We start from the raw sequence: 70,409 nt of genomic DNA, 5'->3' as shown, positions 1-70,409 counted from the left end.
AAAGCCCTAGATGCTGAGCTCCTAGAGAGCAGGCCTTTGCCTCATTTAACCTCACCACCCAGGAGAGTCAGCTCTCTGAACAGCCCTAAGGGAAAGAGGAGAACCCACTGCTTTCATTCAGGCAGATTCAGGGGACTCAGGGTGGGGTTTGACCCATCACTGTGTTAGGTACTTTACATATATTATTTCATTTGTCCTCAAAACAAGCCTCTGAGGTAGGTTCTATCATCCCCTTTTCATAGCTGAGAAAAATGAGACTCAGACAGTGACCTGTCTGCCCTCGGATGCAAGGATCTAATAAGCTACAACCTGCACCCTCTGTCCTGCCTAGTTTGGGAGCCAATGGGGCCTCTCCTGCTCATAAAGCTGGAGCTTCAAGATGGTCTGCTAGTCTCCCGTCTGAGGTCTAATGACCCTAGAGCAGACCTGGCCCCAAGATACCCACATGAGCATTCAGCACTTAGCACAGGGTCTAGCACATATTAGGAGCCTGCTGAATCAGATCAGAACAAAGTCCAAACATCACAATGTGAATGCTACAGACCGTACAGTAAGTGCTAGACAAGCTCAGAGGAAGAAAGGGGCTCTGTGGACTGGGGAAATCATGGAAAGCTTCCCAGCGGTGGTGAGACCGTAATAGCCCTGAGAGATGGAGAGGATTTAGACAAACACAACAGAGCATTCTATATAGAATCAGAGCTAGTAGGGCCAAGCAGGTGAGCCAATTGGCTGGATAAGCAGCGAGTGTGAACAGAGAAAGGCATTTCTTTTTTTTTTTTTTTTTTTTTGCGTTACGTGGGCCTCTCACTGTTGTGGCCTCTCCCATTGCGGAGCACAGGCTCCGGACGCACAGGCTCAGCGGCCATGGCTCATGGGCCCAGCCGCTCCGCGGCACGTGGGATCTTCCCGGACCGGGGCACGAACCCGTGTCCCCTGCATCGGCAGGCGGACTCTCAACCACTGCACTACCAGGGAAGCCTGAGAAAGGCATTTCATAATGACTGAAGGCTTGGCTGAGCTGGGCAGCGTCTCCAGGCTGGAGCAAGGCTGGAAAGCCAGAAGGTCATGGATCTGGTATCTACTAGCTTAGTTCCCCAGTGTCCTGAGGTTAAACTTCACTTTCCACGAGCAGCTCTCACAGCCTGTTGCCATGGCACCAAAACACACAGACCAGCCGTGGAAGTTGGCTGGGAGGGGCAGGAAGGGGCTGCTTTCCTCATGCCCTTTGCCTGCCCCACACTGCATCCTGACCCTGTCTCTTCACTGACTTTGTCTCCCCACTCCATGCACAGTGTGTATATGTGTGGGCACCTGGGCATGAGCTGTATGCCCTTGGGTAAGTGCCTCAGCCTCTCTGAACTCAGGAGATAATAATTTCCAGGTATGCGCATATTCTCCTGGGCACGGGGTAGTCCATCTTGCTCCTATTAGAAAAGGAACAGCCTCACGGCATAGCCACTGTTAATACCTTCATACACACTGAAAGGAAAAGAGAAGGAAACAACCCAGTACATGCCAGGTGCTCTGTATACAGGATGCCAGATTGACTTTGGGGGTTCAAAAAACCAAAGCACATGAGTTCAGATCCTCTGAGAAGCTAGACCCCAAGATGGGATTAGATATGCAAGAGTTATTTGCCGAAGCATCTGTGAAAGAAAAAGGGAAGTGAGCCAGAGGAGCACAGAACTGTCAGGCCGTGCTGTGGGTCTGAGCCCTGTGAAGGAGAGAGGGAAGGAAGAAGGGTGGGATGGGTAGTGTAATTCTTGGGAGGTTTCAGCCAAGCCAATAGGAAGTTTTTGAGCTAAAGTCACTCCCAGCGGAGGCTGCATCGCTCAGGAACGGGCTTCTCTTAGGACCCCTGCTGTGCTCGGTGTGGGGAGAGGGAGAGCAGCCCGTGGGAAGTGTGGCCCCAGCACCGATGCTCAGCAGCTGGGGCCCTTGGTCAATTACACCCACCAGGGTAGGAGACCTGGTCAGTGCATTTTCATGGCCACTACCCAAAGCAAAATGGAACCACTTCATAGCCCAAGAAAGGCTCGGTACTGAAGTAAAGACCATGAGTTTGAGCACACCACACCATGAGGCTCCTCTGCTTACTAACTGTGTGATTCGTTAGATTTTTCGCTAACCTGATTTTCAACTTCTCTACAGAATGGGGTAACAACTCCTTTTTCATGGGTTGCTAAGATAATCTAGGACCTGAAACCCTCCCTCCCCAGCTCCAATAGGGAAAAACTACCTGGAACTGATTGACTGAAAGCCTCAGTCAGAAGCCCAAAGGAGAACCCTCTTTCATTTTTCCAAGGGGAGGGGTCAAGAGGTTGGAAGACTGAGAAACATGGATAGAAAGGAAAGCCTCCCTGAGGCCCACTCAAGGTAGACGTGGATGTGGTATGGTCACTTGAGGGGAAAAGTACAGATTGTTCTGCACCACCTTGATATTAAGTGCTTCATAATCTCATAAAAATGTATAGGTTCTACAATTATCTCAAAAAAATTTGTGAACAAAAAGTTTATTCACAAAATTTATCAGTTAAGAATGCCTTCAGAAAACCCAACTAATTGTGTCTTACGGGAATTTCCTGGCAGTCCAGTGGTTAGGACTCGGCACTTTCTCTGCCATGGCCTGGGTTCAGTCCTTGGTCAGGGAACTAAGATCTCCCAAGCCATGTGGCACAGCCAAAAAATAATAATAAATAATTGTGCCTTAAGCAGTAAAGTCATTTAATTACCTCACATAACAATAAGTTTGAAGGTAGTTTAGTTTCTCAGTGATGTCAGGGTGCTGGATCCACGTCTCTGTTCTTCTTTTGGCCTTTGCCTCATGGTCACAAGATGGATACCATAGCTCCAAACATCACACCCTCATACAATAGTGTTCCAAAGAAAAAGAAAGGGGAATGTATAAAAGGTATAAAAGAGGCATTTACCTCTCATTTTTTCTTTTCAGGGAGAAAAACCTTTCCCAGAGGCCCCCTGAAGATTAGTCCCTTATGTCTCATTGGCCAGAACTAGACCACGGCTCAACCAATCACTGGCAAAAGTATCTCTGGGCACATGGCTGCTTGAACAAGATCAAGATCTGTTAGCAAAGAAGACTGCAGGAATGTCACTTGAGAAGGCAACAAGAGCACCTGCCACAGGAAGAATTTCTGGAAACAGAATGAATCTTTCCATCCTTCTGAGCATAGCTGAGGGGTTACACAAGCACATAAACACATACAGTGTAATGGGAACATGATAAATAATGTATAAGACACAGGAATCAGGCTAAGAAAGAAATCCATTCAATCAATGAAGGGCAGGGATTCAGGGGTGACTAGAATAGTGGACACAGTCCATTATAGCGGAGATGACAGACTCTTTGCCCTGGGGGTGGGAACAGGTCAGAGAAACCCTCACAGAATCTATGTCTGAACAGAGTGCTACCAGATGAGTAGGAGTTCACAGGCAAACTGTTTTGGAGATGAGCAGACTCACCCACAAAGAGCCATGTTTGTGCAGGTGAACAAATGGTTCAGTATTTTGAAAGGTTAAGGTTAAAGGATGGGCAGTATTTGAGAGGAGGCCGGATCCATGCAGGGGCCAGGAATTGGATAATGGGGAGCTGTTGAAAAGTTGTAAGCAGGAGATTGGCTTAAATAAATATTCACTTTTAAATGATTACAAAATTGAAGGAATCTCAAAAATATTTTGCCAAGCAAAAGAGTACAAACTATATGATTTCATTTATGTGAAGCTCTACAGAATAGGCAAAACTAATCTACGATGAATGTTATCAGAGCAGCAACTGCCCATGGGAACAGGGATTGACCAAAAAAGATCATGAGGAACATTAAGGGATGATGGAAATCTTCTATATCTTCACTGGAGTGGTGGTTACATGGATGTAATATACTTATTAAAATTTATCAAATTGTATACCTAAAATATGTGCTTTCGTTGTATGCAAATTATACCTTAAAATTTTTTTTGGTAGAAAGTATCCTGATGGGTGGATTGTGGGAGAATCTGCAGGTGGGGAACCAGTGAGAATGCTGCGGGCATAGTCTAGGAGGAAGATCCCACAGCCTGAATTGAGGCAGGGTGTGGGAGCAGAGGAAGGACAGGGCTGGAGAAGGAACGAGGCTGTTTGATGCATTGGATTTGGGAGGGGAGCTGGCGGGAAAGAGAAGACACAAGATGACTCCTGGCCTCTGGCTGGGATGAATGGCATCAGTCTCTGAGACAGAGACTCCAAGAGGCTGGGAGGAAGGAGAGATGAGCTTAGATGTGGAAACACTGAGTTTGTGATGGAGATGTTTTTTGGGCTATTAACATGTGGATCTAGATTTCAGGAGAGAGAGATGGGCTGGAGAGAGTTTGGTCCTCAAAATATGGAACTAGATGGGTCACCCAAAGGGAACGAGCTGAGTGGGAAGAAGTGGGCAGAGGCAGGAGGGGAGAGAGCCCTGGGGAGTATCAACAGCTAAGTGCTGGTCAGAAGACAAGGCTCCAGCTCAGGGAACTATGAAGGAAAGGTAAAACATAGGAGAAGCGCTGGGGTAGAGGGTGTCCTCACAGAGGCTAGAGGAAGGAAGGAGGTCAAGACGGGGAAAGTGGTCAGTTGTGTTAAATGCTTCAAAAATGCCATATAGGCTCAGAGAGAGTGTGGATAGATTCGAGACCAACACACATAGGTGAAATGCACTCAAATTCACATCTCCTGACTCTAGAACCAGTGCTTTTTCTATATCCTGTGAAACAGTGGGCTCCAAAGGAACATGAAAAATGCAAGAGAATCTACAAAGGCCCTTCCTTATCTTTTTCTCAGTCAGCACCATTCATGAAGCTTCCAGATTTAAATAAATTAGGGTTCAACTGAACAGCTGAGTACTATGGAGCTGTTTGAAATAATAAGGTAGACCTATGTGTACTTCTGAAAGACGCTCACTTTGCTGACTACATGTTTTGTCAGAGGAAATTATACCTCTGGGAGGATATACACCAAAATGTCAACAAGGTTAACTCTGAACTGCCAGATGATGTGTGATTTTTGAAACTATGTTTAAATTTTTGCTAATGTGTATTTTCTAGCTTTTCTAGACATAGAAATTTTAATCTAGAGTGTAAAGGATGCTTAGCTGGATCCTGGGGGAGAAGAGAAGATCCCTGTCTCAGGGGGAGTTCAAGAAGGGTTCATGGAGTTCCTACTGTCACAGCCATTAGGAAAGGGAAGGGATGAGGTCCCAAGTCTCCTCCCAGCAGTGCAGGGACACTGGGTGGCCAGGTTCGACAGAGAAAGTCTTCACTGAGAAGGCAAGTTTGGAGATGACAACAGATGACTGGGACCACTGGGGCCTCCTGGAGAGGTCCTGGAAGAGGCCTTGGCAGGGCCATCTTGACACGACTCATCTAGACCAGTGGATGAGGGCTGGGGAGACCATGGGCCTTCATGGAGTCTGGAGGCTCAGCTTGCCTCATGTGGCCCTCTCTGCCAGGAATGCATACCCTGTTCTGCCTGGAACACCCTCTACATTCCTCTTCCTGGCAAACACCTACCTTGTTGTTGGTTTTTTTTTTTTGGCCACGCCATGTGGCTTGTGGGATCTTAGTTCCCTGACCAGGGATCGAACCCGGGCCCCCTGCAGTGAAAGCGAGGAGTCCTAACCATTGGACCACAGGGAAGTCCCTACCTACCTAACTTTAAGACCCTGCTCAAATATGGCTTTCTTGGAGAAGCCTCCCGCAGCACAGAGGGAAAAGACATCACACACATACACCACTGTCTTCATGCCTTGCAATTGCCACCTTCTATGTAATTAACCTGATTTCAGGTCTGTGTACCTTACTAGCCAGTGTGCTCCTCCAGGCCATTATCAAGCTGACTGTCAGGAAGACTCATCCATCCTGTGAGTCCACAGCTGGAAGGTCCCCAAACAAAAACAGAGGTTCTAGAAGAAATAAAGGAGTCCAAGAATGAGCAAATGGGCCTGTGCATGGAGAGAGCCCCCCTCGGTAACCAAACACTCCTAGTGAGTGTCCCCACCCTCACCCAGTGTGGGCACCAGTGACCAGACCCAGCTGCTAGTTCCCTCCCCAGGTGGTTACCCCAATATGTGTCCTGGGGACCAGATGCCAACTAGGTGTGACAGTCACACACTAAAGGCACTGGAGAAGGGAGGGTGTATTGAGAAAGGGGACCACCACCTGAGAGAAAGGAAGAAAAGCAGGAACTCAAACAAGATTCAGAAATTGGCCCTTTCTGAAAGCTTTCCACACTGAGCTTTGAGATCCAAGATGAAAAGCACAAAGACTGAATTTAAGCACCAAAGGCACCGTCTAAGGAGAATGGGACATTTCCACGTAAGGCAACAAAATTAGAAGAAGAGAATGAAACTCTCCTGATGCATGAAACAGCTTAAAGGGACCCAGAGATTACTCGTTAGTTACGCAGAAAGCTTCTCAGAGAACTAAAATGATAAGGACTGTGCCAAAGAAAGTGGAAGTCAGGCCAGGTTGTGAAAGAGGGGTACATACAAGAAAATAACAAAAGGCTGTGGAGAGAAAAATCAGAAGATTCGTTCAGAAAAAGAAATGAGACACAACTTGTCTAAGGTAGCAAAAGAATGAGAAAAACATTTTCTAACTCTAACAGGCCAACAAAAGGGGATAAGGAGATTATTGGCTCATTTTGAGTTGGGGAGAGAAAGTCTATAAGCAATGACACTGAAAAAGCAGAGGCTTTTAATTTTTTCTTAGCCTAAAAAGGTCAGCTGTGATCTAAAAGCTGAAAGAGGCACTGCATGGGATCATGAAGGGGCAGGAAGCCAAGGGGGAAAGGGAAGAACTTGTGTATTCACATGGTTCTAGAGGAAATGAAGGAGTCCTGATGACTTACATGCTTAGGTACTTAAAGAATTGGCCCAAGGTGGAATCAGATCACTAGCTCTCACTCTGAGGGGATTTATGGGGAACTGGTGAGGGGCCTGGAGACAAGAGGGAGACCCAAGCAGTCTGTCCCTGCCTCTCTTTAAACCTGGAGGAAAGCAGATGCCTTTGGAAGTTCTGGGACCATCAACCAAGCTGCCATAATAGATAACTACTGGGACACGTCGTCAAAAAATCAATCTGCAAACACTAGGTCATAAGGAATTAGGTAATAACCAGCACTGCTTTCCAAAGAACACATTCTGTCAGAGTAATCCAATTTCTTTCCAGGACAGAATGATGGGCCTGGTAAACCAGGAATGGCAAGAGACACATAATCTTCCTTAACTTAAAGAGCATGGCATTTAATTTCACCTTTCATGAGAAGTCTCAAAAGAAAAACTAGGGATATGGGGTCTCTGGTTGGCCTTTCTGGGGTTGGGCAAATGAAAAGAGGTTGAAGGGTTAACCCAAATAGCAGTTCTTTATGTTCTATGTAGTGTGGATGGTTTAAAATGGGCAGAGGTAGGGGTGGGCAGGGTAACTGTGCTGGTGGTAGCAGGTAACAGAAGTGTTAAAGGAGATGAGAGGGGTAGTGGTAGTGGTGGTGGGGATGGTGATGGTAGTGGAGATGGTACTAGTGAGAAAGGTAGTGATATTAGTGGAGGTGATGGTGGTAATGGTGAAGGAACTAGAGGTGATGATGGAAGTGATGGTTGTGGTAGATGTGGTGGCTGTGAATGTAGGGATGGTGGTGGAGGTGGAGGTCATGGTTGAGACGATGATGGAAATGCTAAGAGTGGCGGAGGTGGAGTTGGTGGTTATAGTGGAGGTGACGGTGAGGAGTGACGGAGATGTTGCTAGGGGCGAGTGTGGAGGTGGTTATGGTTATGGTGATGAAGACAGAGTGGTGGTTGTGGTGGAGATGGACGGTGATAATGGTGGAGAGAGAAGTGGTGGGGGCACAGATGGTGGTGGAGATGGTACTGGTGATAAAGGTAGTGATACTAGTGGAGGTGGTGATGGAGTTCATGGTTGAGGGGGAAATGATGGTGATGAGATTGATGGTGATGTTGATAGTGGTGGGTGTGGAGGTGGTGGTGGTTATGGTGGTAAAGATAGAGGTGGTGGATGTGGTGGAGATGAAGATGATAGTGGTGGAAATGGAGACAGTGGTAATGATGGAGATGGAAGCAGTGGTGGTGATGGAGACGGTGGTAACAGTGGTGGTTATGGTGGTAAAGATAGAGGTGGTGGATGTGGTGGAGATGAAGATGATAGTGGTGGAAATGGAGACAGTGGTAATGATGGAGATGGAAGCAGTGGTGGTGATGGAGACGGTGGTAACAGTGGTGGTAGAAATGCAAACAGTGATAGTGGTAAGAATGGAAACGGTGACAGTACTGATGGTCATGGTGGTCACAGACTAGACCTGGTAAATCTGGGTTTCACAGCCGTCCTTTTGGACATCTATAATGGACACCCACACTAGCTTGTTCTTCCCACATCTTTCCTGAGAGAAGTGGGCACCCTGTAGGCCATTTGGAGCCCATCCTCATTCTGACCACCTCACCACTACCTGTTAGTCCTGGGGCAACAAACCCCTTCTCTGTCCAGATGGGCTGGGTGGCGGTGGACCTTAAGAAGTCCGTGTGGGGAGGATTTCCTCCAGCCCAAAGGTGTGAGCATGGCCTGAGAGGCCCCACAGCCAAGGAGAGGGAAAGGCTCCCCGGGCCAAGTGGAGACAGGCTGTCTGTGCTCAAGAGCCCTTGTTAGCAGAAAGCTATTCCCAGCTCGGGAAGTTGTACAAGCTGGGGTCTGGGGAGGCCTTTTGCGGGTTCTGGTTTATACACCTCTTTCCAGCCTGACTTCTATTACTGCAGCCCATGGACTAGGGGCTGGGAAGGGTGGGCTAAAGGCTTCCCTCCACCTTGGTTTCTGCCAGGATGTGGCTGTTTTGTTGATGGGAAATAAAATTAAAACACCTCCCAGGTGTGTGGGCCAGTGTGTCTCAGGAGCCCTGGGGGTGGGAAAGAGGTGGGTCGTTGGAGCCTACAGCAGGCTCCGTGGAATGTGTGGTAGAAGAGGGGGTTGCCAGCTCGGGCTGGACTCCCTGAAAACATTCTTGAGGCTGGGAACTCAGCTCCAGATTGAAAAATTCTTGCCCAACTCCTTGCTGTCTGCACAGTCCCAGCTGGCTGTGTGACTGGGGGGAGGTTCTTGAACCAATTTGGGCCTTATGATGTCCCCTTCTACCCTAGAGAGTTGGACGAGATGGTCTTGAGGTCCTGCAGCTATAGGTCCAGTCCCCTAAACGTACTTCACACCCGCAATGTCCACAAGCCCACCCCACCCACCCGACTTCACCCATCCTCTCCACCTGTAGGGCCAGAGTCCTCACGGTCCGTGGCCCCAGCTCAAGGTCCAGCTCAAAGCCAGGTCAGCTACAAAGCCCACCTGTGTTGGGCAGGCAGAAGCAACCTCTTCCTCCTCTAGACCCCTGTCGCCTTTGTCTACCCCCTGTGTTGAACTGTCAGACAGGAGGGTGCCAGACTCAGTGCCTTCACCAGCTTGTCTGGACCTCATAGGCTTGAACCTCATTCATATCCTATCCCTCTTGGCAACCAACACAGGGCTGGCTGAAGATGCTGGAAAGTGAAGAGTGAGTGAATGTTATACCTAGAGAAACCGAGGCCCCAAGTGGTCAAGTAGCCAAGATCTCTGGGCCTCTAGTGCATTCCCAGATATGGTGCCGGGGCTGGAAAGGCCTATTGTAACAGAGGTTCCACCTGTCTAATCCCTGCTTAGAGTCTCCCTTCTCATAGATCTTGTCCGTGAGCTCCCAGCAGTTCACAGACCCTGTTTGGGCAGTAAAATGTTTAACTGAAAGGAGTTCTATCTTTATAACTGCTAAATTATTTTAATATCATTGCAATTTAAATCCAGATTTTAAAAACATTCAGAGAACTTAGGAATTCTGAGAATAGGTACCATCCTAGCTCACAAACTCATTCACAGGAAGGTGTGAATGACTGATATAGCCTTTTCACTGTGTTGCTAGGTCCTAGGGTAATTTGCATTTTTAAACCTACCCTTGGAAAGGACAATGCATAACTTATCAGGTGGCCTTATAAGGTGAAATGGCAGTCCTTGGGTCAACCAGCATGGTGAAAGGCTCTTGAAACCCTTCAAAAGAAGCTCTGTCCAGGACACCAGCTCATGCTGTGTTTAAGTTGGGGATGGATATGTGTGTGTGTGCACATACCCAGGCGTGGGAAGGTAAGGGGGCGGGGAGGGGAAGAGGTTCCAGGTTCCAGTTCCAGAAAAAGGATGGCTTCCTCTTCCAAACTGCCACTCTGCTTCCCAATCAGCCCTGCTGATGAGGGAGGGCTCTCCACAGTACTGCAGACAGCCCCCCTGCCCTCCCCCTCCACCCCACATACACACATACACATAGCTTCTCCCTCCAGGCTGCACTCACATGCTCTCTCATCTCTGCAGAGATGAGGCAAAAAAATGCAGTCCCCATAAAACAGCAGGAGCCCCGGAGAGGTGTCTGGTTCTGAGACTCACTGCGTAACCTTGGGCACACACCCTCTCTGCACCTCTCTCTCTCCAAATGAGAGATTTGGATTAGATGGTTTCAGAGGTCCCTTCTAGCCCTGACCAATTCTCCTCTCCTTATGTCTTGAAAGGTCCTGTGGTGACACAGAAGGGCAGGGGATTCAGATTCATATGAATCTGAGTGCAAATTCTGACTCAAGTTCTTTTTAGCTGGGCGGTCTTAGCCAAGGTACTCAGCTTCCCTGAACTTCACTTTTCTCATCTTTAGATTAAGGATAACACCTTCCACTACACAGACTCATTGTAAGCATTAGAGATGAAAAACGTAGTGTGCCTGGTTTGCTCTCAATTAATGACTTATTATTATTATACCAGCTGAGGAAGGTTGTGAAAAGCCGTGTGCATAGCAGCTGGAAGCATGGACGCTGAAGCCCCGTACCCTGTGTCTGAATTCCAGTTTAGCCACTATCTAGCATTGTGACCTTGGGTAACCAACTTAACTCTACACCTCCATGTCCTCATCTCTAAAGTGAGGATAATAATTAGTCCTATCTCATAGAATTGTTGCAAGAACAAAATTATTCAATAAATTGAAACACAAGATGATGTCATGTAGTGAGTACGCAAAAATAACAACTATGTTATGAATAGCCTGGGGATAGCTATGTGTATGGGTGTATGTGTGTGAAGGTGGGAATGCTCCTACCACTCTCCATCTCCTCCCACCCCCACTTTTTCTAAGTTAAGAATTTGACGGAATGCCTGGCAGTCCAGTGGTTAGGACTCTGTGCATCCACTGCCGGGGGGCCGGGGTTTGATCCCTGGTCGGGGAACTAAGATCCCGTAAGCCACGTGGCACGGCCAAAATAATAATAAATAATAATAATAATTTGAAGTTCTAGTCTCTTTCCATCATTCAGCTCCTCGGCCTATGAACCTCCCAGTTTTCATTCAGCACCCGGAGCCTGGTGACCCTCATCCTCCCTGGGTCTTTCAGGAAGCTGACCTCATTGCTGGGCCCTCCCTGAAACCTGCCCTCCTCTGCCGCATGCAGCTTGTTAGCTTGTTCCTGTAGCCTCTGTGGAGCCAGGCTTCACCCAGCCTGTATGTGCCTAGGTAGCCAGCCCTCACTCAGAGCTCAAAGGGTGTGTGATCCACCAGGAACACAGGAATGTGCTCACAGAAAGGGATGGTGCTGCCTCCCTTATCTAGGTCCCGATAGCATTCACTGACCCTAAGTTCTTCCTTAGAGCTGCCCTACACCTCTGCTACTCATTCTTGAGATCTTCTTCAGGTCTTTACAAACAATGCTTTCTTCAGCTAATGAGCCTTTGACCAATCTGTACAGAGTCAGGGAAACAAATGAAAACAAAACTGAAAAACTCTTTTTTGCTCACTAGATTGGCAAATATGTATATATTATACGATACCTAGTGGCAAAGATGTGAAAGAATGGGGATGCTCATACTTTGATGGAAGGACTGTAAATTGATACAAAGATACTTCCCTCTTTGGAGGGAAGTTTAGTACTATTCGTAAGAACTTAAAACAAGCATATCCCTGACCCATTGATGCCACTTCTAGGAATCTATCCTGTAGAAATACCTCTATCTGCTCAAAGATATTCTTACAAAGATGGATATGTATAAAGCATTGTGATTGCGAAACCTTGGAGACAATATAAATGTCCAGTGGTCGGGAAAAAAATAAATAATAAATGGAATAGCTATACAAAGGAGGATTATACAACTTTAAAACTGGCATATATATATGTGTGTGTGTGTGTGTATATATATACACACACACACACATATATATATATATATATATGGGAATATTAAGGTAAAAATGGCATTTTGCAGAAAAATATATATGGTTTGATCTCATTTAGGAAAAAGTAATGCCCACTCTTTCCCCCCTCATCTCAGCTGGGTGGAGGCTTCCTGCAAGTTCAGGCTGGCTCAGGACAAGCTGCACTGGGTCGAAAGCCCAGCCCCTTCCTTCCAGCCAAATGGGTCAGTGCCCCAGGATGGCCACACCTGGGGAAGGAAGGACCGCTGAGGCCCCAGGGTCAGAACTCCTACCCAGCGAAGCAAACTGGAAGCAGCCTCCAGTCTGAGGCAGTCAGACCTGGGTTCAAGTCAGGCCTTCAACTCTTACCAGCTGAGTGACTTTGGGCAAAGTTCCTCACCACTCTGAGCCTCCATTTCTCCATCTATAAAAGGGGATTAATAACACCTACTGCACAGCGTGGTGGGGAATTAAATGAGACAATGAATAAAAGGATACAAGACAATCTCAGTAAATGCTAGCCCTCTCCTGTCTCGTCAAAGATTTCTTTTACTTTGCTTTCCAATTCCTGCAATCCAACCTCGGCAGCATCCCTGCTGCCATCCCTGCTTCCATCCTCCCACCCTACTCCTGATTTGGCCTCCATGGTGAATTCTTCTCAGGTCCACTCTTACTCCTCACTAGAGGACCACACTGAGGCCTCCTCCACCACTGAGTTGAGTTGAATAAGGCGATGAAGAGTGCTCCCTCCAGGTCAAAACATCCTCTCCTCCTCCCCCCACCTATCACCCGGATGTGTCTCCTTCTGTTCCTTCCCACCTGTGCCCTAGCTCCCACCCTTTGGCCTGCTTCAGGACATGACCCCATCAGTCAACTCCCCTTTCTCTCCATGGCATCTTCAACCCATCCCTCCCCTCCACTCCAACCTTATAGTTAAGCTCAAGCAGGTCCCACCATAAAACACACACTTCTCCTCCCTGCTTCCCACCCCATCTCCCATCTTCTTTTACCACGGAGCCGCCTCCTTCTGACCCTCCCACCATCAATCCGGGGACCTTTGCTCAGTCTCCTTCCCCGGGTCCCTCACTTTGACTTCTGGTCAACAGTAGGGACAGTTAGCCACAGGTCCTTGGAAACGTGCTCCTGGTTTCTGCGACTCCAGATGCTCTGCAACGCCCAGGATTCTGCCCTCTGACACACACCTCACACCTCCTGCAGCCCGTCCCCTCTCCATCCTCCGACAGCAACCTGAGGGCTGGACTTCCAACCTGTCGCTGACAGAGTGACCCAGCTTGGGAATAAATTTGACCCGTGTTCCCCCTTTTTCAGAGTAGAAAACTGACGCCCAACAACATCGTCAAGTAACTTCCCCAAGGCCACACAGCGGGTGAGTAGAGCCCTGTAGCCTTTATCATGGAATCAAGTGCTTCCGGAACTTTCCTCTCTCCGGAAATTCTTCCCTTCTACCCTACACCCTTTCTCCGCCCTAAAAAAAAAAAAAAAAGCTCAGCCAGGTGCATATTTGAATTAAAACGTCCGTAATTAGTCTCCATTTCCGCCAGGGTGGGTCAGACCCCGCTGCGTGGGTCCCAGCCTCTGGCCCGCGCACCTCCACGCCATCCTCTGCCGGGCCCGGGAACCCCGAGTACCTGCCCGGAAAGGGGGCGGGAAGCATCCGCAGAGGCCGGGGCCCTGCCCTACGCTGGCCGGTCCGCTCGGGCCCCCCACCTCTAGCCCTTCGCCCCTCGCCGCCGAGCGCACCCAGCGCGCGCCTCCCGAGCGTGGGAGGGTTTGATTGACCTTGGCAAGAGGCAGCCAAGCTCTCAAAGGCCTCGGCCCCTCGCGGCCGGCCCGGCGCCGGGGCTCCAGTTACTGCTGCCACCATCTCTGTTTCGCGCCCGGCCAGGGCCCGGGGGAGGGGTGCTGGGAGGAGCCCAGTCCGACCCCCGGCAGCAGCGGTCCGCTGCCGGAGACGAGATCTGATGAGAATGTCTTCCTGCAAATTAAGCCTTCTCAGGACTCTCCATCCGGTGCCGGCAGCGAGCCGGGCGCACTGGGAGCCAGTCCTGGGGGCGGCGCGGGCGCAGCGGCGGCGGCCAGGGCTCAGCACCCCTCCCTGCGTCCCCCCACCCTACCGCCTGCACACAGGGTCGGCCGGCTCCGGGTCGGAGAGTGGAGCCCACCTACCAATGCCTCCCAGAACGAGTGCCAGCTGTGCCCCTCCTCTGCCCCGCTCCGGCTGCCGAAAGTGTCCCCGCACCTCTCCCTCTTATACCTCTTACCGGTCGGGAGAGCCCCCCCCCCCTCTCCTGGGTTCTAGAGGCGAGACCCCTGGGGTCCAGTCTAGTTTTTGCTCCGAGATAGCAGTGGTACTTGGACAACTGCTTCTCCGTTTCCCCGGATGTAAAAAGGGGTAACAGTACCCTTCTCTGCTGGTTCTCGTGGGGATTCATGATCCTGTATGCGAAGCACGCGCCGCAGTGCCCGGGACGCAGTAAGCCGAGGGTCCTACGCGGCATCAACCCTAGGGCTACAAGAACTCTGGGAACTCCGCCCACCCCCATTGTTTGCAAACGTTATCCACCTGAGCTTTTCAGTGAAATGAATCTGAAGTCTTCACTCATTTAGAGTAGTCTCCAAGGGGTGCGAGAGTTTCAAGTATATTTGGAAGAGGAAGAGGTAGAGGCAGAATTCTGGATAATGGCGCTCTCCTGGAAAAATAGACTGCAAGATTTTCTCCAGGAAAATAAAAAGCAAATGTCCTCACGGAAAGAACTTCGCCTTGCACTTACTATAGGCAGGCTTATAGGCAATGAATTTCATTATTGTTTAATAACTATTATTATCCCCATTTTACAGGTGAGGGAACTGAGGCTCAAGTGATGCCCCCAGGATTACAGAATTGTTTAAATAATGGAGTTCCAAGTTGAACCCAGCTTCTCTAACTCCAAGTCCTGTTTTCTTCTTTGCTACCCTACACCGCCTCTGGACGGGACTATTTTGTGCTATTTATAGTTTCTGAACTTTTTTTCTTAGTATTGGTGAATTTTTTAAAAAAGATTCCTGCCTGTTTTAACTGCGCTGAAGGAAGACGAAGAGGAAAGCGTGTGTCTGCACTTGCATCTCGATTCAAAAATACCAAGCAGGGGTTTGGGGTGGGGTGGCAGTGAGCAAGTGTCAGGGAAGGTGAGATTCCAGGAGCTGGAGTGGCAGGGCGTCTTGGGAAGCCACTAGGGATCCCCTCTGGCTCTAACCACAAAGAGGTGGTGCCTTAAACACAGTCCTCCCACACTTCCCACACTGGGGATCCGGGTAGGTCTTCAAGCCCTCAGCCCCAGGCCTGCCCAGCTCTGCAGTGGGAAGGATGCTTGGCCCAGAGGTGGCCCAGCACTAGGCCTGCCTCCCTTGGGGGTATCTGCCTGGCAGCCAGGGCAGGACGCACCTCTGGGAGGACAGACAGAGAGGCATTCAGAGATTGAGACAGGGACAGACAAAGGTGGGGAGGAAGCACTAGAATAAGAGGGAGAGACAGGAACCCAGAGGGGAACAAGGGAGCTATTCAGAGTTAGAAAGAGAGGGGAAGCCGCTGGGGAGAGAGAGAAAAGACAGAGAAAGGGGAGAAAAGAGAGACAGACAAACAGGCAAGGGGATGGTGGACACGAAAGGGAAGAGACAGAGCAGAGGGTGAGAGAGTGGAGGAGTGAGAAAGATGGGCAGAAAAGGCAAAGCAGAGAGTGGAGACAAAGGGGAGAAAGAGGAGAAAGGGAGAAGCAACAAGAAAAGAGAAAAGGTCAGGAGGAGAAGGGAAGGAGAGAAGAAGGTGTGAGGGGACGAGAGGGAGAGCCGAGAAGGCCAAGGGGAGGAAGGCGGAGGCAGCGCCAAGAGCGGGGAGAGGGAGGGGAGTGAGCGGCGACGAGGAGGGCTGCGGGGCCGGTGGCTGGGACCGTGTGCTAAGGCTTTTCTCTCTCTTCTTTGGAGTGGGCGGCGGATCTCCGCCGAGATAACCCAGCCAAGCCCCCTGCCCCGCGTCCCAGCGAGGGGCCGCAGCTGTATAAATAGCGGGGGTGGGGGAGCGGGGCTGCTGCCCAAGGGTCAGCGACACCGGAGAAGGCTTTGCTGTCATTAGCTAATTGAGCCCCAGATGTTAAGAAAAGGTTACGTCCTCCTCCGGAGAGTTTTTCTTTTTAAACACTTTACACAGATTCCCCGGCCAAAATGGCCGGGAGGCGCCCGGGCCCGCACCCACCCTGCCCCCAGCCCACTCCCCTCGTCCCGCCCCCCCCCCCACCAGGGCCCCATCCCCCGGGACTCCCGGAAGCTGCCCACCGCGGCCGCTGCCCCTGTAATCCCAGTGGCCTGCCCGGAGGCGCGGCGGGCAGGAGCGGGGACCACCGGCGGAGGAGCCAGCCCCCAGCCCGGGCCGCCGACTGGGAGGTCAGCCCGGAGGGAGGGCGGCGGGGAGCGGGGGACCCCGGGGAGAGGGTCTCTCAGGCTCTTAATCCCCCTGAAGGTTGCAGATCAAAGACGCTAGCGCGGAGGCAGAGGCGGTGCGGGTGGGGGCGGGCGGCTGGCTCGGGCCGCAGCCTCCCCCCTGCGCCGTGGGCGGGGCTCCCCGGCCTAGGAAGCCAGGCTGCCAGCCGCGGGGGAGGGTGCTCCGACTGCGGCGTGAGGTGCGCAGGCCCGCGGAGGAGTCGCCCCAGCGTCCCCACGGTGCCTTCGTGGAACTTCCCCCTCTTCGGGGACTGAGGGAAGGATGCATGTTCCTCCCGCCTCCGGAGAACAGAACTCCAGAATGCCAGACACTTGACCTATATTCTTCATTTAATCTTCACAGCAATCCGAAAATTGTTATTATTATTAGTTCATAAATAAGGAAAGAAGCTTCTGAGACGTTAAAGCCACTTGCCCAAGGACACACACCGCTAGAAAGCTGCAGGGCTGGAAATAATTCCACAGGGTTCAAGGCCCTGCCCTGCCCTTAGCCCTCACTACTCTCCTCCAGCCCCTTTACCCTTCCCTCTTCTCTCCCATCCTCTTCCTCTGTCCTCCCAGGCTCCTGCAGTCCCGGAAGAACAGAGCCACCACCTGTGGCCCTGGCAGGTGAGGTAGGGTGGGGGAACAGCCTGGTGTCGGAGGTGCGGCCAGTGTGGCAACAGCTACAGGCTAAATGTGCAGGATGGGGCCGGGCAAGTGGGCAAGCGTGTGCGTGGGTTGAATCTGAGCTGAACGAACGCTCCTGTTGCCCCTGCCCCAGGGGTGGGGCTCCCTGCTCAGAAGAGAATCAAGCAAGTCAGAGCTGGAAGGGACCTTCAGATGATCTGATCCAATGCTCTTCTTTGACAGATGAAGCTGAGCCCCAGAGAGGTGATGTGTCCTCCCCAAGATCACACGGCTAGTTGGTGGCAGAGCAGGAATTCGAGTCCGGGAATTGCCCTTTGCTGAGTGCCTACTTGGTGTCCCACACTGGAATGGCCCTGCACACACGATCTTGTTTAGCTCTTCAGCAACACTACAAGGTGGAGATTTTCATCTCCATTCTAGGGATGAGGAAACTGAGGCTTGTAGAAGCTAAGGGTGCCCAAGTTCTCCCATCTAGAACTTGCTAGAGCTGATTTTGAACCCAGATCTTCCTAACAACTTCCCTTTCCACACACCCAGTATATTGGGGTGAAGGAGTGGGGATTGAGGGATGGAGAGGGTGTCTTGAGCTCAACAGCTCTAGAGACACAAAAGGAAGGGGACACAGGCTGGGAAAAGTCCCTTCCTGCAGTATAAGTCTAGATCGGCTCTCCATGGCCTCCCTGAGTGGCCCAAATACTGAGGTCCTACGAGAATTCCCTTTTGAATGTCAGTGGGAGGGAGAAAAAAATTGGCTGGTGGCCCTTTTGGGTTGTGAGGGTCTGGAGAGGCAAGAGAGGCTTTAATCCACAGGTTCCCTCTAATTTCCTGCTGGGAAAGGGGGTGGGGGATGGAGGGGGGAGGGGGAGGGGCAGCAGGCCACAGTTCAGGTCCAGGCAGATGAAGAGGCCCTAGAACTTAGCTGCCCCATCCCAGAGCCACACGTGGCTTCTCAGGGGGCACCATCAGTGCCATCCCGCTCAGCTTCATAGACTCCAAAAGCTTCATCCTCATACCTCTCCCCCTTCCCAGCCTCCTTCCGTGGCCCTACCCCACCTCTTCTTTGCTTCCCACGGACTCCATTTCACTCACTCATCCATAAATACATTCAACAAAAATTTGTTAAGTAAGGACTATGTGTCAACACTGTGCTGGGCACTGGGGATGCAGCAGAAAGCAGCCTTTCTGGGGCTTGCAGTCTAGCAGTAAGGCAGAATTAACCAAACAGATATGTAAATCAACTTATAATGACAAATTGGTGTTAGGAGGGAAAGTACGGGGTGTTTTGAGAAGTTATAACACTAAGAGGTCTGTATGTATGGGATGATTATTGAGACAGTAGAGACTAAAAATGATTATTGCTAATAATTACCCAAACAGGAGGGCTGAGGCAATCATGCCCACGCACCACCTGCAATTCTAGGGTGGGTCGCCAGTCCTCCCCCATGCAGTGACCACCCAGTCTGTCCCTGAGGGCCCAGCTGATATGGGTGGTAGTGGAATGATTAGATGGTGGCCCCGATGCCGACAGCCCCCTCTGCCACCCTGCTCAGAACTGAGGGGATGCCCAGTCCAGAGGTGGTAAGGAAGCTGGGGGCAGGGGTGGGCTGGGTCTGGAGGAGGGGACAGTGTGCCCAGCTGATGGGAGTATGAGCCTCTGGCATCACTCCAGGGAGAAATCCCTCCCTGCTCTGTCTTCTGACCAGGTCCTCCCGTGTGCACTCTGGCACTCCCTGACTCTTCAGGGAAGGGTCTGTGTAAAGTGCAGTAGAGCTGGACAGGCCCTGCGTTGAGGTCAGACAGCCTTGGCCTCAAACCCCACTGCAGCCGGTTCCTGACCTTGTGACCTCAGGCAAGTCTCTTGGGACCCTTGAGCCTCCTGTCCCCTCTCTGTTCTTGGAGAGGGCAAGAGCCTAGCCATGTATGGCTGTGAGGAATTAATGAGCTCATGCACGGAAAGTACCGAATATAGTGCCTGGCCCCATGGTTCGCCATTAATAAATGGCAGCTGTCACTCTGATTGTATAACATGATAATTAATATATAATGGTAATGAAAGAAACCTCACTCATGCCCCCTGGGCTCCCACCTGGTTCCCTGAGCCTCTCGGGGAGGTCACTCCCATGGTCGACCTCCTGTGAGAAGGAGCTTTAGAGGTCTGTGAAAATCATCTCAGCAACCCCAGAACCTCTTGAGGTCAAGTCAGGACACACAGTGGGTGCTCAGCATTGACTGGGGTAGCTGGGGAGGGGTGGGGAGGCAGAGTCTGGAAGAGGCCCATGTATGCTGCGGGGGACGGCACCTCCTGGCTCTGAACCCCAGGCTCTCTGAGCACAAGGTGGACTGTCCCACTGTACTGAGTAGGGCCTGGCCCAGCTCTATACTCTTCACAGGCTGGAGGGCCAGGCTGGAAAGGTCTGGCCCAGTTGAGCGCTCCCAGTCAGTGGGGCAGAGTCACAGCCAAAGCCACCGCAGCTGCTTCAGCGGCTGCAGGGCACAGGGCACACCTGGAATCCATTAGGCCCGGCCAGGGGCTTGTTCCCTCTCGGCATAAATAGAGTGAAGGGTTTGTTTTGACTCCTTTAAATTGTGAAGATTGTAGGGCCTGAGAATTGGAAGCCCCCAATGCCCTGATGGACAAACAGACCATGAGACAGAGGGCTGAGATAGCAGGATGAGAGTCCAGTCTGTTCCTGGTTCCTTGTCACCTTCCCTGCTTAGCTAGGCCTCCAGTAATGATAATCACAGCCATGCACGGGCATGATGCTTGCTCTTGTGCCTTATCTCCCCAGCAACTGTGCAAGGTAGAATTTGAGGCCCAAACTTCTAGATGAGGAGGGGCAGTGACTTGCCTAAGGTCACTGGGCTAGTAAGGGCAGATCTGGATTCCACACCAAGCTTGTCTGATGCCAAGGCCAGTAGAGGTCTTTCCAGGGACCACCAAGACTGCAGTGGGGGTGGAGTGGAGCCCTGGGTCACTGTCAGGAACTCTAGACACACAAAACTACAGTTGCTCAGACCCACACCTCAGGCAGAAGACAGGAGTCTGAACCTCAGCACTGGGCTCCTTCTCCCAAGTCACCAGCTCCTGACCTCAATTGCCCCGGGCAGTTGTGCCCCCCAGGTCAGGGTCAGGTTGACCTTGGCGGGAGGGAGAGTCTGTGGGCCCTGGGCTGCTGCCAGAGGCCTCACGAAATGAAAGGGAACCTTGTCCCGTCCCACACAGGGCCCATTCTCTGAGCATCTTGTGCCAGCCCAGCCCCCATGGGCCAAGACCTGATCCCTCTTTGCCAGCTATTCATAGACTCACGGAAGAGCATCCGTCGCCAGGGGCAGAGCCCTTAGAAGTCCCCAGGCCCAGCCCATAGGGTTTACAGTTATGGAAACTGAGGCCCAGGAAACGGAGGGACTTCCTCAAGGCCATACAGTTAGTTATTGCAAGAGCAAAGACTCAAACCCTGTCTGTCCCTTTTCCCCAGGTTCTGGGCCTCACCCTAAACAGGCAGTCTGCCGTACCTCCCTCCCTCATGGAGAATCCACAACTGCACTCCCCGACCCTTTTCCACTTCCACAGAGAGACCAGCAATGAAGGTTTGTTGGATTCTCCATTTCTAACTTTTCAGTCATCCCAACTACCCAACTTAGAAGGGGTTGTCTTGTGAGGCAGTGATTGCCCCGTCCTTGGGAGTGGTCAAGCAGAGGCTGGTTGCCCGCTGGTCATGGAGGTTGCAGAGTGCGGACCCTGCTGTCTGAGAAGTGGTCTCTCTAGACATTCCCAGCTGACCTGGCTGGACTCCTCACAGCCCTGGGGTGACCCAAGTGAAGATGAGGCCTTGCAAGAGCACTGGGCCCAGAGTGCCAAAGTGCTCCCACAGTGTGCGTGCACTGGCCCCGTCCTCTGGTGGAGAAGACAGATTTGTAAAGGTTCCCTCTGAGAGCCTGTAAGCCATCCCCTCGCCTCCAGGCTTCTCACGCTTCCTTCGCCATGGGGAGCCCACACCTTCAGACAACAGAGGTTTGGTCCCCACAAGAGCCACCCAGCAAAGTCTAGGCCTTCTTAGGCCTCTGATTCCATTGTCCTCCTCATCTTGGGGAACAGACCCTTGGGGCTGAAGCAGGGTATGAAATCCCAGAGGAAAGCAGGGCCTCCTGGGAAAGGGGAACCCCCGCCCATCCCAATTCTCCCCAGGCTGAGCCCTGGGCTTGGCCCAGCCCAGCGGGTCTGTTCAGACTCCAGAGTAGGGACCTGGAGTGGCATGGGCCATTGCTTCCCCACTCCCTACACACTCTATGGTTCCCCTTGAAGAAAGGGCCCTACCGCCTGGAGAGGAAGGTAAGCCTGGGAGTGGGGAGGGGAGCTGAGAGCAGAAGGTGGGTTGGTCAAAGTTATTTTCCTGGGAAATAATCACATAATGCAGTTGCAAAGAAAATCTTATTTTCTAGGAAATAAACACACTGCTGCCCCTCAGCACTCTCACAGAGGCACATACAGTACCTCAAAAGTCGGCCCTTTTGCTGGTTGAAATGTCTCCATGTATCATAATGGAAATCTGGTTGAACCGGGTGAGGCCCAGGTCCAGAAGGGACTGGAGGGCAGCCCAAAAGAGGTCCTCAGGGGCTCTGTCAATAGCCACAGGAACCTGAAGGGGGATGGAGTAAGGGGCAGGAACAGGACATTGGGATGAGTACCTGGAGGGGAAGGGCTGAGAAAATGGCGCTGTTGGACTTTTGCAGGAAGAGGCCAGGGGCCAGCAAGACTAGGGGTTAGGACAGCAGCGGCTGATATTCAAGTGAACGTGCTTGGCTGCACTGTGCTGGCGGCATCCTTCTGACACAGCCTAGACCTTGGTTTATGGCCCACGAGGCACAGCCCAGAGTTCCTGTGTCCTGAGTGGGGCAACGATTCAGGAAGACACCAGCCACCACAGCAGCGGGGAGGAGAAGCACAGACATCTCAGGAGTCCTTGGAAATACTGACGGGGTGGGTTGTGAGGGTTTCCTGTGTTGCTGGTTTGGGAGCTTGGGCCACTCGATTATTATGAATACTTGAGCATTAAAGGGAAGAGGCGATCCTTGGAAGGCTAAGACTTGCAGACACCCAAGAGGTGGACACAAAATAAACAACGGCTTTTAACTAAGAATCTGCCATGCCAAGCACTTAACATACATTGTCTCACTCACTGGCATAACAGCCCTGCCAGGGAGCATTATTATGCCCATTTGATAGATACAGAGACTGAGGATCTGAGAGGTTGTGTCCAGCCCAAGGCTGGTTATTAAACAGCAGAACCTTGATTCTTAACTGTTGTCCAGAGCAGTATTCTTTCCTCTGCTCTACAGCACTGAGAAGGGCTGGAGCGTAGTATCAGGGGTTGCCAGACCCCTTGCCATGCCCATCACACACCCTCTCACATCTGCGGAGAATGAGGGGCCTGGAGAGGTGAAACACTTGTCTGCGATCACACAGTTCCTCAGGAGTTGAACCAGGCCAGCCTTCAGGGCAATAAAAGTGTTCTGAACTGCTGACCAGAGGGAAACTCCCGCCCCCATCAATCTGTCACATCCACCCTGGTTCAGCTTCTGTGGTTGTAAGTCGTTTTCTTAGACCACCCCCCAGCGCACACACCTGTTGTTTGGGGGGTCTTGAGACAGGGCCCTCTGAGCAAGATACTGCCCCTCATTTCAGCCTTTCCTCCCCCACCATCCACCCCAGCGGATGGCTTGCTCCCCCCTCCCTGGCCCCAGCCCCCAAGGGACCCTGGGTCTCTGGTTTTTGTCAGGCCTGAGAGCTGGTGGGATTGATTTATGAGACGAGCCCCTAACCCCCCCTCACCCTGAGCCCTTGGTCCTCCTCCCCCTTCTCCTCCTCTTCCTCTTCCAACTCCTCCCCCCGCCCGACTGCCTGCTCAGTTTTCCACAGAGTCAGGATTTCCCTGGGGCTGGGGGCTCCAGGCCAAGAACAACACAAGACCGGTTCCCCTACCTCCCCTGCCCCTCCCATCCCCCTCTAGCTCACGCACCGCCGCTGCACGGGCCCCCTCAGTTGAGAGGGGGAGTTGAGAAGAGAGGTCTGGGCCCAGCCAGGTCCCCAAGGAGGGGCCAGAAGCCGAGGCCCCTCCCATCCTGAGCCGTGGCTGCCCTCCGCCCCCCTTCATTCCCTCAGAAGTGCCTTTCTTCAAGGGCTGCCACTGGGGAGTACACAGAGGAGGACTCTGGAAGTCCACACTGGGCTGGGGGGAAAACAGAATTCTGAGAGCTCGCTGAGGTCGGGTGGCGCGTGTCAAGAGTGGTGAACACGTCCTGCACTCTGACGGGGCAGGTCCGTGAAGACCCTGAGAATCTACACTGAGGGCAAAGCAGAAAGGAGTCTGGGAGCCTCTGTTGGCTCTGGGAGGGGCCAGGCAGGGCAGAGAGGTGTCCAACACACCCACACTGGAGGTGGGTGGGGAGTAAGGTCTCCAGAAGGTTAGTGGGCTCAGGTGGGAGTGGGAAGGGGGGGTCCCGATCAGTCTCTGGTTTCCTCTCCACAGGGTGGGACTTGAGTCACAGGGAGGAAGGAGATAGAGGACAAAAGGTATGACAAAGGCAGAAGCCTGCACGATGGGGATAGTGTCAGAGGAGCAGCCAGCAGGCAGAGCCCAGGGCAAGGATCAGGGTAGGAAAGGGTCAGGGCCGAAAGGGGGCTGGAGTCGTGGCCTGGGTCTGTGTCCTTCTTCCATCCCGATCCCAGACTTGATTCTGGCCCTTGAATTTAGACCAGGAGGTATGGGAGTGGGGTGGCTGAGGAACATTGTTTCCTGCTGGAGAAGGGGTCCAAACACCCAGACCACGACAGGCAGACTGACAGAACTTCTCCCTAGAAAAGTACTTCCTTGGGCTTCCCTGGTGGCGCAGTGGTTAAGAATCTGCCTGCCAATGCAGGGGACACGGGTTCGAGCCCTGGTCCGGGAAGACCCCGCATGCCGCAGAGCAACTAAGCCCGTGCGCCACGACTACTGAAGCCCGTGTGCCTAGAGCCTGTGCTCCACAAGAGAAGCCACCGCGATGAGAAGCCCGCGCACCGCAACGAGAAGAGTAGCCCCCGCTCGCCACAACTAGAGAAAGCCCGCGCGCAGCAACGAAGACCCGAGGCAGCCAAAAATAAATATGTTAAAAAACAAAAAAAGGAAAAGTGCTCCCTGGAGCTCCGCCCACAGCTGGCCAGCCAGCAGGACAGGAAGCTGGCGCTGGAGGAGCAAGCGACCTGCCGTCCCGCTGGCCACTCCCTCCCTTAGCCCGTCCCCTAGCCGCTCCCCCACCCCACCCCCATCAGAAGAGGCCTTAATGCCTCTCCAGGCGGTGTGAACCCGGTGACCCCTTCAAGGTTGCCTCTTTCACACAGCAGCTCCTTTGATGAGTCTCTGAAGGCCTTGGTTTTCCTCTGCTGTGTGTGCCCCTGCCTGGCCCCACAGTGAACCCCCCATTGCTCACCCCTCCCCTTATTTCAGAGCAAGACCTAGTCCTGGCGCTAACTGGGGAGGAGAGGCCCTCCCCTCTGCCCCGTGAGGGCCAGCCCCAAGACACCTCCGCAGCTAGGACAGGGAATGAGGATCCATCTTCAAGTCACACCTCAGAGCCTTGGCAATCAACTCCTCCCCAGTCCGCTGAGGGCCCTCAGCCAAGTTCATCCTTGTACCCTCAGGCTTAGTACAGAGCCAGAGACTTAAAAGGGAAACGGAAATTTTGAATGAATACTTGGTAAGATGGGGAGTCACAGGGGCTCCTCTGCTTCAGAAGTAGAACAGGAACAGAGACAGGGGGAGGGATGGGGCAGGGTCACAGCTGGGCAGTCCTAGGGAGTCAACGATGGCCTAGCCCCGTCCCCTTCAGGAAGGGCACATGGGTGCCTGGGCACCTGGCTTCTCCCTCCTGTAGCACAGCAGGCAGCCCAGGGGATGGCTGCCCACTTCTACCCATGACAGCCCAGGCCTGGGCTCCTCCTGGGAACACACGTGGGAGTCCTGTCCAGCCCCTCCCCCCTCAGCCAGGGCCCAACCTCCTCCACCCCCCTAGTAACCCCCCTTCCCCTCAGGCCAAATCTGGCCAATTTGTTCTGAGACAGGGTTCTGGTTTCATCGCCTCATTTGAATGATTTCCAACCAGAATTCCCTCCTCCTTTGCAAAGCTCTGCCCTCCCCTCCCCCAGCCTGCCTCTGCCTGGGCTGCTGCCTCAGCCATGGCTGGTGTGGAAGGAGAAGGGATGACCCTCCACCCCCGACACTCAAAGTGACACCGGCCACCACCACCCCCGGCCCCGCCCCAGGCACTCCCGGCCTCCACACAACTTGCGACCCCAAAAGAGAGGCCCTGCAGGCTGGCTCCTCAGAGCTCTGTCTCAGGTCTGAGAATGTGGGAGCTTGGGCTCTGCTATCTGTCCTTTCTGGGGCCTCAGTCACCCCACCTGCCACAGGAGCAGATGATGTTCTAGAGCTGAGCCCAGAGCCCAGCTCTGCCCTCAATAGAGTTGAGCTGCCAGACTAGAGCAAATCCCTATCCTACTAGCCGCCCCCGCCTGCCTCCAACACATTCTTTAGTCCCCTGGAGCAGGAAAACTCTGTTCAGATACCACAGCAAGGGTATCAAGAGGAAGCTGTCCCTGTGCACAGCCAGACTCGTGAAAAAATTACAGGCAGCCCCCGGGGTGCTGTCTCATGCTTCCTAACACTCCTTACCAACAGAAAGATCAGGCAGAGATCCGTTCCCCCACCTCTTTCCTAAGACTGTGTTCTGACCCAAAGTCAGACCTGCACAGTGTAGATGGTCTCTCTCCCTCCAGGCCCTATGCGCAGAAGGTAGGCAGAAGAAAATTTCTACCTTTGTTTACAAACAAGGAGTATGAAGCCCAGAGATATTTAGTAACTCGTCTAAGATCACACAGCAGGACTTGAGCCCTGGCCAGTGTCCGCCACCCCACACTGCTGGGTCTGGGTCAGCCTGGAGGGCATTCTTCAGCCCAGGACACCTGGCCCTCCTCCCTCTTAGGGACCGCTGAGCCACCATCTGCAAACTCCTCTCCTGGGAGGTGATCCTAGAGATGGGTCCAACAATCTGTTCTGCAGTGCAGGTGTGTCATTTCCTGAGCCCTCGGGTGGGGGCTGGGTTGGCACAGATTCAGCGACTTCATTTTATTTACTTATTTATTTATTTATTTTTGCCTGTGTTTGGTCTTTGTTGCTGCGCGCAGCCTTTCTCTAATTGCAGCGAGTGAGGGCTACTCTTCGTTGCGGCGCGAGGGCTTCTCATTGTGGTGGCTTCTCTTGTTGCAGAGCATGGGCTCTAGGCGCACGGGCTTCAGTAGTTGTGGCTTGCGGGCTCTAGAGCGCAGGCTCAGTAGTTGTGGCGCACGGGCTTAGTTGCTCCACGGCATGTGGGATCTTCCCGGACCAGGGCTCGAACCCGTGTCCCCTGCATTGGCAGGCGGATTTTTAACCACTGCATTGGCAGGCGGATTTTTAACCACTGTGCCACCAGGGAAGCCCCAGCAACTTCGTTTTGCACACACAGAAGAACTAGGCTCCCTGCACAGAGTGGCATGTGAAGCCAGAGCTCTGGCACTGAGTCAAACAGAAAAGCACCCCACTCCTCCCTGTGCTGCTGGAGCTTCTTGCCTCCTCTCCCAACCCTTGTGGGGGTCCCTGTCTTCAAGGCCCCCTCTCTAAGGTACCACTTTTGCCAAGTGTCAGATACCCTGGGTTAAAATACAGGCTGTAACCTTCAGTAGGCACGTGCCTTCAGATAAGGCAGTTTCCTTATCTGTAAAATGGGGCAATAACAAGTTCCTTATAACCTCATAGGGTTGCTGTGGGGATGAAAATACATTAAAAAAAAAAAAGTCTAGTACAAGACACAGTCATTCCCTTCTCCTCCCTTCATACATTCTGTGTTCAAGCCCAGTACAAGCCCAGTTTAGGAGGAGAAAGTGCCCCCAGCAGAGTCAAAAGTCCAGCTATTCAGTATTAGAGATCTCCGTGAAACCCAAGGCAAGATGCCCAGCCTCTGTTCTTCCACCTGAAAACATATCAACATGGTAGAGATAAAATGAGACAAGAGAGGTGAAAGTAAGAGCAGTGGGAAGGGGAAAAGGTACAAATCCCAGTTTCTGGCTTCCTTTAATCCACACGCTCCCCACCTGCTCACACACTGTGGGAGAAGGCTCATTCCTGGATAAGAGGAGGAACCCTCTGCCCCTCTTTTCTCCCAGGGCCATTCTAGGGTCTCCGTGACTCATCCTCCACAACAAGCCACTCTTTTTTGTTCAGCACTGAGCGGGGTGCCCTGCCTGCTGGTGCCTGGCCCAGAGAGACAGGAGCAGGGGCTGTGGGTAGGTCTGGCCTCCACAGGGGTTCCACTGCTAGATTCCGGTCCCACCTGCACCCCGATGCCACTTCTTTCTGCCCAGGCCTTAGAAATTGCCAAGGGGCAGAAGGCAGGGGAACGGCTTCTCCAGGAGGTTCCCATGAGGCTGTGCTGGTCCCCAGAGGCCATGGGGACCCTAGACCCATGACATCATTGTCCCCTCAAACCTACACTTCTTCCTAAATGGACGCAGAGCAGAGAGCCTTAGCTATCTACCCCTACCCTCAAGTAAAAAATGAAACCTTCACACTTTATTTACCTCTTGAAAGCATTTGTTAATGGTCTACTATGTGCCGCACACTTTCTTTTCATCATCTTGTTTCATTTTTTCATTTTCTCAGTGACCATGTGAGGTGGATGCTATTAGTTCCCCTGCGGTAGAGCTAAGGACTTATAACTGGATGCCTTCAGAGATGGGTCCTGCCTTCTAACTCAGCAAGGCCTCATTCCTTCCAGTCTGCCTGACCGCTACTTCCTAAAACCCCTTCTCTACCTGAGAAGAGACATGGCTGTCCTGCCAGCCCCAGAGAACACCCCTCTCCCCTTAACACTGTGCCCCTAACACCTTCTGTGATGCCTGTTTCCTACTTTAATAACAACCTTCTAACCCTAGCATCTGCTTGTGTCCTGGGGCTCTGGGGTTAGGCCTATTAAAGAGACCACACAGGGGACAGAGGGAGGAGCCCCTCCTCTACCACTCACCTTCTTCCTAGGCTGGTTATTTGGAAGGAGCTTTCCCAGGCCATCAAAGCAGAAGATGAGGAAAGGAATCAGGGTTGCTGGAATCCGTTCCAGGATGTCTCTGTACTGGGGGGTGGGGAGGTGTTTAGGACCAAGCTTTGGTGTCTGGTTGTGGGTTTGTGTGGGGTGGGTAAGACAGGACAGATTCCATACACAATGTGGAAGAAATGGCCAAGAGAAGTCATAGATATATCTAGGGAAAAGGATAGAGGCTATAATTTGTGGGTTTTCTTATTCTCTCTTATAGCCCTAAATACAGGAATTCATTCCTTTATCCAGCCAACCATCTAAACATCCACTCATCCATCCAACCATCCATTCATCCAATCATCCAGTCATCTGATCATCTAATTAGCTGTTCATTCATGTATCCTTTCATCCATATACCCATTGTCTTATCCATTCATCCTACCATTCATCCATCTTTCCATCCACCCATTCATTTATCTACTCATCCATCCATTCATCCATTCATCTGCCTAAAAATCTTCTCATCTATGCTTGTGTATCCATTCATCTTTCCATCCCTCCATCTATCTTTCTATCCAACCATCTATTCACCTATTCTTCCATCTCTTCTCATATTCATCCATCCATGCATTCTCTCATCCATACACCAAGTTGCCTATTCTTTCATTCATCTACTATTCATCCATCCATATATCCATTCATCTATCCATTCACCTACCCGTCATCCATTTATTCAACTATTTATTCATACAGACATTCACTTATTTATCCATCTATCCCTCTATCCATCCTGTGATTTACTTTCTCACCTACTCATTCATTCATTAATCCATCATTCATCCACTTGTTCATATATACATACAAACATACATACATATTTTACTCCATCCATCAATACGTTTATCTGTTAACTCATTTATATAGAAATAAATTAAATAACTTAATCAAGTTCTTAACACAGTGCCTGGCACAGTAAGCATTCAATAATGGTAATCAGAGTAGTTGTTCTTATTCTAAGATTTTATTTGAGAAGCAGAATACTGTGGGAGTAAAAAGAATCAACTCTAGAGCTAGCCTACCTGGATTCAAATCTTGGCTCTTCCATTTACTAGTTCTGTGACCTTGGACAAGTTATTTAACTTTTCTTAGCCAAGTTTTCCCATGTGTAAAATGGAAATGGCAAGAGTACATTACCACTGAGAGTTGGAAATGTAGAGTTGTCCCGGAGACTAAATGAATTACTAAATGTAAAGCACTTAAAATGGTGCCTGGCACATAGTAAGCCCTTAACACATTGCTATTATCATCCATCCATCCCTCAGGCATTAACGTGCTTCTATCTTGTGCCAGACCCACGTACATCTTCCTGGGAAATATGCTTCATAAGGACATGGTGCCTCCTTCAAGGAGCACACATCCAGGCAGAGAAGACAAGCAGGAACACTTATAATGCATGTGATAAGAGCTCTCAGAGAGGCATGAAGGATGCCTAGGAGTAATGAGGGGGACATTCCCCACATACCCACCTCAGCCTCTTCTCTTCTCTATAAACTCTCTTGGGCAATCCTACCCACTATCTGAACTTCATCCCTGGACTCCATCCTATGCCTGATACTCCAGCTCAGACCTCACTCCTGAGCTCCAGATCGGTATATTGAATGGCTTACTGGCCATCTCTCCTTGAAAGCTTCAAACTGAGCCTACTTTTCTCCTTCACACATCCTGTTCTTCTTCCTGCACTCCTGAATCCATAAAAGGTGCCAAAGGACACCCAATTGCCCAGTCCTCAGAATCACCCGGGCCCAGACATCTACTATATTTCCCCTCCCACATCCAGTCAGTCACTAAGCATGTTGCTACTTACCTTTGCAAGATCCCTCACACCCTGTCTTCTCCTCACCATCTCTACAGCACCTCTTCCTCACCGCATCTCCATCCAGGACCTTATTACCCTTCCCCCAGACCGTGGCCTCCTCCCCTGCCTACCTGCCTCTATCTCAGTGTCCTCCAATCCATCCCACACCTGCCTCACTCCACTTCCCAAAACAGTGTGCTCAAGATGTCACTCTCTTCAAAATCCATCAGTGACACCTGGAATATTCCTATATCACCCTGTCACTTGTCTTTCTCCTCCCCTGGACTGGAGGCTTCTTGAGAGCAGCTCACTTATCTACATGGCCTGAGGCTCCATGCCTGGCAAAGAGGAAGTCTAAGTGTTTGTTGAGAGGATGCATTCTTTTAGTAAAATAGGAGATGATAATGGAAGAAGGTGCAAGTGGGGGCTCGAGTAGTGTAAAGTCTGCACAGCTGCTGCAGAGGGAATTTTATTGAAAATTAGAAACAAGAAACAAGAAACAAGAAAAGGATTGCTCAGAGAGATCATGGTGGGAATGTTTGGGAGTGGGAATAGTCCAGGTTGGGCAGGGAGAGAAGTGCACCTCAAAAGGCCCCCAGGTGAAGAGAAAAAGGGGTTTGGGGACCAGAGATTTTGAAACTAGGCAGACAGGAGGAAGTGGTGGGAGCCAGGGGTATCAGACTTGCAATCTGGAGGAGATGGCTAAGTGATAACCCGGATTGCAGTGTAGCCCAATGTGCTGCACTAAATGGAGGCCAATTAGAAATGAAAGAGGAGGTCACCGGAGGTGAGAGGTCAGCATCTGGGTGTGAAAGCCAAGAGGTTGGAGCCAGGAAGAGAGGTTGGCCAGGTACCAAGTCCCAGAAGAAGCTTAACTGTGAATCTGAGGCTCAGAAAAGTCAAGGGAGGTGAGGATGGGAGGAAGGTAGTACAACGGAAGAGTTCAAAGGTGGCTTCAAAAGTAAGTGGAGGGTTTCCCTGGTGGTGCAGTGCTTGAGAGTCCGCCTGCCGATGCAGGGGACACGGGTTCGTGCCCCGGTCTGGGAAGATCCCACATGCTGCGGAGAGGCTGGGCCCGTGAGCCATGGCCACTGAGCCTGCACGTCCGGAGCCTGTGCTCCGCAATGGGAGAGGCCACAACAGTGAGAGGCCTGTGTACCGCAAAAAAAAAAAAAAAAAAAGTAAGTGGAGAGGATGGTGGGAGAACAATGCCTGGGAGCAGTGCTGGGGGTGGCTGAGGGGAAGGAGTGGCAGGGTGTCTGGAGAAAGCAGGCTCCAGTGTCCCCCACATTCCTGCAGACACTCCTTTCCTGATCCCCTCAGGCAAATACCACCTCTCTCTCTCGCCCCAAGTTCAACGCCCAGGGAAGGAAGACAGGTCCAGGGAGAGTTGTCTCCTGCCTTTCTCCTTCTCCCTATCAGGCCACGACAAAGCAGGGAAGGGGGTCTTCCCCAGCCCCCAATAGTCAGGGTCAGGGCAGCCACCTCCGGGCTGATGTCACAGCCGGCCTCCAGCCAGAGCCCAAGTCTGTTTTCATTCCTGCTCCATGAGACAGGAATAATTAATGAGAAACAGAGAAGGGCAGAGAGGCAAAGCGGAGGGACAGAGCTGCTTGCCTGTCAGACCGCCCCCTCCCCCAAGGTGGAACCCTGTACCATTCCTGGACTGTACTCCTGACAAGGGCCTTCAGCACCTGGGGGCCCAGCTCTCCTCCTCCCTCTCCACTCCATTCTCTGAAGAAGGAAAGCTGAGGCAGCCCTTGCCCATGTGTGCAGAGCCCCCCCCGCCTTGGGGGGAGAGTGTCACTCTGAAGTGGCCCAGGTGAAACACTTCTAGGTTTCCTTAGGCTCCTTTCCAAGCTATCCTGTAGTGGGAAGAACACAGAATCGTGGGTAGGTTAGGTCTGATTCAGATCTTGGCTTTGCCATTGACTGGCTCTGTGACCTCAGCCAAGCCATGTCATCTCTCTGAGCTCTTCTGTAGAATGGGGACAGAAGGCATCAGGTGCTCAGAAACGCTTGTAGACAAATGTGCCTTGCAGCAGGGAACAGGTAGAGCAGAGGGCTACAGAAGTAGCAATGGAGAGGGTGCCCAAGTAGAGTTGTAGAACTGCTGGGACCAGGTGCCCAAGACTAGTCTTCTGGGCTGTGAGAAGTGGAAGGCCCAGCTGGGGAGGAATTATGGGAGAGGGGAAGTCTTGGTCAATGTCATTTGTCCATGACCCTGTTCCTTCCTCATCCTGAGTTGGAATGTCCTGTGTGCCCCTGGACTGCCCTGCTCTTACCTGGCACAGGACCTTTGCAGATACTGCTCCCTTCTCCCCTCTTGCCAACTGCAAACAGCCTCCAAGGCTTAATTCAACTCACCTTCTGTGGCAACCTTCTTTGATGGAATTCCCAGCCCAGGTCCCTTCCTTCCAGCCCCTGGTGCTTACCTAGCTGTAGCACTTACCTCACCACATTGTATTAGTTGATTTATATATCAGTGTCCCCCTCTGAGCTGTGTGTACCTTGAGGAAGTGGGAGCTGTAATCGGTTCATCCCCACACCCTCAGCTCCATACACTCGGACTGGCATATGGAAGAGCCCAATGAAGGTATGTTGAATAAATGGAGGGAGGAAGGGAGGGAGGGAAGGAGGAAGGGAGGGAAGATACACTCAGGGTCAGATACCAAAAGGCTAAATAAAGGGACCTGGATAGTAATGGGGGTCCCAGCTTCCTCTGCTGGGCATCAGATAACTGGTTAGAGGACCCCTGGCCTTGTCCTAGACTGGCTCAGGTCACTAAAGCTGTGATTTTATCCTGCACCCATAACATTTACTTTGCCTTGTAATTATATACATTTCTTTGCATGATTATTTGAAGAGCATCTATGTTCCTATTAGACTAAGCTCTTTGAAGCAGCATCTGTCTTTGCTCTTGTTCATCACAATATCCTAGTGCCCAACACAATGCCCGACACATAGCAAATATCCAGTAAATATTTGAAAAATGAATGAATATTGGAGGGAAGGAATCCCCTCCCCCACCCCCAAACAGACCCAGGATCAGGGCACTAAGAGGAGAAATGCAGAAACCACGGTCCCTCGGTTCCTTGGCAAGTTGCTGCATTCTCTACCCCTTAATGAGCTTCGTCACCCTCACCCTCACTGCCATCAAACCACCCAGGCCCCAGCAGCCCTATCCCAGGAAGTAGGCCAGTGCCTGGGCTAAGCCTGCAGCATAATGTCCAGCATCCCCGTGGCTGAAACAGGGTTGGTGGATTTCCCCCCGTGCCTTGGTTTCCCCCCTGCTATGCCACCAAGCACTACTCAGCATTTTCCTATCTGTTCTTATATTTTATTCAAACGTCATACTAATAAAAATGGTAGCTGACATTTTTGAGTACTTACTATGATCCCAGCACACACTTTACATGTATTAACTGATTTAATGTTTGCAACGGTCTCATGAGGTAGAAATGATTACTACACCTTTTTATAGATGAGGACATCCAGGCACAGAGAGGTCAACCTGCCCAAGGTCAAAGACTAGGAAGCTGGGCTTTGACCCCAGGTCTGCCTATACTCTAAATCTGCAGCCATTCCCACTGCACTACCCCAGTCACCCCAGATCTCCGGGTTCTAATCCAGGGTCTGGCCACCCAGACTTAGATCCAACAGCTGCTGTCCAGGGACCTCTCCCTGGGGCCATCCTGGAGGAGGGGGATACTGTCAGGGGCTGAGCACAGTCTAGAGCAGCTTACTCTCTCTACTTATCCCTACTCTCTGTGTTCAGGCACAGAGAGAGGCACGAAATGTGTCATTTGGGGCTGCAACTCCCTCTCTGGGGCAGATGGGATGAGGGAGGTGAGGGGAAGCTGCCGGTACCCCAGGGCTAACACTTCCCCCCAGCCCCCATCCCACTGGCTTCCCTTTTTAAGCACTAACTTGGGAGATCTAATTTTCTGCCCCCAGGAATGTGTAATTAATTAACGAAGACTCTAACCAGATTAAGACCTTACTACCTCTCATTCCTCACCTGGCCGCAGGAAAGCCAGACCCCTCCGGAGTACCCTCATCCTTCCTATGCCCTATCCCCATCCCTCTTTACCCAACTGCTCCTGGGTCTGAGGACTCATCCCAGCCCCCAGTGAGACAGACACAGGTTAGCAGGGTTAGGCGGCCCAGGTGGGAATGCCCTGGGGGGGAGGAGCCTTCCAGGAAGGGGGATGGCTTTTGTCCTTCCTTCTCGGCATCCCTTCCCCCACCTCTTTTCAGTCGTGGGAAGCTCTTATGGTGTGTGAGTTGGGAGATGGGGCCAGGGAGGATCTTGTAACAGGACGTGAGAACCTGGGTAAGGGAGGTGACTTGGGGACATAGCGTGCATGCAGGGGAGTACAGATCTGATCACACGTGAAGGGAGGCATATGTCCTGTGCTGCACAGGGCACATCCAACAGAGTACCTTATGCACCCCGATTGCTGAGTTCCAGACGCCCCTTGAAATCTTTAGCCTGGAGCGCACACACCAAGGGTCCCTTCACTGTGCGGCTCCCAACCCCCTACCCTATCCCCCCCCCCCCCGCCCCGCCCCCGGCGCTCAGCGCCCAACTGTCCCGCTCCCTCTGCCTACCCAGTAGGCGGCGATGCCTTACCTCTTCGTGCGGAGCCCCCAGCCCAGACTCCCGCCAAAATGATTAGAGTGAAGGAATAAGTTAGGGGGTCACTCCAGGAGACGCGGGCCACGAACCCTCCCCCATTCCGCAGCCTCGGGAGTAGGAAGTGGACACTTGAGCAGGAGCTTGGAACGCCCCCTCCCCTTTATCTGAGCCCTCAGCCCGGGAATGCGGCGCAGGGTGTGCAGGACGCCACTCAGCACCGCGTCCCCTCCCCTGGCCGCCCGCCACACCTCGCGCCGTTGACAGCGGCGGCGCCTGGGCCCAAGGCGGCCTCGGGGCCCCGCATCGTCCCTTCGAGCCCCCGCCCTCAGCAGAGTCCCCAGCCAGGGAAGAAAGGAGGGCTCGGTGGAGGAGCTCCGTCCCACCCGATCCCCGGTCCCCGGGTCCTCCCCCACCCCCACCCGCCTCCTGCCCCACCCCCTCGGGTCCGCCCCTCCCCCTCTGCAGCGCTGCTGGGCTCCGTGGGGGGAATACTAAGGAGCGGCGCGGCGCGGCGGGAGAAGCCCCAGAGCCCCAGAGCGGGAGCGCGCGGCGAGGGGCAGAGCGGGCCCGGGAGCCGGCACCGCGCGACAGCCGCGCCCCTGACCCTCTCCCCGCCAGGTTTTGAGCCGGCGGGCCGAAACCCTCCACCTCCGCCTTAGACCAACTCCATTCCCGCCGGCCTGGCCTGCCTCCCGGGGCCGGTCCCCTGCACCTGAAATAGCCGCCTGGGCCTCCACAGCTGCAGCATCGCCTCCCCTAGCTACTGCCCCCACTTAGAATTCCTCTACGGAGCTCTGCCCTGCCTGGAAAGATGTGCGAGATCTGTGAGGCTTTGTCCACACTCCCTCCCGGGTCCAGCCAGACCCGGATGGGCAGGTTCTTTAGAAACCTGTTCCATGCCCCACCAAGGTTTATTGCCCAAGGTTCCCTCCTTCTGACACTGGGAAAGTGACTGCACACACCTCCCACCCCACCTCCCTGCGTGTGTCTGCATCTATGGGGCCTCGGAGCCCCACGCCCACTCCACCCCCTTTCTCCTTTGACATTTATTTCCAGAAGCTGTTTTCCTAACCCTCTCCCTGGTTCTGGTTATTTATCCTCTGAACCTTTCAAGTGTGCAGGCAGTCTCTGGGTGGGAATCCCAGCCTCAGGCCTCACTTACTGGCTCAGGGACTTTGGGCAAGTTACTTAACCTCTCCCTTTCCTCCTCTGTAAAAAAGAGATAAAAATACTTCCTTCCCTGGCTGGGTTGTTGTGAGATTAAATAAGATCCGTGTATAAATGGAGCGGTTTAGCCCAGTGCCAGGAGCATAGTAATCGTTCAGTAAAGAGGAGCCACACTTCTCCACTGACACTTGCTGAAAGGAGCTGGCCTCTGCATCCGAACACCAGTGGGTTCTCATCCCCTTTGTCCAGGGCCATGTGACCCTGGGAGCTGACCAACTCCCTCTACCCCCAGCCCCCTCAGAGACAATGGGTGTGAAACACCATCCGTAAAACACCTTCCAGACTCCGACAGCCCCTGGGAAGGCCTGGGCCTTAGAAGGAAGGAGCTCTGGGGTAGTTTCCTCTCTACTGTTACTGCCCCACTTCCAAGAAGTTAGATGCAGCAAGGCTGAAGCATAAAAGGGAAGTTGTACTTGGAAAGGCTTGCATCTGGCCTCCCAAAGACTCCTGGGAATTCTGAAGGGCTGGTGCTGAGGGACTGTGAACTCGAGGGCATCAGGGAATCCTGCCTTGGGAGGTCGAATGAGAAGGGGCAAAAGAATCATCTTATTGCCTTTATTTCGCTGACGGCCCAGCTGGCCCCACGGCAGGGCAGAGGGCCAAGCTCTCACCCATACTCTCTGTGCAGGCCAGTGCGTACACACACACACACACACACACACACACACACACACACACACACTCTCACATCCGACCTCTGGCTCTGAGAGTCAGTCTCTGGGGGGCAAGGGGTTGCTCCTCAGCCTGCCCCTGCCTGCCCTTTTATGACAGCACCAAGGGCGGGGGTGGGGCAGGGCCCTCAGCCCCCAGAACAAGTCCCTGTGCAAACTGGAGGGGCCAGCTGGCTTCGGGATGGGGGTGTCACATTTCCCCATTCCCGGAGTTCCCTCCTCCAGTTCCTGAGGGAGGGACTGCTCTCTGCCTACCTGGGGGTCCAGACCCCTGCCAGGGCTGGGCCCTATGGAACCCAGGTTTATTCCCCACCTGACCGCGCCAGGACCTCCAGCACTGAAGAACAGCCAAGTCTGAGGTGGTGGGGATCCCCCACTGGAGAACAGGAAGGCCAGGGCCCCGAGGGGCTTGGGAGGGGTCATCACCCCCTCTCCTAATCCATCTTCAATATGAAGAGGTTTGGGGCAAACTTCCTGGGGAGGGAGCACAGGCCTGGAGGAGAAGTCCTAGCTTGGGCCTTCCCCAGACTTCCATCTTCTGGGCCACAGCCGAAGGCCAGACATCCCAAAGTCCCGAAGTCCAGCCAGCTGGTCAGAGTCCCTGCACAGTCCTTGGAGGGCACCCATCCAGTGGGAGCTGGGTGTCAGACCTGCACAGGCAGCGTCTGGTTCATCTGCAGCCGCATGTCCTGGATACTGCTGAGGATCTTCTTCTGGTGGCCCGCCAAGGTGACCCCGATCCGGAGCAGGTCTCTGCAGACGGGCCAAGGGCACAGTCAGTCCCTCCCCGACTGCCCACCACTCTGGGCCCAGCTCAGGGCCCCCAGCCCTGCCCCTCCAAATGGGAGGCACACTCACTCTGCGGTCATCTGGGCCACCAGGTCAAAGGATGCAAACCCCGCACTGACAAAGCTCTCCTTGTACCGCCCCATCTTGATGGCATCTAGCCAGTCACCAACTGTCGTGAAGGTCGTGTAGTCTGGGACCGTGCGGTCCAGGAGGGGCTGTGACATGCTGTGGGGAGAAGAGAGGGACTTGATGAGTCCTGATGTCAGGGGAAGCAGGGGGAGTGCTGCTGGCTCGGGAGCAGGGCAGGGGCAGAGGCAGAGGAACTGACCCAGACTGGGCACTGGCGATGACCTTAAGGCTGGCGGCGTTGCGGATGAGCTTGTCCAGGGTGTTGACGATCTGGGAGAATTTGGGCCTGAGGTTCCGGTCCCGCACCCAGCAGTCCAGCATGAGCTGGTGCAGTGCTGTGGGGCAGTCCATGGGTGGGGGCAGCCGGTAATCCTGCTCCACGGCATTGATGACCTGAGCCAAGAGCAGGGAACCCTGGAGTAAGCCACCACTCTGCTCCCCAGCCAGTTCCCGCCCACCCGAGCGCTCTGGCTCACTCACATCCTGGTTGCTCATGTCCCAGTAGGGTCGCTCGCCATAGCTCATGACCTCCCACATGACGATTCCATAGCTCCAGACGTCACTAGCAGAGGTGAACTTCCGATAGGCTATGGCCTCTGGGGCGGTCCAGCGAATGGGGATCTTCCCGCCCTGGTGGGGGGGGCACACGCCCTTCACCCTATGTCTCCGGGCTGATCCCCAGCCCCGAGCCCCTGCCTGGTTGGCCCCGCCCCCAGTCTCCCTCCCGGCGGCTTCCTGTACCAGGGAGCTGGTGTACGTAGGATCAGAGGGATCATCCTCCAGGAAGCGGGAGAGACCAAAGTCTGAGACTTTGCAGACCAGGTTGCTGTTGACAAGGATGTTGCGGGCAGCCAGGTCTCGGTGCACGTAGTTCATCTCAGACAGGTACTTCATGCCGGCAGCAATGCCCCGCAACATGCCCACCAGCTGGATGACCGTGAACTGTCCATCGTTGAGCTGGAGGCAACGAGCAGGCTCAAGGGGGTGCCCATTGCCTCCTGCCTGGCCCCAGGCCCACCCAAGACCCTCCTGCCTGCCCGCCTGCCCACCCTCTCCAAGTCCTCCAAGACCATGCCTCATCTACCCCTCTGACCATGTCCATCGTGCACTGAGAGTAAGGAAGCTGCCCTCCTGTGTGGCCGGCATCTGTATATATCAACCCAATTAACCCCTGTGAGGACCCAAATAACTTACCACTCTCATTTTACAACCAAGGCAGCTGAGACTCAGAGAGGTTAAGTAAAGCCTGAGGTCACACAGGCAGTAGGGGGCAGACAGAGTCCGGATGAGAACTCTGGTCTTTCTGGCTCTGAAGGCCCAGCTCTTTCCCTGCACCATGCCACCTCGGTAAATGTTTGGACTTGAATAGGGTCTGTCTGACTTGTGGGAGGGGGTGGTTTGCCCAACCTAGCTCTCTGGGGGGTGGGGGTAGGAAGAGGGGGAGGGGCCAGGGGCTGGCTCTTACCCGGAGGAAGGAGTCCAGGGCACAGTTCTCCATGAACTCAGTAAGGATCATGACCGGCCGACTTTTGGTGACCACGCCCTCCAACCGGATTATGTTGGGATGGTCAAACTGACCCATGATGGAGGCCTCGCTGAGGAAGTCCCGCCGCTGCCTCTCTGTGTAGCCCACCTTGAGCGTCTTGATGGCCACAAACACTTCCCGGCGGCCAGGCTGTTTTAGCCGACCCCGGCACACTTCCCCGAACTCCCCTGCAGGGCACAGGGCACAGATAGTAAGCTATTTCTGTACCCAACCACCTCTGCCCTCCCTCGGGGTCACCACCAGCCTCTCCTCCCCACCGTACCCCAGGGGACTCACCAGCTCCAATCACCTCCTCGATCTTGACACAGGACACATCGATCTCCTTGGCAAACTCCCGCACAGCCTCATTAGGGTCTTCGTAGGTAAAAGGGTCGATATAAACCTTCATTCCAGGAGCAACTAAGGAAGAAAAGGTGGGTGTGAGAGGGGGTGAGATCCTTGAGCTGGGGACAGTGAGGGAACTCTGCGACCCGGGATACTGCCCCAGGCTCTTCCCCCAGACAGGAACACATTCCCAGCCTCTCTGCTAAACCTGCTCCGTATTCCTCTGTTGAAGCCAGAACTTGCCCCTCCCCACCCCACCACTGTCCTCTTGGTGAGAACTAGTAACCATGACGGCTAGACACCTAGGATTCTTCTTCTTTCTCCCTCATCTCTCATCGTGTCAAAACCTATTTCAGATCCGTCCCTCTCCTCATTCCCACTGCCCCCGACCTTGTCTAGGCCATCAACACTCAGACTACTGCAATAGCCTCCCAGCTGGGCTCTCTGCCTCTAGACTTTGCTCACCAATCTAGCCCACATACCTGTCTTCCTACAACAATACTTTCATTGTATTGCTCCCCAGCTTGAGAGCCTTTCAGATTACCGGTGGTGCAGTCACGTCCCAACTCCTCTGCCTGCCTTTCAGGACCCTCCAAGGATTGGCCGCAACTACCCAGCCTAGCTTCCCAGCAGCTGTCAAACCAGCCTCTCACTGGCCCCCGTGTCGGGCACTCTCCCCACCCCACCCACTACCTTCCAGCGGCTCCTCTAGCCAGGAATGCTCTCCCCCACCTCTCTAAACCCTGCTTATCCCACCTGGCTCAGCTCAGCCCAAGGCTACGTCCTCCAGGAAGCCTTCCTCTTTTCTGAACTCTCACTGCCCTCTGTCCCAGGAACACCCGGCTTAACACTTAATTGTTCTCTCATTGTTTCCTGTGTATACCTACGCCATCTTTCTTACAAGACTGACTACCCCTGAGGACAGGGGTCACATCTCACTCATCTCTGGGGCTAGCAGGCGTGAGGTAGGGGCTCAGGAAGTGGCACTTAATTGGAAGCAGGAGGGGGCAGCCAGGGCAGGAGTTAAAGGAATATAGTCCCAGACAGGGAAAGGGGTGTCTCCAAGCCCTGCAGGGACGAAGGGAGCTTTGGGAGGTTGGGATGAGGAAGCAACTCACCGTATTGCTGCAGCTTCTCCGTGTACTCTGAATCAGAGCTGTGCCGCTGCTTCCTGGAGGGGCGGGGTGGAGGGTAGGCATGAGACAAGTCCGCAGCTTCTTCCCTTCAGGGGACCCTTGGGCTCACAGGAGGGGCAGAGAGCATAGGGGACCACCCAGTGCCTGGTGCTATGGTCAGTGGCTACAGCTGCCACTGGGTCTCCGGGCAAGAGGCTCAGTGGACTTGGTCCCTGAGGGAATCTGCCAGTAGATTCAAGGGACAGGGAGGGGACAGGACGAGGACATAGGCATGGACTGGAGAGAGCCTTTCCGACAAGGATAGCCTGGGCCTAGGAAGGCTGTGGTTCTAGGTCTGACGTGGGTGATGGTTCACCTATGTGGCGAGAGGGCTCTAGGGCACTGAAGGGAAACTCTAGTCAGCCCCTGGGCCTGGGAGTACCTGAGGCAGACGACAGCAATGACCACAACAGCTACCACGAAGACAAGCCCAGCTGTGGCAGAGCCCACAATGAGGGGGAGCTGCTCCTGGAGCTGCTGGGCACCAGAGCCTAGAGACGGGGAGGGACAGGTGAGTGGTGGGGTGGAAAGTGTGGACAGGGGCAGGGACAGGTGTGTGGGGGGTGTGTACCTCTCTCACTTGTGGTCTCAAACTCAGCCGGGTGGCTGTACTGCCCATAGCCAGCTACGGTGCGGGCGCGGACCTGGACCACGTAGCGGGCGTCAGGCCGCAGCCCATCCAGCTGCACGGAGTTCTTCTGGCTGGTCACTGTGGAGGCGATGCCCTCACTCTGCAATACCAGGAGGAAGGCTGTGTCTCAGTGGGCCCTGACGCCCATTGGCCCCTGCCCACCCCCCACTCAGTACCCAAGGCTTTGCTCTCAAGGGCCCCTGACACTATCTGGGGTAATCTTCTTGTCCCAAGGCTTCCTCCTGCCCCTGGAGGCTCTGACCTTCTCAAAGTACTTCATCTCGTAGTCCAGGATGACTCCGTTGGGCCGCTCTGGGGGCGCCCAGGACAAGGTCAGGCTGCTTCCGGAGCTGCTGTGCAGGTGTAGTGTTGGCACTTCAGACGGGGCTAGGGGAAGAGCGGGGGGCTCATCACGGGCCCTGGCATCCTTCCCAAGGACCCAGTTCCCATGGGACCCCCGATGGTCTGTGCCCCAGGCGACCTCAGCTCTATGTGGGGAAAGATGACCCAGGCCCTACCCTCCTGTGTGCCCTCCTCACCAGCCTGGTTGGTGGTGATATTCACAGCCGCGTAGTGGGGGGGCAAAGGGCTCTTGCCCGAGACACCATTGACGGCCTGCACCTCAAAGGTGTAGCGCGTGTGGGCCAAGAGATGGCTGATGTGGACCCGGCGTTCTGTGAGGCCCAACTGCCGAGGCACAAACTCCACGTTGTCATCACAGCGTGAGCAGGTCGTGGTGCCCCCGGCCCCAAGGCCCCCATGGCACTTCTTGCAGATGACATTGTATAGGAGGTCGTCCCGGCCACCCAGGTCCCGGGGCTCACTCCACTCGAGGATCAGCGAGGTCTCATTCACATTGGAGATCACACCCCGGGGCGGAGACGGCACCGCTGTGGGAAAGGTGGAAGGAGAGGACAGTGAGCTAGGGCCCTAGGACCACCGTCTGTCCAGAGTTCCTGCACACTCCAAGCTGCTTCCTACCTCCTTGCCTTTGCCTCTGCTTTAATAAGCGGAATACCTTTTCTACACTTCTTCACTGGGCACACTCCTATTTATTTGGCCTTTAAGGCTCTACTGGAGAGGTCACCTCCTCTTGGAAACCTTCCTTGATTCATTCTCTTCCCGTCCTCTGCATTCCTGTAACAATTCCTGGGCATCCCTCCAGCCCAGCACTTAGCACATTATATGGTCATTATCTGTTTCCACATCTGTTTCTCCCACCAGGTTGCAAGCTCCTAGAACAGTGACTGTATCTTTTCCTCCACATCCCTGGCGCCTGGCAATTCCTGGCACTAAAGGCTGAAGCAGGGAAAAAGCAGGACACCAGGCTGCCCCAGGGCTGTGACGTCCCCTCTCCGGTTAGAGTTGGGCCAAAAGAATAGCAGTTCTAGACAGAGGAAGGAGTAATGGACTAGAGGGTCCTAGCCAGTTTCTGATACCCAGCGAGGAGCTAACAAATGCTTATTAAATGTTGGTGCAAGGGCTAAGCCTTGCAGCTCACCTGGATTCTGGCTCAGGGCCGGTCACTTCCTACCTGTGCCATGTTGAACACAACATCTAAGCCCCCTGAGCCTCAGTTATCCTATCTGGAAAGTGGAGCTGTTCATAGAGACTGTTTGGGCAGCCCCGGGCTGGCCCGCAGAGGGAAGGCCTGGAGTGGGAGAGTATGAGGACACGCGCTCACTCACTGGTACAGGCACTGTCTGCGGAGTCGGAGTCTGCGCGGTAGAAGTTACTGTGGCAGGTGCAGATGCTGGAGGCTGGCGAGGTGGTGCGGCTGTTGGGTGGGCAGGGCAGGCAGGGCCCCTCTCCCTGCTTTGCCTTGTAGCTCCCAGGCGGACAGGCTGGGGGGGAGAAGAGGACGGACGTCTCACCTCTATCCCTGCAGACACCAACCGCCACACCTCTGTGGGAATCTGGCCCTTCCCAAGCACAGGTCTCGGTCCCCCACCTCCCAGACTGCGGGGGCTGTGCTGGTACTGCCTAAGTCCAGCTGCAGCTACAAAAGGCCCTTTTGCCCCGTGGAAACCCCACGTCAGCGGACTCCTCCCCGCCCCTGCCCCGACCCCGACCCCCAACTCTGGGGCCTCACGGACGAAGACGTCAGCTCCATCACCCGGACAGCCTGGACTTGTCGAGGCAGGGATGAGAGGGAGGAGGAAGAGGAGGGAGGGGGACGGGAAGAGACCATTAGTGGGCTGGCAGCAGCCTCTACTCTGCTGGGGTGCCCCACCCCTCCCTGAAGCTCGAGGATAATTATTCCTGAAGATCCTGAAGAACGCCCCAGAACAGCCAGGAGGTGGGGCCTCTGAGTTTCACAGCCAGCCTCTCTCCCCACCCAGCCAGGAGCAGGGCAGCAGCTCCTTTCTGCCCTGGGGCAGGGGTGGGTGCTGAGGAGGGGTGAGAAAAGGAGAGAAAGAAAGCAGGCAGGAAGGCCGGGGTCACCTGGAGTTCAGAGGCCTCAAAGCATCCACGAGGGGAACCCCAATCCCCAAAGGGAGCCCAGAGCTCGGTGCCTGAACACCCCTTCAGAGCCTCTGTTTGGGCCTGGCTCTGGAGAGTCCCCATATCTACGATGGCCATATAATTTATTATTCAAACTGCACTATTTTGAGAGTGAAAGCGAGCACTAGTAATAATCACGTTAGCATGACAGGCATAAACCAGGACTGCCCTGGACACACTAAAGCATATGGTCATCCTGCCCATATACAAACTGCCTTTGGGGAGGTCGTCCGGGGTGTTGGGTCTGTGCCCTTCTCTGGGGTTTAATCTCCCTCGACTAAGGTGATATTCCATCCCAGCTCTTTTGAGCCACTGGGAGAGGGGGCAGGGGCCAGGCCAGCCTGGTTGCTATGGGAACCATAGTGCATTTCCTGCTAGGGACCTGCAAAGTGTTAGCCGCTCTTCAGGTTGTCAGGCTCATCACCCCCACCCCTTTCTCCACTTAGGAGGAGGAAGTCTGGGGGCAGGTTCCCATAGAGAAGTGGAGAGGGGCAGGGCAAGGCACTGTTCACCTTCCCACAACAGCACCCGACACTGGGCCTCACAGCCAGGTTGGGCCTCCAGCCCCCTTACACTGAGGGTTGTGCTAACAGCCAGCTCCCACCCCTAGTAGCTTCAGGTTGCAAGTGCCAGGTGGGAGAACAGGGCAGAGGGGACAGAAGACAAGGCCCTCAGCACCTTGGCCTGCATGGTACAGCACTGGATGAGGCTGCAGTCCCAGCTCCCACATTCCCAGCTATGAGGCCTAGAGTGCAGAACCTCTCTGGGCCTTCTTATTGGCTAAACAGGAGACGTAGCTGGAATCTACCTTACAAAGTTGGGGTAAGCCTCAGATGAGAGAACCTCTCGTGAACGGGTGTTATAGCTGGAAAATCTAGCACACCGTGAGATCTTATGAGTCTCGGAAAGCCACCCAAGACAGGCCTCCTAACCTCCTCGTATATGAAACCAGGACCAAACAACCCTTGTCCCCCGTGTATCCCAGGGCTCCCGAGAGTCACAGCTAACATTTACATGGTGCTGTGCTTCCCCACGTCCCAGGCACTGTTCCAAGGGCTGCTATGCACTGATTCAGTTAAGCCCCACTACAACTCCACAAAGGAATCACCATTAATGTCCCCATTTTGCACATGAGGAAACCGGGGCTCAAAGAGTTAAATAACTTGCCCAAGGTCTCAAAGATGGTAAGTGGCAGAGTCAGGACTCAGGACTTCAGAGACTGGGCCCCTAACCTCTGTGCTATAAATACTGCTTCTCAAGATGCAGATGAGACCCCCTCAGGTTAAACGGCCAATCACGAGGTGCCTGCAGCTCTGGGTCCCACCTAATACTTGCAGGGTGAAACGTAAACGTGGCACTGGACAAACGGGCATCTCTGCTGGCCTCCCGAGACTCTGAGCACGTTCTTCAGCTGCCTCCTTGTCAAGGATTCTCCATGTCTTCCTTCCTCTCTCTTTAGTTTCATTTTTTTCTCCTGGTATTCTGGTGTCTCTCCTCATTTTCTCTCATCTCCTTCCTTGCACCATGTTTTCTGCACCTGATACCCCTCCTCCCTTTCCTCCCTCTGCCCCAGACCTAAGGCCAGACCCCCCTGTCTGGCAGGTAGGAAGCGGTGGGTAGGGGGCAGCGGGCGGCTGTGGCCCAGACCCTCCCCAGGCCAGTCCCCACTCACGGCGGCACTGGGACTCCTTGGCGGCTGGCTCGTGGCCTGTGGCACAGGTGCAGGCACCCACAGGCACCATCCACTCCCCGTCACCGTTGCAGTAGAGCTTGAGGGGTACCGACACCTCCACGGCATTGGCGATGCAGGTGCCAGGGGCAATGACCAGTGAGGTGGGCTCAGCCCCAGTGAGGGTCTCAGGGAAGAGCGCGAAGCCTGCGGTGGTGGATGCGCACTTCTTGTAGAAGGCCCGCACGGAGATGAGCGACATGCAGGCGCCCTGGTCCTGGAAGGCCAAGTAGAAGCCGGCCTTGGAGAGCGGCCCGAAGCTGCGCACCTTGGTGTTGACACGGCCGGCATCGAGCCGCGAGAAGCTCTCATCGGGCGCGATGGTGTCCACCTTCACGTAGGGGTTCTCCATCCAGAAGGGGGAGGAGGCCGAGGCCACGTCGCTGTCAGCCTCATAGTAGAAGAGGTTAAAGGTCTCCTTGCAGGAGCCAGGGATGTTGGGGATGCTGTTGCAGTCACGCACAGTGAACTTGAGCTCCACGTAGACCCGCTGCACGTCCTGCCGCCAGATGAACCCTGTGCGAAGCCAGTTGTTCTGGCTTGACTCGCGCACGTTACACACCTGGTACGTGCGGATGGGGTTCATGGCCTCGTCATAGCCGCTCACCTCTTCCCACTGTGCAAGTGAAAAGGACAGAGAGTAAGCACCGGCATTTGCTAGGTGCTTATCACATGCCCAGATCTGCTATATTTACTTCACAGAGATGCTTCCATGGTGCAGTGGTTGAGCACACAGACTACGTGGGCTCAAATCCCAGTTCTCTGCTTGTGGTGTGACTACAGGTAAGTCACTTAACCTCCCTGTGCCCCCACTTCCCCATCTGTAACATGGGAAGAAGAAGATGTATAAGGAATAAATGACTTTAAATGACTACAGCACTTAGAATGGGGCACTTGGTAAGTACTATGTGAGAATCAGCTATAATGTTTATTATCTTTATGGCCTCAATTTCATTGTCTATAAAGTGGGACTGATTGCAAGTAAATGAGGCTGTGAGGAATTAAATCAGTTTAATATATGTAATGGGCTTGCACCAATGCCTGGTACAGAGAGAGCAAGCATTCAGTAAACTTTGGTTACCATTATTACCATCACATTTAACCTTCACAGCTCCTTAATAAGGTATTGGGTTGGCCAGAAAGTTCGTTCAGCTTTTTCCGTAACATCTCACGGAAAAACCCAAACAAACTTCTTGGCCTATCCAATACATCTGTTGTCCCCACTCCAGAGGAGAGGAAGTCAAGACTCACAAAGGCAGGGACTTGCCCAAGGTCACAGAGTCAGGCCTGGTGACTAAGGGCCTATAATATCACCCAAATCCAGTGTTCCAGAACTTAGTGTAGTTGTGAAGGACATCTAGGGAGGCTAATTAGAACACTTTAGAGACGTCAGGACTACAGGAATGTAACAGTCAAGAAATGGAGGCCCAGAAAGGCAAACTGTCTTGCTCAAGGTCACACAGCAAGTCAGAGATCTGGAACCAAGGTTTCCTTGTTCCCAAGCACCCAGGAAGGAGGGAGATGGGCAGAACAGACATGCAAAGGGATGTCAGGCAGGAGAGGGATGGAAATAGGCTGAAGACAGGCTGGGGGGTGGGCAGAGGGAGAATGAGCCAAAGGTGGTGTGTATGGGGGAGGGGGGACAGAAGCAGGCTGAAGAGTCAGAGATGAAAACACTCACAGCAATGGACCATCGGGCAAAGGAGGAAGGTGACAGATGAAGAGGACAGGGATGCCGCAAGAGGGGGAACTGACAAGCAGTGGGCAGAGGCAGCCCTTCTTGAGCCCTGCTGCAGGGGTTAATTGGCAACCGACACTCAGGAGAAATGGTGGGGAAGTCTTACCCCACTTTCTGGATGAGATGTCCATGCCAACTCAGACGTCACCCATTTTGTATCCATGAGGGTCTCTGGGGGAGCAAAAGGAGAAAAAAGGTCAGGGGCCAAGTTTAGGATGAAGAGAAAGAGGAGGTTGCCCAGGAAAAGCCAGGACGCCAGACATTGATTCCCACCAGGTACTCCCACCCCATCCCCAAGTTGCCCAAACCCTCAGCTCCCCTGTCCCAGAGGAGACCCTGCAGCCACCCCCAGAGATGTCATAGCCCCAAAGATGTCTTGTCCGGCCAGCTGGGAGTGAGTGTCAGCTGCTGACCCCAGGTCTGGGTTAATGAGGCAGAAGCCAGGGCCAGTTCACACACCTACAGGCTCTGCTAATCTCCACACAAAGGGGCTGGCAGGGCCTTTATCCTGGAACAAAGGGCCGTGTGCTTCAGACCCTGTTGCTCAGGCCTCCCCTGACTCCACTCCCAGCACAAAGGCCCAGCTCCACACACGCCCAGGGGAAGGGAAGAGCAGTCACAGGCCAGAGCCCACTCTCACCCAGCCTCCCACAGACCATCTCTGGAGGACAGGACAGGAATGCTCTTTGAGGACGGGGTGAGGGCCACCAAGGCCCAGACTAGTTCCTCTAAAGCTAGTTCAGTTCTTCCTACAATCCTTGGATAAAAGTACTGTTGGCGTACCTCTTTTACAGATGAGGAAACTGATGCCCAGATACAGTACATATACGGCGTAAGGTAAAACTGTTAGGACTTGAGGTGAAAAGTTGAAAGGTGACTCAAATTCAGGTCTATCTGATTCCACAACTAACCCCTTAACCACGGCACTCTGACTGCTATATGCCCCTCTGTAAAGGAGGAACAGAGAAAACCTGGAAAGCTCTTGTGTATACTTTAAGTCCCAACCAAGATGTCATCTCCAGGAAGCCTTCCCTGAACCACCAAGTCAGGGTTGGATGCCTTCCTCTATGCATCCAGGGCCAGGTGCTTTGTCATAGCACCGATCCTGTTCTGAGCTTCGGATTTTTTTATCAGTTTCCTTTTGCTTGGCCACAGGAGGCGCCTATTAATGTTTCTGACTTAAACTTGCTCCCCTAGGAACCTGGATCCTGGGTTCTGGCTTGAAAACTCTCCTCTCTGACAGTGTGACCCCAACATTAGACCTAGGAGGAGAAAAGAGGCCCCAAGTCCTTTCCCATAGCCTGGAAGACAGCCGGCAGTCCTCCCCTCAACTCCAACCTGGAATGGGGCAGGGCCGCCCCAGAACTTCTGAAGGCCTCTACCTCAATAATGGGGCAGGCTGGAGGTATCCAGGAAGGGAAAGACCCAAACCCCACAGGCTCCAGGCTTTCGGCCTTCGCCAGTTTCCTGCAGTCTGGGTCTGAGCCTAGGATGGTGGATGAGGCAGCTGTGGCCCCAGGCCCTCATGTGAGGCAAAGGGAGCAGCGAGCAGCAGCCATTCGCTTTGGGGAGTGAGGTTCCCTCGTCTTCCTGCCGCAGCAGCTGGTCCCTGGAGGGCCCGGCTGCAGGATGCGCTATCCCAGCTTCATCGTCGGTGGCCTGACAGGCCCCTCTGGCAGACAGACAGACACAGACATTTAGCAGGGGGGTAGAGGGGTACGGAAGGGAAGACGGGATGGGCAGAAGCAGGGGCCCCAGAAAAAGGCAGGGAGGAAGACAGGCGGTCGGAGCAGGCGGATGGTGGGCGGCACCGAACTGGAGAGATGTGCGGAGCCGTCTGGCTAGGACCAGACAGCCGGGATGGCCGGCGGTGGACTACAGAAGACAGCGAGATGGAGAGACAAGGAGGCCCCAGGAGACAGACACAGAGACAGAGAGGGAGGCTGCCAAGTAGCCTCTTCGCTAGCCAGCGGCCCGGAGTACCGCTGTCCCTGGGAGCCGTGGAGCCAAGCGCACCCCCTCCCCCCAGCCAGTCCGCCTGCTTGTCTGCCCGCCGCCCGCCGCCCGCCGCCCGCCGCCCGCCGCCCGCCGCCGAGCAGGCCAGGGCTCCCACCGCTCCCTCGCGCTGCCTCCCTCCTCCATCTCCCTCACTTCCTTCTGCTCAGCCAGTGCCAAACCCATCTGGAACTGTTTAAACCCAAATATTCAGCCCCTCCCCCCTCCAGCCAGATTCCTCCGCAGTTTAAAACAAGCCCTGCGCCGGCTCGGAGAGGAGTGGGGGGAGGGGCGGGGGGAGTTTGGTGGGGTAGGATCTTCGTTTCTGTTTAATTTCTGGGGGGCGAGAGAGGGAGGGGGCGGGGATCGGCCCTCGGCCATCGCTCAGCCTTGGCCATCGCTCAATCTCGGCACATTTTTCCCATTAATGAGGAGAGGACTTAGATTTCGAGTCATGTGTGCCTGAGGAAGGGCTCGGTCACCCTGGTGGGGAGGGGGCTTGCTCTCTGGGGGAGGGGAGGGGCCTGCTCGCTTCAGCAAGAGGGAGACCCGGAGGTGCCTGGGTCCCAGCCTCAGGAAGAACATGGGGGGGGGGTCCCCAGAATCCATCTGTCTGGGGGGTGGGGCAGGGAGAGACCCAGCCCAACAGAGCCCACCTTTTCTATGTGTGTGGCATGTGTGGGTGTGGGTGTGTGTGTAGGTACACACGCGGGGGTAAAGGATACAGGTACAGGGGACAAGGACAAAAGAGGAATGAGGGAGCAACCTCCACACTCCCCAGCTGCCAACTGCACCCGCACCCCCCTCTGTCCCACCAAGAGGCTGCTCCCCGATACAGCCCCGCCAACCCACGAAGCAAGCAGGGAGGTGGCCACCAGGCCTTTCTGGGATGTTCTGGGACTGGGGCTTTAATGCTCAGAAGGAAAGCAGCACCCCTTTCAGGTTTCACAGGGCCGCGGGGAACAGCCACGTGGCAGCAGCCGTGTGGCCCCGGCCTGTGCACACACAGACGCACACACATCACCCAGTTCTCAGTGGCTGGGCTCGTTCCCGCCACTGGGGCCAAACAGCGACAAGTCACACGTATGGTGGACAAAAACACACAAAGCCACAGCCACCCGCAAACACACACACGGCTTCACACACAGCTACAGTCTGTCTTTGACGGACACACGGATACATATGGTACAAGCAGATCAGTCTTCCTGAGACATTCGTATACAATGAGTCTTTCCTACACACAGACCGGGCTTGCCTTAGGCAAGGACTCACTCTCACAGCCCTCAGATGTGCGGATCTCCTGAGACACATGCATACGTGAGGGCACGTGCATTCAACAGTGCGTTCTCCCTACACACCCAACTGCACACTGTTGCCGACCACAAGTCACAGTCTTGAGTGTAGTCAAGTACAAACACAAACACCAGTTTCTCTGTGCAGACACGGTGACGTGCTCTTACACAGTCACACACAACTAGCATCAGCTACACATGCACAGATGCCCGTTTGCACCAAAACATTCCGCAGGAGCGTGCAGACACAGTATAAGTACCAATATCTAGAGGTTGTGTAAAGCCTCAGAGGTGCATCCTCCATGCACATCTCACACACACACCCACACCCACACACCCACACACACGCTACAAGCACGATCTTTCTATGAGGTGAGTTTTCAAGTGGGGTGGAGGAAGAGTTGGGAGAGAGCATTGTTTGCTGAGAAAGCAAAGGTACTGGGGCAGCCTCGGCCAGAGGCTCAGGGAAGGAACAAGCCCCAGACCAGCTTCCTGTGGCCCTGACCCAGGCAGGAGCTGTCACAGGTCACGAGGCTAGGGGTGGGGCAGGGGCATGAAGATGATTCTGGGTGTGGCTGGGTGCAGCCTCCCCAGGTGCAGCCCTTGCCCAAGCAGCAGGCCACTTCCCGGCCAGCACAATGCCACCATCCCCAGCACTGAGCCCTTGGGGAGGGGGTGGCACGATGAAGGCATTTAGCCTCAGGAGCTTCGGGCAACACATAAGTTGGGGGCCCAGCAGGAGGAGAACATCGTGGGCACCCAGCCTGTGTCTGAGGGCCTCACTGGGCCGCCCTGGTGCTGGGAGCCTGCCACCTGCCCTAGTGAAGGGCCAGGGACACACAACTTTATGGAGCTGCCAGACCCCACAGCGACCCCAAGTCCCAAGTCACACAGAGCACCCCACCCTGGGAACAGGCATGCCAGTGAGACCAGAGAATCAAACAAATCTAGAGACCGGAGCAAGAAACCCACCGGCCCAAACTCCAGACCGAGGACGTTGAGGTGGTGGGAAAGGTCACGGTCCTGGGCTGGGCCAGCAGCGCGTGCAGGGGCAGGAGGACAGAGGGGCAGGGTGCAGGCGAGAAGGCACACCCTGGAACCCTGCCTGCAAAGAGAGGGAGGAAACTCCCGGTCACCTCAGAGTTGGTCCCCCTCTTCCACCTGGGGTCCCTACCTCAGCCAACCAATCCAAGGGATCTGTCCCGTCTTCTCCCATCCTTCTCCTCCCCTGCGTGTCGGTGTGTGTACACGCGTGTACCAACCTGCACACTCCGTGTGGTCAGCCCAGGGAGAAAGGGGTCTTAGGCAGACCCTGCCATGGGACCTGGAGGGCCACCTCCCTCCCCCTGCCATGGCCCCGAGGGCCTCCAGTCTGGGATGGAGGAGAGGGGAGCATCCCAGAACAGAACACATTTTGGTTTTCATTCTTCCCCTCAGATCACGGAGATTTATAATTAAATAAACCTGAGAGGGAGGAGAAGGGAGGAAGAAGCACAGGACAGGAGCCCAAATGCCTCAGTGCTCATCCATAGCCCCCCATAGCCCCCACCCCAGTTGTGGCCCTGCCAGCAGCCAGAAGGACGGATGAACAGCTAGCTTTTGAGCCCTTCCCTGGGATCCCAGCCACAGCGGGTCTGACCAGGAGTCTGGGGGCGGAGAGGCAACAGGAGACCCGATGCCAGGGCCAGCCCTTGGGGCAGGGGGCCTCTCCCACCCCATCAGGTGCCCAGATGTATCCAGTCTCCCTCCCCCCACTCCCAGCTGCCCAATCCCGACAAACCAGTTTGACTCAGCACAACAGGCAGGGCTACAATTTTCAAACTATGCAGGCCTGGTGATTCAGCCTCTTCATGCTGTTTAATTAGTGTAAGGCGGGTGGCGGAGGCCTTGCCCACAGCAGCTTTGGGTTAGCTTGCTGCTGCTGAGGCCACAGTGGCCGCGGTGGCAGCAGTTCTGGTTAAAGGGAAGACAGTGACGGACAAACTGGTTCCCCCCAATCCCTGCTGCTGTCCCTTGTCGCAGCTCTGAGGTGCCAGCTGAAGACAAACAGGGGCGGGGCGGGGGGGCTGGAGAGCCAGAGGCCACTCGAACAAGTGAGGAAGCCACAGAAACCCCAGCCTGCTGTCCCTTCTTAGCTGCCACCTACTCGGTGGTCACTGCTGCTGCCTCTGAGAAAGAGATGGGTCACACACTGCCTCTCCCCCGCCAGGGCCTGCTTCCACTACAGCAGCAACTCAGCTACAGGGCTTGCCTGGGAGAAGGCTGTCCAGCCCCCCCCCTTATATCTGGTAACTGTTTCTTTTTTCTCAAAAGAGTCTCCTCCCAGCAGGGACCTCTTCACCCCATCTGAGGTATAAGGACCCTATGGTCCAGACATCCTTCCTATCCCACGCCTCGTTCCTGGTCCGCTTACCTACTGGACCCCACTCCCTTGCTCATGGTCCTGAAGGGGAGAATGGTCTTGGCTTGGGGGACTGGGGAATATTACTTGAAAGCAGAGTGAGCAACAAGGTGGCCCTGTTTCCCTGTGAGTGAGGGTAAAATCGAGGGCAATTTGTGTGTGTGTTTGGTGCGGTGTGTGTGTGTGTATGTGTGTCTGTGTGCAGGTGGAAATCAATCAGAGGGCAAGGAGAGAGGTGTTTCTTCAACCAAGGAGGATAAGCAAGGACCCTGGCTCCATCCTCATGGAAAACTGATGAGATATTTGGATGCAGAATCTTAATGAACCCCAAGTGTATAGGGAGGAAGAACAACCAGGTACTAGACAGCATCTAATCAATGAGACCATGAGGGACAGCACCCACAGCTCAAGGACCCTGGGCCTAAATATAATGACCTCAGAGGCCAAGAGCCTAAAGGCTCCCCTAAGGCCAAGGGCAAACCAAATCCTGGCAAAACCAAAGGGAAGGCTGGATGGAGCAATGGAGTAAGATCCTCCACCCATAAAGCTTGGGGGGCTGAAGAGAGCTTCAGTGCTGGGCGTCCAACCCAGCCCTGTCCTCTGGCCACGACCCCTAGGTCCACCCATCCCGCCATTGGAGCTCCAGAATAGGGATGGGGTACAGGCAGGAGTCAAGGACAGCTGTCTCCTGACCCAGCTCTCTTCCCATCCCATCCTTTCCCTCCCAAAGCTGGAAAAAGATGGAGGTGGGGGGACAACTTCCTCCCCAGACGAACTTTTCCTCCTCCCATTATTGCGTCCTCTAAGCTCCCTCCAGCAGGGCAGGGTGCACACCAGTTTCACTTTCTGGTGCTCCCCAAGGAGCAGACCCTAGGGTAATAATAGTAGCAGTTAATCCTTGAATAACAATGGCTGTGCTAAACACTTGACACACATTAAGGATTCAATCTTCATTGCAGCCCTAGGAGATGAGTTCAACTACTATCCCATCTCACAGTGAGGGAGAGCAGGAGTGTGGTTAGGTAGACCACTGGGCTGGGGTCAGCACCCTGAGGCGTCATCTCTCTTTTTCCTTTCATTCTCACGCCAGCGGAAGACCCTAAGTTCTCATATATGGCAAAAGTGAAGGAACTCGTGAAAGCCACACTTGGGAGGCACTGCTACCTTCCTAGGGGCACCCCACACTGGCCTGGCCTCCCAGCCACCACCCACCCAGCCAGGGAATAGCCCCAGATCCCACTTCACAGCCTGAGGGAGGAGGGGACAGAGTAGGGGCAGTGGCCCCCCTGTCCTCTCTTTCCTGGGCTGCTACAGCTCATCAGGCCTCTGCCTCCTGGTCAGCCCCTCGGGTCCTGGGCCTGGAGGCCTGGATGCCAGCTCCCAGCTAGGGCCTGCCAGCTGGGGTCTAGAGGGACCAGCAGATTATGAGGGGTGAAAAAGAGGATGAAAGGAAGGGAAAGAGGAAGAAGGGAGGGAGGAAGGAAAGGGTGAGCCTTTTCAGGTACCCCTTGCTCACCTGACCCAAACCATGCCCCCACTCCACTCTCAGAATCAGCACCCACCACGCCCCACAACAAGGGCTTTGGGGCCTGGCACACACAGTCCTGTAAGTGCGTGTGCCTGTGTCGCGTCTCCTGGGCTAAGACACAGACCTGGGAACTCCAGCAGGCTCCCTGGCTCACACCCTTGAGGCAATCAACAACAAAGCCCCACACCGGTTTCTCACGCCTGTGATCCTATCACACACATGTGGGAGAGTGTGCACAAGCGTGGGCGCGACCTCGGTGTGTCTGTCTGGATTTGCATGCGTCCACCCGTGTGAATCAGTCTGTCAGCACCATTGGGCTCAGAGATAAAAGACGTTCAGAAGAATGTTTTATCCCCCCTGGAGAAAATGAGAAAGAACCAGAGAATGCCTTTCTCTCCGAACTCTGTTCTTTTTTCTTTCCAACCTTCAAGTTTACCAATTACGAACATATGAACAAACCAAGTCACGTGGAATTCATATGTTTGTTCTCAAACTAAGAAAGTGACCGGATTTGTTAAAGATACCAAATATAAGTACTGCCTATAATCCCAATTTCCCCCAAATTTCTGTGGTGTCCTTCCGTCCGCCTTAAGGAAGGTTTTTTTTCCCTCATTTAATGGCTCCAAAAATTTGGGGAACTGTGCGTTTGTGTCTGCATCTGTTTGTATGTCTATTGTTTAACCAGTGTCAGTGCCTCTGTCCCCTCAGGCTTGTGTCAAGTGGATGTGTGTGAACTCTCCCACCGGGGCCAAAAACACTTGGGCTGTCCATCCAACCACAGTCGTTTGGAAGTTGGAGCAGTCTCGGCAGGTTTCACAGAACCCATCGAGAGAAGCCTGGCCTTTTCCCACCGGCTAATGCGTAAGGCACCGGCTCCGGCACTACCTGGGACAAGCCCCGGAACCTCAGGGATTCGGTGGAGACCCCAGCACACGGGGTGTCCTGCTAGAAGGCAGAGGGGGTGCCGCAGAGCCGCGTGTAACGCCGGGTGAACACAGCACCTCGTGCATAGTTGGTGCTCGTAAACCGTAAACAATAACAGGCCCCCGCCTCTCCATCCCCGCAGCCATTCCCTGACAAAGCGGGGTGAACGCACTCACACTCTCACTGATCACTCCAAGGGGTTCCGAACCAACGCCGCCCCTCAACCTGGGGAGTCCCGCTTCGCCTCCACCCTCCACAGCCCCGCATCGGCCTCAGAGCCCCCGCCTTGCCTGGTGGGTCGCCCACACTTCCTTGCCTCCAGAAGGTGCCCGGGGCCCCGCTCCTCCGCCCTGAGTGCGGGGTACTCCCTCAGAAGCTCACGGCCGGGCCATGACTTTCGGGGACGCTCTCCCGAGTCGAGCTGCCCGCGATCCCGCAACCGGCGGACTGCCTGCCACAGAGGTAGCTAAAGCCTCCGAGGCGGCGCCGAGAGCGTCCTCCCCACCCCATCCTCCGGACCCTGGAAAGGGCGCGGGTGACCGAGCTTCCTCCGAAGTGCGCCCAGCCCTCATCGGACCAACACCGCAGACCCTCCCCGGCCCACGCTCGGGCGACCCCGGACACCTTAACCCTTGGACGCGCCCCCCGACGCCGCTCACCTTCCAGCGCCCGGCAGCCGGAGGGCAGCAGCAGGGGCAGCAGCAGCAGCGGAGAGAGCAGCGGCAGGAGCCCCGGCGGCGGCGGCGGCGGCGGGCGGGCTCGGGCCATGGCCGGGGCGGGCTCCGGGAGCCGAGCCGAGCCGAGCCGCGCCGGGCCGCGCCGGCGGGGCTGCGGGCACCCGCGGGAGGGTCCGCTCGGCGGGCTCCGAAGAAGGCTCGCGCACGGTGGTCCTACGAGATCCAGGCAAGGAGAGGGTGCAATCCAGGCAGGTGGCTCCGGGACCGAGGCGGCGCCCTGAGCCGGGCGATGCTGAGGGATGCGGGCAGGTCGGTCCCAGGGGAATCTGGACGGACCGGTCCTGGAGGATCCGGGGCGCTTGGAGAGCTCGGAACCAGTGGACTCGGGGGGGCGGGCCGGGGAGGGAGTGCGCAAGTGGTGGCAGTTCGGTGTGCACAATAATCCAGAGGTCTGCTGCGGGTCCGACTCGGATCGGGGACTCCGGGTGCGCGCGCCGTCCGGGGTCCGAGCTGGGCTCTTGCTGCGCCGCTCACGTACTCACTTCTGCTGTCCCCAGCGCTGGCGCGGTCGCTCTGGGCGAGAGGGGTGGGGCCGGCCGCCTGCCTGTCATCTCTGAGGCCCCACCCTTAGCCATCCTCCACCCACTCACAGACCGCCAGACGCGCTGGTTCGGCCTCGAGAGCACTCTGCCGGAGTTCAGTTGGCGGCGGCTCCATCACGCCCACCCTCGTTCTCTGCGGACTGGGGTGGGCGGGGCCAAGGAAAAGATGAATCAGATTGGGCGGAGCGATACTGTCCGTCAGAGGGAGAAGCCCGCCTCCTGTCCCCCATTGGCGATTAGTAACCGAACCTGAGTCCGGCGAGATGCCATCCACGTACAACGAGCCGGGGGCGCCCCCGTGTGGTCTGTACGTGCCCGGGGCCGCCGCCATGTGGCTGTGTTTCCAGGCACGTCCTGACACTAACGAAACTCGGCTTAGGCAATACCAGGTGGGCGTCCTCCGCGACGCATCCTTCAACGAGGGCCTTCTCGCTTGTTTATTTATTCATTCATTCATTCAGCTGTGTTTCATCATTCTTTGAGCCAAAGACTCTAGCAACTTCTGGCGATACAGCAATGGATAAGACAGAGGTTCGTGCTCTCTTGGAGCTAGTTTAGCGATGGAAGCAGGCATGAAGTTATCACAGCAGAGTGTAACTTATTATTATGGAGGAAGGACAGAGTTGCTGGAGCACATGTGAGAAGGACGGCTATGTCTGGCCCTGAGGAAATGACATTCAAGCTGAAATGTGAAAGATGAGTAGTAGGTGAAGGATGTGTGTTTGGCGGGGGCAGTTTCAGGCAGAGCAAACACTCTTTGTGTGAAGTCCCAGGGGCAAGAGAAACATTTATCGGAGGAAGCAGAAAGAAGTTCAGAATATCTTAAGTGTAGAGTTGGAGGCTGAGGGGGGCCAAAAGGAAGCTTGCAAATCGGTGTGGGGGACCGGAGGAATTTTTTTTAGATTCATAAGGCCTTCCTGGAGTGAGGGGGGGAAGGTTGGGATTGACATATGCACACTACTATATATGAAATAGATAATAAGGACCTACTGTATAGCACAGGGAACTCTACTCAATACTCTGTAATTGCCTACATAGGAAAAGGATCTTAAAAAGAGTGGATATATGTATATGTATAACAGATTCACTTTGCTGTACAGCAGAAACTAACACAACATTGTAAATCAACTATACTCCAATAAAAATTAAAAATAAAAAAGCCCTCCCTGAGAGCTAGGGTTTGAAGCAGAACCATTACTTTATCAGATTAACATGGCTTCTCTGGGAAAGAAGAATGGGAGGAGGAAAGGGTGGAAACAGGGAGATCAGAGAGGAAGCTGTGCAGTGGTCAGGCAGAGGAAGATGGTGACTTGGACTAGGGTGGTGGCTGTGGGGATGGAGAGAAGTGGGCAGGTCTAAGATATTTTAGGAGGGCTTCCCTGGTGGCACAGTGGTTGAGAGTCCGCCTGCCGATGCAGGGGACACGGGTTCGTGCCCCGGTCTGGGAAGATCCCACATACTGCGGAGCGGCTGGGCCTGTGAGCCATGGCCGCTGGGCCTGCGTGTCCGGAGCCTGTGCTCCGCAATGGGAGAGGCCACAACAGTGAGAGGCCCGCGTAACACACACACACACACACACACACACACACAAAAGAAAATAAGATATTTTAGGAGGGCTTCCCTAGTGGCGCAGTGGCTAAGAATCCACCTACCAGTGCAGGGGACACAGGTTCGAGCCCTGGTCCAGGAAGATCCTACGTGCCGCGGAGCAACTAAGCCCGTGCGCCACAACTACTGAGCTCACGTGCCACAACTACTGAAGCCTGCGCGCCTAGAGCCTGTGCTCTGCAACAAGAGAAGCCACCACATTGAGAAGCCCACACACCACAACAAACAGTAGCCCCCGCTCACAGCAACTAGAGAAAGCTTGTGTGCGGCAACAAAGACCCTTCGCAGCCAAAAATAAATAAATAAATTTATTTTTTTAAAAAAGATATTTTAGGAGGTAGAGTCACAGGATTTGTGATTGGGTGGTTGAGAGGTATGGGGCAGATAGAGACATCAAGAAGAACTCCCAGGTTTCTGGATTGGGCAAATGGACTTGTACCCCATTTGCTCAACAAACATTTGCAAAGTGCAATAAACACTCTGAAAAAAAGTCTTGTTTATTAAGAATTAGAAGTTATCATAGCCTCATTTTACAAACAAAACTGACATCTAGAAAGGCTTAGTGACTTGCCTCAAGTCACAGTGCTCATAAGTGGCAGGGTGGGATTTGAATCAACGATTGTATAGCTTTTAGACTCACTCCTTCTACTTAATCAGAGACCTAAGGATCACCTAGATTCTTGTTAAAAACTAAGAAGTCGGAGCCACCCACTCATCTTGGATTTTGGGACTCAGAATCTCTGGGGTATGGGGCCCAGGATTCTGCATTTCAAATAAGCATTCCAGGTGATTCTGATGCACATTGAAGTTCAAGAGTCACTATCACCATGCAGCCTCTTACTGTCCTAACTGGAGAAACATCCCTCCATGGTCCCTCTGAACCTTCCCCAGCTACCCTAAGATTTCTGAGGACAGAGAGTGTGAGAGATCAGATTCTAGGTGGCCTCGGAAGCAAGATGGTCACTCTTAATCCTCTGACCATGAAGTACCCTAGATGTGGTGCTAAAAGCTCCATTAGTGTCAATGAGGTCATGGATCCATTGCTCAAAGACATTGCTGCTCTAGAGAGCTCAATCCTCCTGGCCAGAGGTATGCATGGGTACCTGGGGCTGGGGTGGGGGTGGAGGGAGGAGGATGCCATGAGATTCCCAGATTCCACACCCCCACCCCACCCCCATCCCCAGGAACTTCTGCCTTCGATCTCTTCTTAAGCCCTAGAGACTCCCAGCAACATCATTCAAGGTTCTAGACCACAAAAGGGATCTTGGAGATCATCTTGTGCAACTCCCGCATTGTAGAGCTAGAAAGCCTGAGGCTCAAGAGATAGGTCAGCTTGGCCTAGAGCCCCCTCTGCCCTGGGGCGCTGGTAGCAGCAGGGCAGGGTAATATTTCGGCAGGTGGCCTGGCAGTAGCAACACCTCCCAGCTGAAGCCCTGCTCACTGTAAGGCAGATCCGTGAGGCCGACACTCCTGTTTGCCCAGCATCTGTGCCAGGGTAGGCCTCGCCCTGGACAAACACAGCCTGTCTGGCGGCAGGCACAGTCTCCTTTGTTCTTGGGCCTGATAGCAGAGGCAGCCGGGCCAGCAGGTAACAGAGGGCCCGTCCTCACCGGATGTTGGCACCATGGTTCCCACGGGAATGGTTCCTGATCAAGAGGCCGACAGGCTGGAGGGCACCTGAGTACTGGCTACAACAGCCTGGGGCAGGAAGTTGACCACCTGGCAACAGAACAGACATGAAAGGAGGGCAGGTGGAGGGACAGGAACTAAAAGCCAGGCCAGATAAGGAGGGCTGGGACACCTCCATCTCTCCAGGCCTGCATGGGCAGAAGGTCCTAACCCTCTTATCTTTCCAGGCTGACGAGGTACCAAGGAACCCAGGGAGTGGGCCACAACCTTTGATCCGGAATGAAGGAAAAACGTCCAGACTGAGGTCAAGATGCCTCTCTCTGTGCCCATCATTCTTTGTCCATTTGTTTCTAGGAGGAACCTGAATATAGAAGCAAGACCTTGGGCTTTGGCATCAGAGGGACTTGAATCCAAATCCTAGCTCAGTCATTTACCAGCTGGGGAACTTATGATAAGAAGCTGAACCTTTCTGAGTCCAAGTATCTACAGGAATGAAGGTGGGACAATAATCATACCTCCCTTGCAGGGCTGTTATGATGCTCTGGCCAAAGGGTCAGGAGCACTGCAGGTGCCTAATAAATGCAGGTGCCTCATAGCAATTAACACTCAGGCCCCAGAACCAATCTTGAAACACGATCAGTTTAGGGATAATCAGAAGAACGTGTGTGAATTGAATTGGGGCTTAATACTCCCGTGGCTGTGACCAACTCCAGATTCTCTTTGAAAAAGATAATAAATATGTGTCCCTGGGTTTGCGGTTTGGGGATAGTGGCAAGAAAGACAAAACTGGGAGAAGAGGGCTTTGGGGCAGTAAGTGATGGAGGGATGAGCGCTCTTTGGGCTTCAGTTAAGAACTAGGGTGGTGGCAGGGAGACCAGTGAGGAGGGCACAGGCAAGATGTGATGGCGACAGGGCTGGGGTCATAGCACACTAGTCTGAGCAGTGGAGTGGCTGGTCATTTATGGGAAGAGAAGTAAAAACTTGGGGAAGAGCAATTTGGTTGGGAGAGAGGGGAAATAGGGACTGAGGGTGTCATTTTGGACTGGGTAGGATGGGGAGGCCTGTCAGCATGGAGCAGATGGCTGGCTTCACCACTCCCACCTCCTCCACTGACCCTCTCCATTGCCATCTAAGCAGCCTCAGTTCTGGTCTCTCTCTGTCCCTTGGAGGCACCACCTCAGGACCTTGGCACTGGCTGTTCCCTCTGTCTGGATCTCTTCTTCCAGCTGTTACAGAGCTGCCTCTCAGAATTTAGGTCTCCGCTTAAGTGTCACCTCCCTGACCACTTGGATCTCCTCCCTCCTCCCCCACACCATCACTGTCTATCCCATTGCTCTATTTTATTTTCCTTATACTATTTAGCACTAGTTGAGATTATATTAGTTAGCCATTTGTTTACACGTGCATCATCTGTCTCCCCTTCTAAAACGTTAGCTTCCTGAGAACGAGGGCTTGTCTTATTTCCCACTAAATCTGCAGGGTAAGAACCACTGCCCTGCATGAAGTAGCAATTTACTAAATGAATCAGTAAGTACAGCAAATATGTGTGATTCCTGCTGCCACGTCCTCTTCCCAAGCCTATGGCAGACGTTGTTCATCAATTATGGGCTCTTTCCTCACGTGATGCTGCAGACAGCCCTTATCAATCTCAGAGTTGGCATAGAAGTTCCACCTACCTGCCATCACTGTAGTGGACAAAGGCCCTCTGCTGGCTACCGTGTGACCTTGCATGAGTCTTTTAAAGTTCCTTGGGCTTCAGTTTCCTCATCTGATGTCTCATCCCAGAGGTAGGGGAGATTTCCACCCCTATGGGCGGGGCCTCCTGTCAAGAACTGACACCACGTGCAGACGCGCCAAATCCCCTCAGACAGGATGCTCAGTTGAGTCACAATCACTCCTGCACTTTTCTGTCTCTCTGCTTTCTCCATTTTCTCATCAGCCCCAGAAGGCAAGCCTAGAAAGGACCTTTGACACCTGGCCCAACAAAACCCTCATTTTCAGATGAGGAAACTGAGCTCAGAGAAGAAAAGTCAAGGGAGCCAGAAATCTAACAAAGCCTAGTTGTCCACACCCAGTGCTTTGGCCGCGGCCATCCCTCTCCCCTGATCCCCACCAGGCCAGGCACTCGCTGCCATCAGCACCTCCTCTCCCGGATGGGAGCCGGGCCGCAGCTTCCTTATTCTTGGGCACGTTCCCAAACTCCAGGAGGAGGGCGGCCTGGCTTCCCTCCAGGCCCTGGACAGTTGGCCGGAGAAGGATGCCCCGTGGTTTCCTGGCTCCTTCCTCCACTTCTGAGCTGCCCATTCAAGGAGGTGAGAAAGGTGCCAGCCTCCTCCTCCACAGTTGCTTTCGGAAATTGGAAATTGCCTCGGGGTGTTTGGACCAGGGCGAGGTTCTCAGCTGTTCCAAAGCCAGCTGATGCCCTGTTGGCAGCTTCTGGCCCTCATCTTCTTCTGATCCAACCTGGATCATCCTCTCCACTCTCTTGAAGCTATTCTGCAGCCAGTATCCTCCCTGACAACAGCTCAGTTCTGGCTTCCCTTGAGAAAGGGCGGAGGAGGAAATAGATGTGTTGACTAAACCTCTCTGTGATCTTAAGTGGAGGTGCTCTAAACATCTCCCAGAGAGGGAGACACCTCAGTTGCCTTTGAACCTGCCTGTGCAGAACTCTTGTTTGCAAACTGTCTTTTCTTGTGGAGAAGCTGCACTTCCTTTTCTAGGAGCTATTTGGGGAAATGTTTGCAGGAACACAGAGCCAGCTCCCTGCTCAGGAGGATAGCAAGCACCCAGAGGGATCCAGAAGTGCTAATTAAAGACCAATACCCATAGACATTTGGGGAAAGTTTCAAACACAGAAAAGACTGGGCCTTTCATGTTTAATTAGGAAAGAAGAAATATCAGGGACTAAGGGTGACTTTTAGGGAGACAGATTTTAACTTGATATTTATCATTTCAGACATTTATTGAACAGTTACTGTGTGCCAGGTGCGGGGGAACAACGGTGATCAGGGAGGTCATGGTCAGAGGAGGAGGGCACGTGTCAAGAATTCACAGGACAAGCCCAGGACAGCATGGGGCCCAGGCACAGATGGGCACCCAGTCCACCTTGTCAAGGAGAGTACCGTGACGGGGTCCAGGAAGGCTTCCCAAGGAGGCAGACATGGAGCTGAGACAGGGCTGAGGCCCGGAGAATAAAGAGGAGTTGGCCAGGAGAGGGTGACACAGGGGAAAAGTCTGAGCAGCAGGGGTTCTCAGCTTGGACACTTTGGAGTCACCTGGGCAGTTTTTAGAAATGAAGGCTACCCACTCCCAGGGATCCCCGGCTGGGGGCAGGGTCTGGCACTGATGTGTTTTAAAAGCTCCCCAGATGGGTCTAATGTCAGGGGAAGGTAGGGAGAAACACCAGATCATAAAGCATGTTTTGGGGGTGGGGTCAGCAGTGGCCACGTTGCAGAGGACTTCACCAGCCATGTGAAGGAGTTTGGAGTTCAGCCCGAGGGAGACAGGAAGCCCCTGATAGGTTTTAAGGTTTCAAGCAGAGAAGTCAATCAGTCATATTTGTTTTTTAAAAGAATGCCTTTCAGTCTTGCATTTCCCTTCTTCCTCCCAAACCTCCACCTGATGTGGAAGGATCCCTAGAGAGGCCCACTCAGGACCTCTCTCAGTGGGACCCCCTGGGGGCTCTCCTTTCCTCTGCAGAGCTCAGGCCTTTGCCAGGTCCTGCCTCGGGTCCCTGGGCAGTACAGGTCCTTTGTACCTGCCCCAGGTGGGGAGGGGTCATTGGAATGTCCAGTCCTTTCTCCCCGATTATCCCTGCTCTCCAGCACCTGCCCTGATACTGGCTCTAACCAATTTCACCCCAGGCTTCTTTCCCAGCCCAGCCGGAAATGGTACTTGATCTGCCCCAGAGTTCCACAGGCAGAGGAACAGGTGAGGGATTTTCTTCTCCCTGTTTGCCGAAGCTACCATTCTGGGGTCAGACCTAACAGCTTTTTCCTTCTGGGAGTGTATTTTGCCAGGCCCGTCTGGGTTCCTGCTGCTACTGTCAGAATCCGCACCACACCTCCTGCTCCCAGCTGAAGGGAGAATAGCACGGCGAAAGAGCAAGGGCTTTGGAGTCCATCAGACCTGGGTTACGAACCTGACCACACCTTTCATCAGCTTTGTGACCCGAGCAAGTCGCTTCATCTCTCCGAATCTCCATTTCCATATTTCTAAAATAATGACACCAACCTCTTAGGACAGTTGGGAGCATTAAATGGGAGAAACATGTAAAAGCCTGAATGGAGTACCCAGCACACAGTAGGTCATCAATAAATGGTAGTGCCATTTACCATTATAAGTTAATGTTAATCATTATTATTGCTAGTGCTGGGCGCTCTGCTAAATGACAGAGTTTCTTTGAACAAAAGTTGTAGAATAAGGGGAAGACATGATATCAGCTCGTAGCGTTGCTGTGACATGTAGCATGCAGGCAGTTTGAGAGAATTTTTTCAGATCTGGAGGCTAGTCGTGGGCCAAGAAAATGCTGACTACCTAATAGGCCCTTCAGACCTTTGGACTCCTGCTCCGTTCTGGAGGTTTCCACTGCTACTTGCTGGCAGACCGGCAGGAGCCTTTCCAAATGCATCAGGATGAAGCCCGGGACTGTGGTAACGTCACCATCGTCTGGCACAACGTGTGTGGACTGTGCCCACGAGAGCACAGCCCAGGGTTTGCATTGTATTCGAAGCTCCAAGACAGATCCTCCCAGGGACAGATCGTCATAAACGGCTGGAGGGCAGAAGCCAGCTCTGGTCTGTGCATGTCTGCCTTCCTTCTTTCCTTCTTTCAACTGATTAAATGAGGTAAGTGGTCTAGTAGATGGCCAAGTCTTGCCCTCCCATCACCCCACTTTCCACAAAGTTTCCAAGGCAGTGAGGATAAAAACACGTGAGAAACCAACTTGCCTCTTTATTATTAGCTGGGTTAGTGCATGACTGTCCCAAAGCGGGTGTCTCTTTGAGCCGGTGGGGCACCTTCTCAGCCTCACAGCCCAGACCAGGGCCTTACCAGGGGCACTGGCCTAAAGGAGGAGCCCTCCCAAGTGCCCTGTACTCGTGTGGAAAGACAGGAGAGGAGAAGAGGCCAGCTCCCAAGAGAGCACAGGCGGTCACAGATTCAGGAGCCCAGGTAAAGGAAGGGGAAGAAGAGTCACAGGAATGTGGGTGCGTTTTAATACCCTGTGACCCTGTCCCTATCTGAGCCTTGGAATCTGACCAAGTAAATGAGCATCCCTGGAAAAGGGAGGGGAGTTTCTCCACCTCCTACAGGGATACAACAATAAGCAAGACAGGCATGGTTCCTGCCTTCATGGAACCTCAGGTCTAGCAGGGAAGATATTTACTGACCTCGTTAAGTTATTACAATGTAGTAAGTGCTGAGGTGTCATAAAGCTCGCTCCAGAGGCCAGGCCAGGCTATGCTCAGGAAACGCTGCAGACACTGAAACGTTAAGATTGACTTACAGGCCGGGTGAGGCAAGGTGGGAAGAGGGGGGCAGGGCAGGAAGAGGCAGAAGGAACCACAGTGATGCGCAGTAATGAATGAGATCGCTTCCCTGATGTTTTCTCACGAAATCCAGGCCCTGGAGAGTATTCTGAACAACCCTTAGATGCTGTGATCCCCAGGCTTGCCTTTCTGCTCCTCAGGCCTTTGTGAGTCTCATGCTACACAGTGCCCTCGGGGACACCAGCTATGCCTGTGGCTCTTTCCCATGCTCCAGACCCCATCTCTCCACTGGCTCCTGGACATCTCCATCTGGGTGTCCTTCAGGCTCCTCAAATACAACATGTCCAAAGTTATCCTCATCTCCCTTCTACCCCCAATCCCACCACCTCCTCCTCTGGGTTCTGCTCCTCCGGGAAGGACAGTCCCATCCACCAAGTGCCCGCATAGGAACCCTGAGCGTCTGCACAGACTCCTTCTTTCTGTCCTACATCCCACTTGTTATCAACCATGACAGGTTTTAGCTACTTAACCTTCCTTTTCCTGCTCTCCAGTCATTCATGTCCTCCTGTTCATCTCAGCTCCTGCCTTGGTATAAGTTAGTTCTTCCTCTCCTGCCTGTTTGATTGCAATTAGCTTCTAACTGGTCTGCAAACTCTTAACCACTATGTTATTCTGTTAAATTACTATTTGTGGTCAAGTGAGGTATCCCCGCAGTCCCCCTTCCCTGGCATAGAGGTTAAGACTATGGGCTCTGCAGTCAGGCAGGTTAGGTTTAAGTCCTGTCACTCACTGTCAGTGTGACCTTGATCAAGCCGTTTAACCTCTCTAAGCCTCAGTTTCCTCACGTGGAAAATGGAGATAATAACAGCCTCTAGGTGGTACACAGCTGCTGTTTTTGTCCGCCCCCAATACACTTCTCTCCTTCTCACCCTTCCTTTGGATGACAAACCCTTCCTCAACTCCACATGACAGGGCTGCCAATCACAGAGTCTGATCCCAGAGCTGGGCACCGGCCCAGGTCAGGCCAGTCAGAGCCTTGCCCTGGGAACTGGACTCTTGAGAGAAGTCACAGGGACTGAAGGTAGATGATGCTGAGCCAGTCCACACATAACCATGGCAAGCCCTGGTCCTGTCCCAGCCCACCCCAAAGCCTGGCTGTTCATGGTTTCCTTCAGTTCTGTGAACTCTCTCTCTCTCTTTCTCTCTCTCCCCCCACCCCTCTCCCCACACCCCTACCTCCTCTCTCCCTCTCTCTTTCTTTGCTTACCTTAGGGCCTGTTTCTGACTCTAAATCCTGAAATCTGCATCATAGCACTGTTGCCAGAGTGAAATGGAGCCGTGCCTGTCAAGCACATTTCCAAGAATGTTAGCTGTTGGGAGGATGACCCCACCCCCATCGTCCTGGAACCAAAGCCTGCTGGGAGGGGAGGCTCAGTGGAGGCCATTCAGTGGATATGGGCGTCCAGTAGAGGGCGAGCCACGGGAGGGCAGGGATGTGTCCTGTTTGCTGACCACTGACCACTCCCACCCCCACCAGGCCTGCACGGTGGCTGGTACGAAGCAGACCCTCAATAAACATCTGCTTACTGTTGCTCTGATGCTCTGATGTCCAGAGCCCGCACATATAACAACCTGCTGTTCTTGCAGAGCAGATGGTCCTTGTAAAACGTGGCTGGGCCTACGCTCCCTGGCTGTGGTTATTAGAGGTGCAAGTGTCATTCCTCCTACAAGAACGGCCCTCCAACTCTGAATCTCTCTTCCTAGGAATTCCTCAAGCCTTGACGCTGTTGCTCTAGATGTCTGTTATCTCTGTCTCTTGGGATCACCTCACCTACCCCCTCTTTGGAGAACTGCTTCTTCCCCACGGCAATCACAAGATTCTAGTGGGCTCTCCAGTCAGAGGACCCTGCCCCATGGCCTCAGGGGTGGTCAAGGAACTAGGGGAAGACCATGGAGTTGCCTTCCTTTCCCAAAGCTGAAATGCTGTGATTTAGGGCTTGCTGGTGACCATCCTCCCCAAACATGGAAACATTCTGTTTGCATAACAGAAGATGAGAGAGACAAGAAATGAAGAAAGCAAAAAGAGACTTGACAATATCATTTGAGTTCCTCTATCCAGTCAGCTTCCGGGATTAACCCCCTTTCGGTGAAGGACTGACTCATTTCTTCAGTTAACAAACTTGTGTTCAGCACCTAGTGCATAAAGGGGAATACAGAAATAAATGAGATACTGTCACTGTCCTTGGGGGAATAAGTGTACTGTGACAGGAACGCGCATGTGTGTGTACACACACACACACACACACTCATCATGGATCACGGGGCAGGCACCAAGCAAGAGGGTACACTATTATCTGGGCCTAGGTCGGGGTGAGGGCAGCTCAGTAAAGACTTTGCGGAGGTGGTGACCCCCAGAGGCATCTTGGAACGCCACTGGTAGGTGTCACCCTCAGTGGGTCTACCCTTTAAATTAAGAGGCTCGGCCGCTGCGGCTGCTCAGTTGGAAATCCCATGTGGATTTATTTCTAAGGATAAGCCTTTGTCCTATGAGCATACTGCTGAGCTGGTGGCCTTTACCTGGGAGGCGGCCCCATGCTGGAAGGGAACCCCTGAATGCTGGTGCCCTGAGCTGTCTCCCACCACAGATCTCCCATTGTGACCTGTCATTTCCTCCGGAAGTTTTAATGCTGGAAGGCTGCCCTGACCTACCTCTTCAGGTTGATCAAATGGCCCAATTATCCATCTAGGATCCCAGCTTGTCTTGAACTGAATGGACGGGAGTGAGGGGGCTCTCTAGAAAAGAAAGCACCAGAGGGAGTTCAGCCATCCACAAGCTGTTAGCTGGAGCCGGCTGTCCACAAAAGATCTCTTTGTAATTCCAGGAGGTGTTGTCACAAGAGCTTGGCCACAACTCACGCAGCACATCCAGGAACTGTTTTTGTGAAAAGGCTGGCAGGGAGCACTGTCTGGTGGCTTGGAATGGATTCTGATCTTGAGGAGACTGGGAGGGAAGCACCCGCCAGGCTGCCCGGCACCACCTGCCCCTGGAGCTGGCCATGGGCAGTGACCAAGAAGCACGGCCAGGCCTCCTCACTGAGAGCACCAGACCTCCTCAGGGGAAGGGCTTCTGGGCTGTGGTCAGCTCCCTCTCTGAAAGTTTCCGAAGGCTCCTACCTCCATCTTAAATCTTGCTTTGGCAGCAACAGTGGATTCTCGACACCTGGGCTCTTGGGCCCTCCATCATCTCTACATTGACCCCAGCAGAGTATCAGAAATCTGAATACTTTGGATAGGAAGCTGATCTGAATTGTCACTCATAGCTACAGTGACCGTATAATTTATCTTTCAGACCTAAGCACTTTGAAGAGTCAAAGGAGGTGCTCTTAATAATTTCTCTGGGACAACTGGCATGAACTGGGATCACCGCAGGCAAACCCAGAAGTTTGGGCTCCCTATTTATTGCCTCAAACCAAGGTCAAGACAAAAGGATGGTGCCTTGAAGCAGATTGCTGGTGGAGAAGGCCGACAGGCCCGTCCAAGTTCCCAGCGCGCTCCACATCTCTCACTCCATGTCTCTTAGCAGGATGTTCTTTCTGAATTAATAACGGCACAGCTTGCCTTAGCGATCTCCATCCAGACTTTGCTGAGGACTTAAGAGCCAAGAACATGGTCTAGATGCATTCCCTGTGTAACTGTTCTTCTGTCGTTTTCATCACAAAAGGCTATTCGGCACAGAATAGGAAGGTAGGCTTGTACATGTGAGATCTGGCTCCACCAAGTGTGGGTGAGGGCATAGGGCAAAGGGCACACAGCTGGCATGTAGACTACACAGGAATTTGAAGTGCACAATGCCCTGAGCCCTGTAACTCCACTTCTGGATGTACACCCACCCTTGTGAAACTCTCATGTGTGTGTACAAGGACACCCATACAAAAATGTCTGTGGCAGCACTGTCTATAATAGCAGAAAATTGAGAGCAACCTAAGGGTACCTCAACAGAATCATGGCTTTTAAAAAGTGATGATACTCCAAAATATACAAGCAGCTCATGCAGTTCCATATCAAAAAAACAAACAACCTAATCCAAAAATGGGCAGAAGATATAAATAGACATTTCTCCAAAGAAGATATACAGATTGCCAACAAACACATGAAAGGATGCTCAACATCACTAATCATTAGAGAAATGCAAATCAAAACTACAACGAGATATCATCTCACACCAGTCAGAATGGCCATAATCAAAAAATCTATAAACAATAAAGGATGGAGAGGGTGTGGAGAAAAGGGAACACTCTTGCACTGCTGGTGGGAATGTAAATTGATACAGCCACTATGGAGAACAGTATGGAGGTCCCTTAAAAAACTAAAAATAGAATTACCATATGACCCAGCAATCCCACTACTGGGCATACACCCAGAGAAAACCATAATTCAAAAAGACACATGCACCCCAATGTTCATTGCAGCACTATTTACAATAGCCAGGACATGGAAGCAACCTAAGTGTCCATCGACACATGAATGGATAAAGAAGATGTGGCACATATATACAATGGAACATTACTCAGCCATAAAAAGAAACGAAATTGAGTTATTTGTAGTGAGGTGGATGGACCTAGAGTCTGTCATACAGAGTGAAGTAAGTCAGAAAGAGGAAAACAAATACCAAATGGTAACACATATATATGGAAGCTAAAAAAAAAAAGTTTCTAATGAACCTAGGGGCAGGACAGGAATAAAGACGCAGAGGTAGAGAATAGACTTGAGGACACAGGGAGGGGGAACGGTAAGCTGGGATGAATTGAAAGAGTA

General features: G+C 53.6%; 1 protein-coding gene across 2 annotated transcripts; it reads right to left on the bottom strand.

Annotated features, from left to right (window-relative positions):
• Positions 1–37,527: 37,527 nt before the first annotated feature.
• On the bottom strand, positions 37,528–56,357 carry EPHB3 (EPH receptor B3). Of its 2 annotated transcripts, none has more exons than XM_065876143.1 (16): positions 56,249–56,357; positions 47,556–47,620; positions 45,655–46,327; positions 43,166–43,321; positions 42,017–42,367; positions 41,740–41,864; positions 41,418–41,577; positions 41,229–41,337; positions 40,790–40,842; positions 39,624–39,746; positions 39,267–39,514; positions 38,543–38,758; positions 38,282–38,431; positions 38,001–38,194; positions 37,742–37,897; positions 37,528–37,636 (listed from the first exon to the last, which is right to left on the bottom strand). In XM_065876143.1, exons 1-16 carry the CDS (start codon positions 56,355–56,357, stop codon positions 37,528–37,530), a joined length of 2,997 nt encoding a protein of 998 aa, XP_065732215.1. The 2 variants fall into 2 exon arrangements, with proteins under 2 accessions (XP_065732215.1, XP_065732216.1); XM_065876144.1 differs by lacking the exon at positions 56,249–56,357 and adding an exon at positions 40,353–40,364 and having other exon boundaries at positions 47,556–47,612.
• Positions 56,358–70,409: the final 14,052 nt, after the last annotated feature.

Source organism: Phocoena phocoena, chromosome 4, assembly GCF_963924675.1.
Source record: "Phocoena phocoena chromosome 4, mPhoPho1.1, whole genome shotgun sequence".
Lineage (NCBI taxonomy): Eukaryota > Metazoa > Chordata > Mammalia > Artiodactyla > Phocoenidae > Phocoena > Phocoena phocoena.
This window is presented reverse-complemented; position numbering and strand designations above follow the sequence as displayed.

Excerpts from the sequence above, each read along its gene's own strand:
- EPHB3 (XM_065876143.1), bottom strand. The coding sequence starts at position 56,357 with ATGGCCCGAGCCCGCCCGCCGCCGCCGCCGCCGCCGGGGCTCCTGCCG. Across the intron at positions 47,621-56,248 it reads CGGCTGCCGGGCGCTGGAAG|AGACCCTCATGGATACAAAA; the intron begins GTGAGCGGCGTC and ends TTGCTCCCCCAG. Across the intron at positions 41,865-42,016 it reads TATCACCACCAACCAGGCTG|CCCCGTCTGAAGTGCCAACA; the intron begins GTGAGGAGGGCA and ends CTCTTCCCCTAG.